Source organism: Stegostoma tigrinum, chromosome 2, assembly GCF_030684315.1.
Source record: "Stegostoma tigrinum isolate sSteTig4 chromosome 2, sSteTig4.hap1, whole genome shotgun sequence".
In the NCBI taxonomy this organism is placed as follows: Eukaryota; Metazoa; Chordata; class Chondrichthyes; order Orectolobiformes; family Stegostomatidae; genus Stegostoma; species Stegostoma tigrinum.
This window is the reverse complement of record NC_081355.1, coordinates 90,251,828-90,319,638: the sequence shown is the minus strand read 5'-3', so window position 1 is coordinate 90,319,638 and position 67,811 is coordinate 90,251,828. Positions and strand designations below refer to the sequence as shown.

Sequence of the window (67,811 nt, the reverse complement as noted above, 5' to 3'; positions counted from 1 at the left end):
GTAAGCATGGATGTGTGTGAATACGAAGAGTTTAGAGGTATATAGACCAAATGCTGGCAATGCGACTAGGTCAGATTGGGATGTCTGGCTGATGGGGCAAGTTGGACAGAAGGGTCTGTTTCTGTGCTGTATGACTCTATTACTCTCAGTATCTGGTATAAGGTGAACATCATTTCCCTGCTCCTGTAGCCTATGACCCTATTTAATAAAGCCAAGAGCCTTGCTTATTTACTGCTGTCTCCACCTGTCTGTCATCTTCAATGATCTGCAGACATATACCCAGCACTCTCTGCTGTTTAGAAATGTACCCTCTTTTACTTCAACTGTCTTTCAATGTTCTTCTGACCAAAGTGCATCACCTCACACCTCAATAAGTGCCATTGAATTTCATCTGCCACCTATCCATCCACCCCACCAACTTCTCAATGTCCTTTTAATTTACAAATTCCAGCTGATAAGTAAATATGTTATCAAGCATGTAAATACTTGTGTTCAAATTCTGAGGTAATAGTGAACATTAATATTTTCTATATTGATTCTGAAATTTATGTCACTAAACATGCTTCTTCAATATCTTTCCTTCTACTGCAATACAGAATGTAAGAACTTTAATTACTTTCCCACTTTAGCTCTGTGGTTTGCCACAGTAGTACTGAGTAACAAAGTCAAAATGTCAAACTTCAGGAGCCTCTTGCAAAATTTATGACTTGATATGAAACTTGTAAGATGGCTTTACAAAACATCAGTACAAAACTTCCTCTGGTAGGGCAATGGGTGGTGCCCGCTGTTGCCTTTGTCTGTTTAATATCAATGATAATCAGTGCCCAAAGTTACTGGATATAGGAGGTAGAAACAGGATGACACCTTCTGGAGTGTCTGAGACCTGAATGAACAGGACATGGCCTGTACTGAGTGGCTCTCTGATGAAGGGTCTAGGCCTGAAACGTCAGCTTTTGTGCTCCTGAGATGCTTCTGGGCCTGCTGTGTTCATCCAGCCTCACATTTTATTATCTTGGATTCTCCAGCATCTGCAGTTCCCATTATCACTGTACTGAGTGGTACTGGGGGGTCGTTTCACAGATGGCAACACAAAAGGGAATGCGAAGGATGGGGCAAATTAGTTCATCACAGATAGAACTTGCAAGTCACCCACACAAACAAAATTGGAGCCTTGGTATGTTGAATCAAAAGTCAACTGTGCAATAACTTCACAAAATGGCTGAACACATGCAGTGTAGGTAGAATAAGTGACGACATTTTCCTCGGGGAAGTAGTAATACTCTTGGAATTGGAAGCCCCGCTGAGGGTAAGTGAAGTAATCAGCCTCCACTGATACAGTAGTGTCACCAATCTGGCTTCAGTTTGCACATCATCTGCAGATTATTCCTTGTCTAAGAATGCATGTTAAAGGTAATCGGCTTTTTGAGAATAACACACTTAAAAGTGGAACCTAAAGTTCCATTTTGCAAACACATTCCATAGCAAGCAAATGGAAGACAACATTTCACAGCTGCTGGGTTTGAAAACTGGCAAAGTAAGTATGCAAGGACATGATCTGTGATGTGGAAAGGAGTCTTTTTGAGGAGGATGCTCCTGTGGAGACTTTCTGGCAAAATTCTGCTCTCAGCGTAGGGATATTACCACTGCTCCACAACGGCCCCATCAGCCTTGTATCACTTTCATTCTCTTCACCTGTCTGAAAGATGAATCAGTTCTTACCCCACGATCACCAAACTGTTTCATCTACTGGAACAGGAATTCCTCTCTGACGGAGTGGGTGGCAATCTCATCTTGGTGGCTCATTATCCTTGTGATTGCATGGTTGATATGATTGAATAACCCAGTTTTAAGGGTCTATTGACATGACCATGGATCACAACTCTGGAAGATCTATGAACATATTCAATTTCCAATTGCAATAAGTGTTTTAATTTTAAAAAGAGGAGGGACAACCGCAAGATGATTGTAGCTGTAAATCAGTGCCTGTCTGGAGAGGAACCTTGGATTGTTATGTCTGAAGATGTTAAGCAAGTTTTAGAGAGAGAAATGCACTGCAATCTCCTGTCCCTGTATCTCAGACTGTGATAGGAGGCGAATCAGGTGTCTGGGCAAGATTCATGTTGATATTTCCTCCTTGCAAGAATCCACAAGGACATGAGATAAAAGCCAGTTTTCAATCCTGGTCTATGCACGAGTGGCCTGAGGTTCCCATGTGCACTAGCCTGGGCTCGAGTGCTAGTAGTACCGTGAACGGCTTATTCATTAGTTACCCCAGCACTGCAGATGAAGGGTTCTATCTCTCCAATGATTTGGGAGGCATTCAGCAAACATGTTCAAAAGGAAACAGGGGAAAAGAATTTTAGCTAACTTGCAAAGCCAAAAATTGAAATTGACTGCTTAAATATCATCAATCCTTCACAGCGACCCAGCGACTGATCTGTATATTTTTTAAATGTTACCTTTTTAGGGGTTACCTTGTTTCTAATCTCTGTTTATGTGTGAGTTATGTTAATAGTCCTTCTCCTGTTTGGTAGATGTAGACTTAGATTTATTTAATATTGTCACTTGTACTTAGGTACAGTGAAAAGCGTATAATGTCACTGTGCCCTGGTGCCATCTGGGTTACAAGATTGGTAACTCATAAACTCACTCTTTCTTTAACTCAACAAAGCCTGATAGAAATTAATTTCTTTTAAAACAAAAATATATTTGGTCTGGGAACAATGTTGCTGCAAGTTTGTGTTCCTTTTAATTTACTTTATTGTGATGAACCAAGGGAGCAGGAGAGGCCATAAGGGGAGTCATCTTATCCCTCCTCACCAAAGAGCTTAACAATTTGGAGCCGTAATAACTTGTGGAAGCCTGTGCAACACAGGAAACAACATATCCTACAGGCCATTAGGCATAAAAACAGCAGTCAACGAGACAGTACAATATCATCACATAGTATTAAAGTTACATAGCTCTTAAGGTATTTGATAGGATATCATTGCCAAATATTGTGTAATGAAGGCCCTTGTTGAACTTCGTTTTGGAGGAATTTCCTTTTGACCTTTCTATCATTGGAACCCTTCAATATTTCAGAGTGTATGTAGACCTGGAAGTTGACCTCAAATGCTTGAGCAACCTGTCAAACAGTTTTCAACCTGAGAGAGGCAGCATGTTGTTCTGCTGAGAAAGCCTGCACACTGTGCTATGAGGCAGAGTGGGCATGTGAATGGCTCATTGTACATCTCACAGGTTGAATGGCTGGGTGTGGCTTTGGAAAGGGCATACATTAAATGAACTTTTCCTTGCTGAGATATACGGAATTATCACTGATTCCATTCTGTCACTCAAAAGGTGGATGTGAGTGTAGAATGGTATGTGCAGGCTAGGCCCTAGCCTAATTGCTGCACTGTGTATTTAGCCCCAGGACTGGTCACATTAAAATGCTACACCATGATTTCTGTCATGTTTCAGGGACCCCTGATGACTGAGCCAAGGAGACACTGGAAATGTTCCACTATGATCAAAGCTAATGGATATGGTATTGTAATTTGTGGCTAGATCATAGGAACAGAACTGAAGGCATATATCACACAGAAACTAGAATATCTGTACAAGCTGGATAGCTCCTGTAGGGAATGAGGGTCATCATTCCACAACAGCTAAGGAAATGTGTGTTAAATCAATTGCACAAAGATCACTGTGGCAATGTCAAAATGCAGGAAATAGCCAGAAGCTAGTTTTGGAGAACAGGGCTCAATTCCAAAATTGGGAATATGTACAGTTCGTGCAGCATTTCACAGCCGAGTTTTATTAGCACCATTAAACCCACAGGTATGGCCAGAAAGGCCATGGCAAAGAATCTAAATTGACTACATTCTGAAGGATGAATGTTACTCATTGTGGTTGACACACATTCTAAATGGCCTGAAGTCATCATCACAATGGCACATCTTCAGAAAAAAAAGCATTGACAGATTGGAGGAGACCTTTGTGAGGTTTGGTTTTCTGGAATAGCTTGTTAGTGATGATGGTCCATAGTTTATATCACAGCAGTGTACGGATAATGTAAAGCAGAACAAAAGACAACAGATCCAAACAGCTCCTTATGACCCAACCCAATATACTGAGCCAGTTTTTGTTCATACACCGGAACACAGCCCAAATCAATGACTCAGACTTCTCCTGCATTGCTTGTGGTACAATGACAGTCAGCGCAGCATTTGATTTGCTGAACCCAGCCATGACAAAAGATATTTGTTGTAAAGTGAAAATGTGGGTAATTGTACACTGACTAATACAGATATGAAAATCAAGGTTCTTTTCCCAATGACAGGCAATTTCAAAACTAAGGGGCATATTTTTAAGGGGAGAGGAGTGAGTTTTAAAAAGGAGGGGCAAATTTTCTTACACAGTGAGAGATAGTAGGAACTGCTGATGCTGGAGTCTGAAGTAACAAGGTGTAAAGCTGGATGATCACAGCAGGCCAGGCAGCACCAAAGGAGCAGGAAAGTTGACGTTTCGGGTCTGGACCCTTCTTCAGAAAAAATATTTATACTGGTGAGAAGTGGATGCTGATTCTGATGACACCGCACCAGCATCAGGGACTTTCCACGTGTAAATAATGGGTAACTCGGTGAGGGGATATCAACCTCTGTAGAATTATTTCAGCTCACGCAGGAATCAATGTCTTCAGGAATGCCTAATTTACCTGCTGTTGTATGTGTTTTGGTAAATATTGTAAATGTTTTAATTGCAGGGCCCTCTGAAGGGGAGGTATCTTGCCTATTTCTGTATGTTTGACTGTCACTTTGAGTCACTGATCACATGACATCACAATGATGTCACTGATCATCTTGGACGGAAACTGCTTAGTCCACCTTGCTGCCTTGTAGAGGGGACAACTCATTTGATAAAAGCTTCTGCTGTTGTTCAAGACTTTAGTTCCAATCTATCTTTGAAACAGCACCCATCTTTGTACGTCTTGGCAAGGCTCCTCTATTACCAAACATATCGACAGGATCTCAGAGTTTAAGCCTGTATTTCTTGTAGCTATTAGGATTTGAACTTTTTTTTCCCTGGAATTTGCTCTTAAATTCATAAATCTCGGTCAAGGTGGATATCTGTGCTTCTGTCTGGTCTCAGCGACAGACGCAGATTGACACATTGACAGCTAGACAGCCCAGTAAGGAAATCCTTCCTGCCTCACTGACAGGTTTCACGCTAAAATGCAACTGAAAGCCCAAGGGTGGCCAAGCCAATACGCCTACCATCAGCATTGCTCAAATCCACTCAAACAGAAGCTTAAAGTGAGCAGTTTAATCACTACACAAGTAAATTACTCGCTGAAAAGTAACTATTGTTTCATGCCGTGGTACCAATAATGTGCCGAGAAACTTACACTAAAAATAATATTAGGTCAGTTAAAGCCGGAACCTTTAGAATTGAAGCTATTGTTTGAAAGCCTGCAGCAAGAAAACAGGTCTCTATAGTTCCCTGGTCATGTGTTTGATAAACCATATAATCATGAGGAAAGCTTCCATTGATTCTGCAGTCAGTTCTACTCAACGCAGTGAAAAGATGAAAGAAGAAAAGCTGTAAAGAGTTCCTCAGGCATCTAGTGCTTGATGACATCTGAAATATTTATTAGTTTTAAACTCCGTACCATTATAAGAGGTTATCTGATGGAATGGATCTGTTAGACATTTATTGGTTTGTGTTCTCAGTAGCCTGTAGGCAAATTCTAGTTAAATGAATTGTTAAATTTTAATTTTTTAATCAATTTTTGGAGGTACCAGTGGGAAGTCTACTGTAAATAAAAGAAAGAATTTAGATCATCTGTATTCCTCACATATTTGTCACTTATAAATCTGTTGTATTTATGGCTCTTAACAGTGCAGCATTATAATTAATCAAGCAATTCTTGTTTCAAAACTCCGAATCCGAGGATGTCTTTAGGGAATGGAACTGTCACGCAGATGGAGCTGTAAATGGATTTAATCACAATGAATATCACAAGATGCAAAGGCATTAACAAACCCATATAAGGAATAAATTGGATTAAAAAGTAGAGATCCAATTCTGGAAAGGAGATTTTGAGAATGTCTAGTGTGTGGTGGATTTTTACCAAGTCTGGAAGAACTGGGCAGGAGTGGAAGAAGTGGAGATAAACACTCTTTGTCCATGCTGAATTTCATGATGGAAAGGAAAGGTTGCTGAATGGTACAGCAAGACATCAGCTTAGCTTATTTACAAGATCATTAATCAAAATTTAAATGTCAATCGAATGTCATTTTATAGGTTGTTTATATTTCACATACAGGACATGGGAAATGCAGGGTTTAGATCCCAGGCTGGTTAAAGGCAGTAACAAGGCAAGGTGTATCACAGACAACATCCCAGAGTCCAGGTTGTGCCAAAGCCAAGTCAGATTTTAATAAAAACACATGAAGGATGCAAAACTGAAATGTAAGCCTTTTTTTTAACCAAGGACATAGAAGAGCCATAGGGAGTATGCATAAAATAAAGTGAATCAATTATTTTTTAAAAAGTCTAATTCGCAGAAGGGCTAAGACTCAAGCTGAACATTAAATCTTAATTGTTATACATTCTGGGCTGAGCCTGATAACATTTTCAAGATGGAATCCTTAATAGTGAAATATAACAGGGGAAGGAAAGAATGTTATCTTACTGCGTGTAATTCAATAGTTGTTAAAAATCTTACAATGTTGTAACTTGAAGTTTGATAGTATAATGGAAATAATCATTACCATGGTAATGTCTTTTTTTCACTTTTAGAAGGAGTTGTGACAAAAGCTGGACTTTACAAGACCGCAGTGGTTTGAAATGTCTTATTTACAGTGAAACTGAATGTTCTGAATGATAGGAGGGGTGATGGTGGTCATAATAAACTCTTATATTGTATGGTCATCCTCCTGAACCATCTGGCATATCTTGGCTAGATTAGTCCTTCCTTTTGGAATTAGTCTAAGCTACTGATCCCATGTGTGGAAGCATGGCCACATGGTCTTCTTCTGAATTTAGGCTTAATTTTGATCAGCATTAAATAAGTTTATTACAAATCACTTCATATGTTAATTGTATCACATCTGAGATACATCATGGTTAACAAAGTGTGGAGCTGGATGAACACAGCAGGCCAAGCAGCATCTTAAGAGTACAAAAGCTGACGTTTCGGGCCTAGATCCTTCGTCACTGTACTCCTAAGATGGTGCTTGGCCTGCTGTGTTCATCCAGCTCCACACTTTGTCATCTCGGATTCTCCAGCATCTGCAGTTCCCATTATCTTTGAGATACATCATGGTGTCCTGCAAGACATCAAGTTCAACTTATAAGTTTTTTTGTTTTCTTACATGGAGTGTTGGAAAAAAAAACATTTGTTGCCCATTCACAAATGCCTCCGAACTAATTGCCGTTACAGAGGGCAGTTAAAAGTAAACTACATTTCTGTGGAACTGGACTTACAAGTGGTGTTCTGCCAGTCTCATGCACTTCTCTGTCAGTTTCATTCTCTTTAACCAAGATCTTGTTTTTGCAGACATTGGAGTAACTTTCACCCCAATGTCAATTTGAAAATTAGTTGTATGACCATTAACCTGTCGGTCACTATTAAACCAGACGAATTGCCTATCACATGAAGAAAGATTGATTCATATTTCCAATCAGCCAGATCTGGAAAAGATGGCAGATTTCCTTACCCAGAAACTAAATGGGCTTTTATTACAATCAGTAATGATTACATGGTTACTATTACGTGAGATATTCTAAATTCCAGATTTTATTGAGTTCAAGTTTCACCACCTGCAAGGTGGAATTCAAATCAATATCTCCAGAGCACCAGGGATCTGGATTACCGGTCTGATGACATTACCACAGTACTTTATTCCTGCACAGCATTGATAACAAACACAGCACCAGAGTTTAGCTCCTCCCTGGGACAGTCCCTTAGATCCTGACAAGTAGATCAGCTGTGATGTCATTTAACCCTTTCAGTAACTAAATGTCTTTTGCAACCTGCTCTCCACAAGCTTTTCCCAGTTGTTAAATTCTTTGTCCAATTGTTTCAAATAAGTATAACAGATTTATCATCACCCTTCCTCCACCAAATCTCTGACATTACGAGTGACAGATGACTTGAGATAATGGGAAATGGTCAGTCCTAAAAGCAAGGGGCTCACCTTTGTCCCCCTCCACCCACACATCAACGAATACCAGTCACGTTTGGACATAGAGCAGTTTTTCCATCGCCCTCGCCTCCACGCTTACTTCTTTAACCAGGAGCCTAACACTCCCTCCACTGACCCCTTCACCCACCTCCAATACAAGCCCTCCTCCTGGACACCACCCCCAGGCCTCCTACCCTCCCTTGACCTCTTCATCTTCAACTGCCGTCGAGACATTAACCGCCTCAACCTCTCACCCATTCGAACCTCTCCCCCGCAGAACAGGCAGCCCTCCGCTCCAACTCCAACCTCATCATCAAACCCGCAGACAAGGGAGGCGCAGTTGTAGTATGGCGCACTGACCTCTACATCGCCAAGGCCAAACGCCAACTCACGGATACCTCCTCCTACCACCCACTTAATCATGACCCCACCCCCGAGCACCAAACCGTCATCTCCAATACCATCCATGAACTCATCACCTCAGGTGACTTCCCACCCACAGCCTCCAACCTTATTGTTCCCCAACCCCCCACGGCCCGTATCTATCTCCTTCCCAAAATCCACAAACCTGCCTGCCCTGGCCAACCTATTGTCTCCGCCTGCTCCTGCCCCACCAAACTCATCTCCACCTATCTGGGCTCCATTTTCTCCCCCTTGGTCCAGGAACTCCCCACCTATGTCTGTGACACCACCCACGCCCTTCACCTCCTCCAGAACTTCCAATTCCACAGCCCCCAACACCTCATTTTCATCATGGACGTCCAGTCCCTATACACTTGCATTCCTCATGCAGATGGCCTTAAGGCCCTCCACTTCTTCCTGTCCTGCAGGCCTAACCAGTCCCCCTCCACCGACACCCTCCTCCACCTATCTGAACTCGTCCTCACCCTCAACAACTTCTCTTTCGATTCCTTCCACTTCCTACAGACAAAGGGGGTGGCCATGGGTACCCCCATGGGCCCAAGCTATGCCTGCCTCTTTGTAGGTTACGTGGAACAGTCCCTCTTCCGCACCTACACTGGCCCCAAACTCCACCTCTTCCTCCATTACATTGATTACTGTATTGGCGCCGCCTCTTGCTCCCGAGAGGAGCTCAAACAGTTCATCCACTTCACCAACACCTTCCATCCCAACCTCAAGTTCACCTGGACCATCTCCAACACATCCCTCACCTTCCTGGACCTCTCAGTCTCCACCTCAGGCAACCAGCTAGAAACTGATGTCCACTTCAAGCCCACCGACTCCCACAGCTACCTAGAATACACATCCTCCCGCCCACCCCCCTGCAAAAACTCCATCCCCTATTCCCAATTCCTTCGCCTCCGCCGCATCTGCTCCCAGGATGAGGCATTCCACTCACGCACATCCCAGATATCCGCGTTCTACAAGGACCGCAACATTCCCCCCGCAGTGGTCGAGAACGCCCTTGACCGTGTCTCCTGCATTTCCCACAACACATCCCTCACACCCTGCCCTCGCAATAACCACCCCAAGAGAATCCCCCTCGTTCTCACATACCACCCCACCAACCTCCGGATACAACGCATCATCCTCCGACACTTCCGCCACCTACAATCCGACCCCACCACCCAAGACATTTTTCCATCCCCACGCTTGTCTGCTTTCCGGAGAGACCACTCTCTCCGTGACTCCCTTGTCCGCTCCACACTCCCCTCCAACCCCACCACACCCAGCACCTTCCCCTGCAACCACAGGAAGTGCTACACTTTCCCCCACACCTCCTCTCTCACCCCCATCCCAGGCCCCAAGATGACTTTCCACATTAAGCAGATGTTCACCTGCACATCTGCCAATGTCGTATACTGTATCCACTGTACCCGTTACAGCTTCATCTACATTGGGGAAACCAAGCGGAGGCTTGGGGACCACTTTGCAGAACACCTCCACTTGGTTCCGAATAAACAACTGCACCTCCCAGTCGCGAACCATTTTAACTCCCCCTCCCATTCCTTAGATGACATCTCCATTCTGGGCCTCCTGCAGTGCCACAATGAGCCACCCGCACGTTGCAGGAACAGCAACTCATATTCCGCTTGGGAACCCTGCAGCCCAATGGTATCAATGTGGACTTCACAAGCTTCAAAATCTCCCCCTCCCCCACTGCATCCCAAAACCAGCCCAGCTCGTCCCCACCTCCCTAACCTGGTCTTCCTTTCACCTATCCCCTCCTCGCACCTCAAGCCGCACCTCCATTTCCCACCTACCAGCCTCATCCCGCCTCCTTGACCTGTCCGACCTCCCCGGGCTGACCTATTCCCTCCCCACCTATACTCTCCTCTCCACCTATCTTCTCCTCTATCCATCTTCGCCTCCCCCTCTCTCCCTATTTATTTCAGAACCCTCTCCCCATCCCCCTCTCTGATGAAGGGTCTAGGCCCAAAACGTCAGCTTTTGTGCTCCTGAAATGCTGCTTGGCCTGCTGTGTTCATCAGCTCCACACTTTGTTATCTATGACAGATGACATGGTTGGCTTGGGTTGAAAGACTGCAACCTGAGGGCAAAATATTTTGGGACAATTCATCGCCACTTGGGAACCCTGGTGGATCTTTGATTTCCCAGATGCTGCTTGCTGAGGATGTCTTCTGGCATTGATGTTGCTGTTGAAGATCTGTATTCATTGTAGAGACTTTAATTTCTGCGAATCACATCCAAAGTAGTTGTGTTTTCGAAAAAATGTAATCTTCTTCTTTTGTTGCAGTAATGATGTATGTTTGTATGTGATCCTTCCATTCTGCGTCACATTCTTTTGGATCACATGAGGTTCAATCATAGACAGAGAGTAAAGTTGTTTTGGCTTCTTCCAATGAATTGGATGCATCAAGAGTCTCCTAGTAACTCCTGGTGGTTTCAGTGTCAAGGTGATCAAATGAACAGATTTTGAAGATTTATCTGTGACTGAAAGACAATTAAACAATTCCTTCAAACTTGAGAACTTAGCAGTATTTTCTGATGACTCAGTTGTCATCACTAACTTGTCACACGCTGACATAATTAATTTGGAGTGATCTATCTTTCCTTGTGTGTTCAATCTAAGGCTGACCGCCTTGCGGGCCTCCCATGAATTTGCTCGATGTACAACAAGATCTGATCAGGATAACCATTATCCTGCAGGATGGCTTTGATGTGCCTTCTTTTAACGTAAGTTTGCAAAGTGAGTGTTTCAGGCTCTGTCTATGATGTTCACGATAAGGCTAATCTTATAGTGCATGGAACTGGAGGAATTTCAATCTGCATACTGACCACCGGTGGTAGCTTTGTATTAGAAAATAGTAGACAACACCATGGCTGTTTCTCAACTAGGGCATCAAAGACAAGTTATGTTATTTTTAATTTCCTGAACAAGGTGTGTCTGCAAGGTTTCAAAAGTGACCTTGAGTAATTAGTAAGTTGACCACACCAGCCAGAATATCAAAGCACTAGGCTCCAGAATGCTCCACAATTTATCCTGTTGCCTTTAAAAATATGTTTTTTTAAAAATTTCTGGATATCAATCCCTGCAGGGAAATCTGTGGAATGTATGTTGAAGATATTTGGAGGGATCAACACTTACTCTAGTATATGACTAACAATGAATGATAACCAATTGTTGCATTTTTATTGAATAAGTTCTGTCTTGAAAATAAGCCAATAATTGCATTTATTAAGAAACTTAGTTGATAGATCTTATAGCATAGAAACTGATATGGGTAATGCATTTAACTGGTCATCTTAGTAACTGAGAAAAGAATTTGTATTGTGTGTTGTGACCTGCGGAGTAGTGAGACAAGTGCAATTTGTATTCCTTCAGTCTCAGAGGTAGGAATATGTGCTGATAATCACACAATGTTTAGAACCATTTGTCACTTATTATACAATGAAGCAGCTTACGTTCATGTGCGGAAAGTCCTGGACATTATCCAGGTTTTGTCTGGTAAATGGCAAGAAATGTCCATACCACAGAAATGCCAGGCAATAACTCTCTTAAACAAGAGAGAATCTAACCATTTCCTCTCGATGATCATTGGCATTCCCATTTTTGAATCTTCTACTATCAACACCCTGGGAATTACCATCGGCTAGAAACTGAACTGGATAGGCAGGCAATATACCGCATTCCACATTCACTCCCTTCACCACTGGCACATAGTAGCATCAGTGTACAGGATGCACAAAAGTCACTTGCACACCTTGCAAACCTTTAATTTTCAGCACCCAGAAGGACAAGGGCAGCAGCTACATGCACACAACTACTTCCAAGTTACCTTCCAAGCCACACATCCTGACTTGGAAATTTATCATCGTTCCTTCACTGCTGCTACATCAAGATCCAGTAATGCCCAAAACTCATGAATGAATTTTATAAAAAGCCCATTTGAATGTCGTCTAGGTCTTCCCGCATTTGAACATGGACTATTTCAGTGTCTGAGGGGTCATGAATGATGCTGAACATTGGGCAATCATTGGCAAAAATCCCCATGTCCACTTCTGTCCATATGAACAGAGGGAAGTTGGTTGAAGCAGCTGAAGGTGCTTGGGCCAAAGACACTACGCTGAGGATCTACTGCAGAGATGTCCTGGAACTGTGATGACTGACCTCTAACATCCATGATCATTTTCCTGTGTACCAGGTATGACACCAACCAGCAGAATGTTTACTCCTGATTCCCATTATCTCCAATTTTTGATAGGGCTCCTCAATGCAGAATCTCCATCAAAAATATTCACTGTTAATTAATGTCATTCCACCATCCATGGAAAAGCCCAGAGGAAGCGAGATTCCTGCATTTTCCACAGGTGAGCCACATGTTTAATAAGGCATCATAATAAGCCATACATTTTAGCCATTTTGAAACACTGTTGCACATAGTCATATCATATTTCATCATGATTTCAGAATTATCCTTGTTTATTTTTCTTTACTGCGTTAGATTTCCAGTACTTTGCAATGCATTTATGATGTCAGAATGGGTTACATCAAATATTGAAAACCTTCCTCAAATGCATTCTTTAAAAATATTGTTCAAGTGTGTATGCATGATGAATTGATTACTTCAAACATTAATTTTCAGACATAAATAGGTTTAAAAGAAGGAGTACAACACAGTTCCAAATCTTCAGACCATTTCTGTCCACATTGCAGCATAGGCTCATGAGATTCTTGGAAAAAAAAGTTACTGTAAATTGATTACAGTAAGATTGCTGTAAATTATATCAATAAATAACACACAACTTCAGAAACGTCTTCACATATATTTCGGTAGGAAGTTTAAAGACAATGTGACTTTATGCATAATGCCTCTGTATTTCTGATTATGCCACGCATATTCATGTTCTCTTTTGTTGAAGGGAATTTGAATTGTATTTGTTTTAGGCTTTCACTGCTATTAAAGTCTGATCCAAATATGTATTTTAGGTTTGATCGAGCAAAACATGATACTGTTTAAGGTATACGATGACTTTAGTTAATTATATTTATTCCACCTCCACACCCACACATCACCAGTCATGGTGCTTTTATTCAATTGCTTTAATTTGTTGCTGCATGTTAGCATTAGAATTTGCAAACATATTAATACTGGCCAAAGTAACCTAATATTTTTTACATTTGATACAGTTGCAATTTGTAAGCAACATGAAAATTCAAGAAGCCATGAAACAACTTACTGGTTACCATTGTTATCCCAATAGGAAGCCATTGTGATGAAATAGGTAGCGTTCCTGTCTCTGAGTTAAAAGCTTCAGGTCCAGGTCTTTCTCCAGGACTTGATGACTATAGAAAGTGCATTCATAATTTGGCCAAGCAGGTTGATTTTTCCCGTAAATCTTTCCAATATGTCTATCGAAGGTAAAAGCAAGAGACTTTCTGCTTGATGTGAAATGATGCTCCTCAAGCTATAGTATCTGATGACAAGATCGCGATGATGTGTAAGACAGCATCACAGGACAACTGTTTGAATAACAACATCTAGAGTGGGACACGAAGGGACAGAACGTACAAACATAGAAACCATAATAAATAGGTTCAAAAGGGGAAAAAATGGGAGAAGACAAAGTTAATGACTCTTTACTTGAATGTACACAGTATTCAGAACAGAGTAGATGAATTAATGGTACAAATACAGGTGAACTGGTATGATCTTATAGACACTATGGAGATATGGTCACAAGGAAATCAAAGCTCCAAACTAAATATTCAGGGGTATGTGACTTTTTGACTGCACAGGCAGGAAGGAAAGGGTGGTGGTGTGGCTTTGTTAGCACAAGATGGATTAAGTACAATAGCAAGAAATGATCTTGAATTGCCATATTGAATAAGATGTAGAAACCATATGTGTGGAGGTAAGAAATGAAAAGGGAGAAAGGGAAGAGAGGAGTAATTTATAGTCTCCCCGAACAGAGCTATATGGTGGGACAGAGAATAAATCAGGAGATAATGAAAGTTTGTAATAATGACAGTACATTAATTATGGGTGACTTTAATCTACATGTAGATTTGCATACTCATATTGGCAGAGGAAGTCATGAGGAAGAATTCATAAAGTGTTTTTGGGGCAGTTTGCCAGAACAATATCTAACAACATCTAACCAGTGATCAGTCTATTTTAGATCTGGTGACGTGTAATGAGGCAGGTTTAATAAATGATCTTAGTGTAAAATATCCCTCAGGAAACAGCGATCATAACATCGTAGAATTTAGCATTCACTTTGAGAGGGAGCAATATGGGTCAGAACCACCTGTTGTAAGCTTAAATAAGGGTAACTACTTAGGACTGAGGGCAAGGCTGACTGAAATGGCCTGGGAAAAGAGGTTAGCAGCAAAGACAGTTGAGGAACATTGACAGACTTTTAAGAAAATAATTCTTGGATCATAGCAAGTTTATAACCCAGTGAGGAAAAGGATTCTAAGAAGAGGATTAGTCAACCATGGATAACCAGGGAAATTAAGCAGACCAACGGATTGAAAGAAAAAAAATACAATGTGACAAAGACTAGTGGTAAGACAGAGGATTGAGAAAATTTTAAAAACCAATAAAATACATCCGAGAAACAAGGGAGAAAATAAACTTTGAGCATAAACTTGCAAATGAGATCAAGACAAACAGCAAAATCTTTAAGTATATTAAACAGAGAAGCCAAAGTGAACATAAACTCATTAAAGTCCACAAGCTGGAGAGATTACAATGAGGATGCAGGAAATATCAGATGAGTTGAATAAGTACTTTGTTTCAGCTTTTACAATAGAAAATACTTACGGCATTCAAAAATTAGTAAATATTCAAGGGGCAGAAGAAGGAGAGGAAATAAATACAATGACTGTACTAGAGAAAAAGTGCTAAGTAAATTAATAGGCCTCAAGACTGATAGGTCACTGGACCATGTGGGGCTTGAGGATATTAAAAGAAGTAACTACAGAGATAATGGATGCACTGGTATTAATCTTCCAGGAATCCTTACAGTCTGGTAACGTCCCGGAGGACTGGAAAACTGCCAATGTAACACTTTTATTTGAAAAGGAAAAAATACAAAAAATAAGTATTTATAGGCTAATTATCTTAATGCCTGTTCTTGGAAAATGTTAGACTTCATTTAAAAAAAATGTAATAGCAGAGCTTTTAGCAACACAACATATGATCAAGTAGAGTCAGCATGCCTGAGAAGTTTAGAGAATTCTTTGAGGAGGTAACAAGCAGGATAGATAAAGTGGAAGCTGTCAATGTAATATGTTTGGATTTTTAGAAATTATTTGATAAGAAACTACACATTAGGCTACTCAACAAGAGAAGAGCCCATGGTGTTGGCATTAGCATTGATTGAGAATTGGCATTTTCAGGATGACAACCTGTAACTAGCGGCATGGGCACAGGGATCACTGCTGGGAGTACAGTCGTTTAAAATATATATTATAACTTGGATGAGGAAATGAATGTCCTGTAGCAAGTTTGAGGAAGACATAAGAAAAGGTGTGGTGGCAAGTGTTGAGGATGAAACAAAGAGTCTGTATTGGAATATAGTCAGGTTAAGTGAGTGGCAAATAGAATATAATGTGGAGACATGCACTTTTGCAGGAAGAATAAAGGAACTGAATAATATTTAAATGGGGAAAAGCTGCAGAAAGCTTAAAAAGGTACAGATACAGGGATTTGCAAGTCCTTGTGCATGTAGCACAAAAAGCTAGAATCCAAGTTCAGTGAGTAATAGGAAATGGAAACGGAATTGGGAATGGAGTATAGATATGGGAAGGCTTTGCAAAAACTGTACAAATTACTAGTCAGACCACAGTTGGAATACCGTGAACGGTTTTGGGGCCCTTGAGGTGAGATTTCTTTTATCATCTGGCTTTGAATCAATATCCAGTCACCACTTCCAAACAGTGCTGAGTTAACTGAAAAGTAAGAACAGGGTTGGACTTGGCTCCGATGCCCCCATATATACAAATAGTCTGTTGAGTAGCTGTTTGTGCCCAACCATAGAAAGTGCCAACAGCGCAAGTTCCAAAAGATATCCAAATATGGATCCCCACACACAGGAAACAAGGAGTGAAAATCAAGTGAATATAGTAGCAGAAATTAGATAGCTGATTTCAGGGATAATTGCTGTGAAGCGCATGAGTGTAGCCACTAATGGTCTTGTGTTGCAGCATAAGAACCTCAGATATGCCCCTGACTTCTAGAAGCAGTGCCTGGCATATTTCACACCTTCACTTCAACTCCATGCCAAAGATTGCTCGAGCTATATTTTGCTACAGGCCAACTTGTGATAAAGGCAGCTGGTGGAGGAATAAAATATCACCACCTTTTTCTAATAATATGTCACCTCAGACAGTCACAAAGATGAGACAACCACAGTCACAACCCAATCACAAGGCAAATGGCTCGAGGGCCATGACCCAGCAGACATCCTCTCGTGCAGCCCCTCCGTATTTAGAATACAAAGACAAAGCCAGCACTCATGTGGCCACGTTTGTGCTGAAAAGGGTCCAAGGTTCGCTGCTGTCCCAGTAAGAAAAGGGACACTGTGAACCTAATTGCTGTGCGCTTTGAGATTGAACTTAGGAAGGAATACCAACAGGAGCTTGTCTGTCAGGGAACATGGGTTGTCCCAGGTAAACTTACAAGTGGAAATTTCTGTGCTTCAAGCAACTGCTAATAATTAAACTAGTATCTACAGTGATAACTGAGCAAATACATTGATATTTTGTATTTTAAGTAAATCAGTCTGGTGTGGACTAAATTTTGATAAAGTTTCATTAGCAAAATCTCAGAATCATAGAATTGTCAAGCACAGGAAGAAATCACTTGGCAAATCATGTCTGTACACGAATAATGCGCCGAATGTATTGTATTCATGTACCTTCGATTCATGGATCAGCATATTCTCCCTTTACAGATAATCATCCAATTCCTTCTTGAAACCTGTGGTTGAACCAACTGCCACTACTCTCTCAGGCAATACATTGTGCATCTCTAGATCTTCACAACTCTACATGAAAATGTTTCTCCTTATGTTTCCAATGTTTGTTTTAACAGTTATAGAGTCATCAGCACAGGAACAGACCCAACAATCCAGCTCATCTGCACCAACCAAACATCCCAATCTGACCTAGTCCCATTTGCCAGCATTTGGCCCATTTCCCTCTAAACCCTTCCTAGTCATACGTCCATCCAGATACCTTTTAAATGTAGACATTGTCATGGTTGGGGAAAAACTGGGAAGGCCTGAACGTGGACTGTAATCCATTGGGGATGATCTGGTTCTGTAGGCAGGTGCTAAGAAAGGTGATGTGGCTGTGGTACCTGGTTTGCTTCAGGACATGGTCGAGCAGTTTCAAGGCCGAAGAGATTACAAGAGAGTTGCAGTGGGAGAGAGATCCACTGAGGTTTTTCCAGAGGGAGGAGGGTAACTTCTTCAGGGTAGGCATCCTTAGAAGAGGCTTCGCAGTTTCAGAGATAGTAGGAATTGCAGATGCTGGAGAATCTGAGATAACAAGGTGTAGAGCTGGATGAACATGGCAGGCCAAGCAGCATCAGAGGAGCAGGAAGGCTGACGTTTCGGACCTAGATACTTCTTCAAGGAGTGAATGGCAGGGCCCAGCACTGATCTTCGTGCATACTGCTGGTCTCTAGTCCTCCAGTCTGAAAATCAATCCTCTACCACCACCCTCTGTTTCCTACCTTTAAACCAATTTTGTATCCAACTGGCTAGCTCCCCCTTGATCCCATGTGATCAAAACTTACTAACCAACAAGTCCATATAGATAACATCTACCAGTCTGCCTTCATCAGTCTCCTTTGTCATCTCTTCAAAAGCTTAATCAAGTTAGTGAGGCATGATTTCCCACACACAAACCCATGTTGACTATCCCTAATCAATCCTTTCCAAATACATCTAAATCCTGTCCCTCAGAATCCCCTCCAATAATGTTCCTACTACTGATGTCAGGCTCACTGGTCTATAGTTCCCTGCCTTTTCCTTACAGCCTTTCTTAAATAGTCACACCACATTAGCCACCTCCCAGTCTTCCAGCACCTCCCCTGTGGCTGTCAATGATGCAAACATCTCAGCAAGAGGGCCTAGCTATTACTTCCCTAGCTACCTTAAATCACTTTTATACCCTTTCATTCTCAATCTTTCCTCAACTGGAAAGTGTCTTCCTATCAGCTTTATCAGACCCCTTGTGATTTTGAGTACTTCCATTAAATATCCCCTCAACCTTCTTTTCTCTAAGGAGACGTCACCTATTCTCCTATCTATCTTCAAAACTGAAATTCCTCAGCCTGGAGCCATTCATGTGAATCTTTTCTGCAATCTCTGTAAGGTCTTTACATAATTCTTAAGGACATAATACTCCAGTTAATGTCAAACTTATGTCTGTGTAATCTTAACATGACATCCTTGCTCTTGTTCTCTAAGCCCCCTGTAATAGAACTTGGTATACTATATATTTTATTAACTGTTTTAATGACCTATACGTGTGTACACAAATACTCTGCCCTGGACTCATGCAGTATCGTAGGCTTTGTCAATAGGGACACAGGGTACAACAGCAAGAAAGTTGTATTGAACTTCAAGAAAACACTGCTTCAGTCTCAGCTGGAGTATTGAATCTAGTTCTGGGCTCCATACATTAGAAAGGACTTGAAGACATTATAGGGAGTTCAGAAAAGATGCACAAAAATGAGTCCACAGATTTTAGTTATGAAGAGAGATTGAAGGAGTTTGGAATTTCTTCCTGACAAAAAAAGAAAGCTGAGAAGAGGGTTGGTAAATGTTTTCAAAATCATGAGAGCTCTGGACAGTGTAGGCAGAGAGCATTTCTTACCATTCATAAAGATTTGAAGTATTTTGGTAAAAGAAGAAAAAAATGACATGAGAAAAATCCTTTTATTTAGCAAGTGGCGAATGTCTAAAATGCTATCTGAGCATGTGGTGGAGACAGATTGAATTGAAACATTCAAAAGGATTCTTAACTGAAAACGAAGAGTGTGCAGGGTGATGGAGACAAGATGATAGAATGGCACTAAATGAATTGCTAATTCAGAGATAACAAAGTGTGAAGCTGGATGAACACAGCAGGCCAAGCAGCATCTCAGGAGCACAAAAGCTGACATTTTGGGCCTAGACCCTACATCAGAGAGGGGGATGGGGAGAGGGTTCTGGAATAAATAGGGAGAGGGGGGAGGCGGACTGAAGATGGAGAGAAAAGAAGATAGGTGGAGAGGAGAGTATAGATGGGGAGGTAGGGAGGGGATAGGTCAGTCCAGGGAAGACGGACAGGTCAAGGAGGTGGGATGAGGTTAGTAGGTAGGAAATGGAGGTGCGGCTTGAGATGGGAGGAAGGGATGGGTGAGAGGAAGAACAGGTTAGGGAGGCAGAGACAGGCTGGGCTGGTTTTGGGATGCAGTGGGGGGAGGGGACAAACTGGACTGGTTGTGGGATGCGGTGGGGGAAGGGGAGATTTTGAAGCTGGTGAAGTCCACATTGATACCGTTGGGCTGCAGGGTTCCCAAGCTTCAAAATCTCCCCTTCCCCCACCGCATCCCAGAACCAGCCCAGTTCGTCTCCTCCCCCCACTGCACCACACAACCAGCCCAACCTGTCTCTGCCTCCCTAACCTGTTCTTCCTCTCACCTATCCCTTCCTCCCATCTCAAGCCACACCTCCATTTCCTACCTACTAACCTCATCCCACCTCCTTGACCTGTCCGTCTTCCCTGGACTGACCTATACCCCTCCCTACCTCCCAACCTATACTCTCCTCTCCACCTATCTTCTTTTCTCTCCATCTTCAGTCCGCCTCCCCCTCTCTCCCTATTTATTCCAGAACCCTCTCCCCATCCCCCTCTCTGATGAAGGGTCTAGGCCCAAAACGTCAGCTTTTGTGCTCCTGAGATGCTGCTTGGCCTGCTGTGTTTATCCAGCTCCACACTTTGTTATCTTGGATTCTCCAGCATCTGCAGTTCCCATTATCGCTAATTCAGAGAGTTGGGCTAGGCTCAATAGGACAATTGGCATCCTTCCTCATGTGTCAACTCTCCTCTGACATATTGACATTTTCTCCTGTGAAGAAAGTGATGCATAATGATCTGCTACCATTAAGGTATTAATTTTGAGGCCAAGTTGACCCCATTTAACAAACACACACTTCTTGCTTTCTGCCTCACCCCAGCCCTCACTCCAATCCTTATTCTTTGCACTTCTGCTTTGAAATATTTAATCAGTGTAGTCTTGTTACAATGGCAGGAAGAGCTAAACCAAACATTTCTTGAAGTGACACTGTCAACTGATCCAACACTTGCAACCAACAGTTTAAAGACTGGCTTTCTGTGTATTTTAGAGATTGATATAAAGTTGGAATCAGATCTAGTGAGTCATTGGGCAAGAGTGGGCTGCAACCATGCCAGGGGCAAAAGATAGTTAGTGTGCCAGCTCACTGGAGGTTGCAGACAGAGATGAATTCTACCGCTTAGGACTTATTAAGACCAGCTGAAGAGGTGTGAATCAATTCCTTTTGTTTTAATCCTCTCTGTTTGCAGGAACAAAGATTGTTTGTTCATTTTAGCATGCAGCTCTATCACACTTCAATTTATATGTCCAAAATTAAGAAGCCAGTTACAAGGAGTGAAAGAAAGATGAATTTTATCACTTATTAACGTCAAGAAAAATAATAAATGTAACATCAAACACGCAAACATAGATATGAAGTATTAAAAAGGGGGATGGTCTAATACAATAAGAAAATAAAGAATATTCATCTTTTTTAAAGGAGCTCTGATTGTCTTTGAATTTTTAATGTTGAACCTGAGACCACCACTGTTTAGTTAATGTATCCTCAAAAGTATCAAAATTCCTGGAATCCTTGAAATCTCAGTAAATGGGTGTTTATCCAATTTGTTTTAACACTAAGTTGCGAAGGAAATAGGAACAGAATCTCTCAGCACTTACTGTTACAAATCCACTTTTTTTCTCTTTCATTGCCACTCTGCTAAGCAGCAACTTAAATATATTCATTTCTGCTTCCCTGAGAACGATTCCATTGTCCTTCCAGCTGGATATTTGGATACAACCTTTCATGTCCAATAGGTACAATTTATCATACATGTATAAATCAAAAAAAAGGAAATGTGACTTTATGGACCCCTGCCTCAGTTGAACGATTTCAATGTCCTTAGCGAAACTGAAATATCAGTTCTGATGATTTTGCTTATTCCACGTCGATTTCCTGAATTTGCCTAAATCGGTGATCAGGTGATCACTGTAGCCATTTTAAGACCGTGCTTCTTTCTTTTTAAAACCTTTTTAGTCAATAAAGGTCTCAGGTATGACGATCAGATGATGGAAGTTGAAAATTGGTAGTTTATGTTTTACCATTGTCATGAGAACATTGATGCGGTGGCTTATAAAAGAACCCAGATGAGTTTGTCCTCAGAGACGCTTGGTGTACTGGCAGGCTTATAGCGGAATGATTTTTCATTGTTTAAGAGTGTGGAGGACTCTTACTCCAAGTTGGCCTAGAGCTCTGAGTGGAGCTTGGAGCCTTTACTATTCAGCATGGAAGTGGTACCGAACCTGACTGAGGTACTGTTCTTCTGATATACTGAGGTATTAGCCACATCTGTCGATATGCGTAGATTGACAGGCAGTTAATGGCTTTGTAGCTGCTCTGATGCAAACTGGATTGCTGACCTTCTTACCATTTCTTACCTAAAATGGCCCTATGAGTCTTGAGTTGGATCTTCAGATGGTGGCTGCACATGAATGTGGAACTAGCTAGAGAACCAGCAATTCACTGCGTCAGCCCACATCGTGTTTCTGCTGCTGGGTCCTGGATTTCTGCCTCTGAACCTTGAAATTGTCAGACCTGTGAGGCTGTGGTGTTGCTTAATTCCTGCATTTGGAAACTAGACAAGAGAACATGTTCTGTAGTAGAGCCCAAGGCCAGTGTCAGTTGGGTAGGGAAAAGAAGGTGTCCAATCCCCATGGTCTTAAATGACAAAATTCAATCTGTGAACCCTCACTCATCTACAGATTTCACTGTAAAATCTCCACATGGCCTTCAGTTAGTCTAGTTTCATGGGTGCACAGAAAGCAGCCATCTTTTAAAATCAAGCTGCATGAGATCCTCAACTCTTGGCTTCTCAATTGAAGGAAAAGACAAGATGGTCCTTCAGACATTAGGGGAATGATTTTCTAAATGATCACACTAGTGAAAAGCATAACTAAATGTACTGTACAACAGAAAGACACAGTCCAATAATATTCACAATATTTCAATGAATGGAGGAGACATTTTGGCAATGATGCCTGAAATTTTCTGACCTGCAGCCTGTGAGTAAAATTTCCGCTACAAGTCTATGTTCAGAAATTTTGGCCAGATCATTCCTGCCTTAACATTGTCTCCAACATCACTTCCCCTATCCCATTGTGACCTATGAGTTATCCCATACGCATTCCCTTATGTTATTAAATAAATCCTAATGGAATTTAAAGTGATTCTTGGAAGGATTCTGGCCAACGTGAAGATCTATGGCAATGATCATGGGTGGCACAATGGCTCTGTGGTTAACGCTGTTGGCTCACACCACTAGAGACGGTTTGTGTAGAGTTTGCATGCTCTCCCTGTGCCTGCATGGTGCTCTGGTTTCCTTCCACAGTCCAAAGATGTGCAAGTTAGGTGAATTGACCTTGCTAAATTGCCTCATAGTGTGCAGGGATGTGCAGGTTATGTGGGTTAGCCATGGGAAAAGAAAAATCCAGAGGGTGGGTTGGGGTGCTCTTAGGAAGGTCAGTGCAGACTTGATGGCCAAATGGCCTTTTTCTGCACTGTGGGGATTCTATGAACCTGGGGAAATTGTGTCTGTCCTCCTCCCATAGTGATGTAAGAGGTAGATGAAGTACATGCTAATAACTGGTTCCATAGTTACCTTTTCTTAATAAGACCATTCAGTTAATTTAATCAAATCTGCCATTCAATGAGAATATTGCTGATATCAATAATCCTCAGCTCCACTTTCTTGCCTTTTCCCTCCAAACCATGATTCCCTATGATTACAAATTTGTCTATCACAGCTTTGAATGGGCTTAATGACCAAACTTTAACAGCCCTGTGTTAAAGCAGACCATAGATTCACTACCATCAGAGAAACAACACATCCTCATCCCCGTCTTATTTACAAACTCTTATTCTGAGATCATGCATAATGGTCCTAGACTGTCTCCCCAGGGGAAATACCCACTCCACATCTACCCTCTCAAGTCCCCTTGTTTAATAAGGTCACCTGTAATGATTCTATATTCAAAACGAATACAGGCCCAACATATTTAACCTCTCCTCATAAAAGAGTCCTTCAATACCTGGTATCAGCCTTTTGAACCTTCTGTGGACTGCCTCCAATGCCAATATATCATTCCTTGGATAATGGGTCCAAAATGGCTCACAGTATTCCAATTGCTGAACTATAAGTACTTGTATAATTTTAGCAAAACTTCCCTACTTTTATACTCCTCTTGAAATAAAAGCCAACATTCCATTTTCCTTCTTTCTTACCCCATGAACTTGGATGCTGGCTTTTTGTGATTTATTCACAAGGATTTTTACGTAGCTTTCTGCAGTCTTCCTCCAGTTAAATAATATCCAACTCCCCTATGTTCCTGCTAAAATGCATACTTCACATTGCCCCACATTACAGTCCACCTCCCTCTGCCTTAACTTATCTTTATCCCTCCACAAACTCTTTATACAATCCACACCATTTGCCTTCCCAACTATTTCTGTGCTGTCTACAAACTTTGCTATACTACATTCACTTTCCTCATCAAAGTCATGAATATATTACAGATAATTCTAGCCCCAGCACTGATCCCTGTGGCACTCCACTAGATACAGGTCACCATCTGACAAAGGCTTCCTCTAATCCCAATACCCTGTCTTTTATCAGTTAGCCAATCCTCTATCTGTGCTAATGTACTGACAATGGAGTAGTACCCCTGCATTTGGCTTGGCCACTCCTATCTGCTTTCCTTTGTTTCATTTCCATTTTACTTTTGGTCCTCTTTCCATTTTCTTTTCTTCAAAACCTTTTGGGGCAGCATCAGCGGCAAGTAGTGAGAGTGGGCCATTCGCAGAATGGGCAGCAAACTCCCAAGGGTCAAAGCAGTGGCAGTGGCAGCAGCAGCACGTTCACAACTTCTCACTGTGATAGGGGATAGCAGCAGCGGCAAATCCCCTCGCTGTGATCGGGGCAGCAGCAAAGCCCCTCGCTGTGATCAGGGCAGCGACAGCAGCAAAAGATTCCAAGCCATGGCTAGGGCTGGGTGCCTGCATTGGAGGCTGAGCATTCCATACACCTTCATTGAGATGGGACTTTAAGATCTGGACATTTTCCTTTTGACTCTTTCTTTTGTTTATGCTGTTGTTTTATTTTCAATTCTGGTTATTGTAACCAAGATGGCACCCGAAAATTGCAACTTTGTACACTTTTCTCTGTACTCCTGTCTTTCTGTAATTGAGTATGTGTGACAATAAAATCTAATTCTAATACCATGGGCCGTTATCTGCATTAAATAGCCTAATGTGTAGTACATTATCAAACACCTTCTGAAAATCCAAACATATCACATCCACTGTTGGGAATCCTGGGAAGCACTGAGGACTAGCGGCACCATGGCATGCCTGTCCATGGGTCACTTAAAGACAGGTGATAATGTGGGTATGCTTGCCTTTACCAGCCAAAGCATAGAGTTTAAGAGCAGGAAGGTGATGCTGGAACTGTATGAAAAGTTGGTTAGGTCACAGCTCAATCATTGTGTGCAGTCCTGGAATCCGCATTATAAGAGGTATGTGATTATGCTGGAGAGGGTGCAGAGGAGATTTCCCAGGATGTTGCCTGGGCTGGAGAGTTTTAGTTATGAAGGTGGATTGGACAGATTGGGGTTGTTTTCCTTAAAGCAGAGGAGACTGAAGGAGGATGTGATTGAGATGTATAAAATCATGAGGTGCATAAATAAGATAGGCAGGAAGATACATTTCCCCTTGGTGGAGGGATCAATGACAGGGGGGCATAGATTTAAAGTGGAGGGCAGGAGGTTTAATGGAATGTGAAGAAACATTTTTTCACCCAGCTGATAGTGGGAATCAGGAAATCACTGCTGATTAGGGTGGTATAGGCAGACACCGTCATAACATTTAAGAAGTATTTAGATTTCACTTGCAATGCCATGCAACACAATAAACCAAGTGCTGGAAAGTGGGATTGGAGCAGTTAGGTGGTTGTTATTGATCGGTTCAGTCTCAATGAGCCAAAGACCCTTTTCCTGAGCAATAGACCTCGATGACTGTATGATTCCAAAATCATTTTATGAAGGAGGGTCCTCATAGACCATGGTGTAACAGAACTTGCAGCCGGCGGCAGTGAGGGAGTATTGCCGGAGCAGGCGAATGGGTCCTCTCCAAAAAAAAGATGTTGTTGAGGGAAGGAAGCCTGATGAGAATAAGAAGCAGACAGACAAATGATTCCTCCACAAAATTTAAACTGAAGTGATTGTAATGAGGTCAGCCAGCTAGAGCTCATAGAATATGAGTTCCCTGATTGGGGCTGTTCATCTGGTCCAATTGGGGAGTCCCGGCTGACAGATAAAATGAGGAGTGTCAGAGATTCTGACACTCTGGGTGCAGGCTCAGACAAGGCTCTGCCAGAGTCAAGGACTTTCCATGTGTAATAAACAGTGATGGGATACTGGCCTCTATGCAATTATTTCATAAACAGCAAGTTTTTTCCATATAACTATTTCTTGGATTAACCTTCATTTCAATTCATTATGTAATGACAATGGAATAAAGTATCTCTGCTTCATGATCTTTGGAACTTCCATGTATTCAAATCTCATGTTATGGTAGCCATATTCCTCGTGGTGACCTCATCCTGGAAATGCACTAACAAGTGCAGTAAATGTATTATCCAAGACATAAGAGCATTTCTCATGATCAGTCGCATGTAGCACACATTTATCAGGGCCCTTCATTTATAGTTTTTATTGCACAATGTTTTCAATTTTGAATGGCTTACTGCATCGATATAAGAGCACTGGTACAATAAGAAAGGAAAGAATGAATTAATGTCATTGTGAGGTTAAGTTTTGGTTCCCAGGAGGAACCTGCCTGGAAGTGGGAGAAAAAAGAGCAATCCCAGGTTTTGTGTGATTTCTGATGTTCAATGTGGATGCAAGGAGACAGCACATTCACACTTCTCAAATGCATGAGCTGCCTCTGAAGGGAAGTTGTTGAGATATGTTCTCAATACAGTAACAAGCGTTCTGTACCTTTTGGCAGAAACACTGTATAGCTGCTCCCCAAATAGCACAGAGTCTCTACTCTGAGATGACTGAGAGTACAGGGTGGAAAGAGAGGAGGCCCTGGCCATTTTAACTCCTGGCTTTGATTTAACTAACTGTACAGTTTCTTCCTTGTGCTTGTAACTACAGTGAGTATGAATGACCGTGAGTGTAAACATCACCTAAAACGCTCATTGGTTCCCATAAATCTCAGACTTTTGCTACCATAGAAATTACATGAATATCACTAAAGACACACATCAATTTTCATTAATTATGTAAAATGTACAATAGTTGCCAATCATCTCACTCCAAAACCATTCATTTTAAGGCAAGTACTTTGAGAATATTTCTGAGAACTATGATGCAGCATTATATAACTGCAGCCCCTTATTTCTTTAAACATCAGAAGTAAAAATGTTTTATTTACTCTGAGTAAAATCCAGAGAATTTTTCAGCTCAGATCTCATCGGAGGAATCCTGCTTTTTGGACGGGACACAATATGTTCAGAAAAGACTTTGATTATAATTGCCTTTGGCTACTTGACCGCTTCCTGTCTCTGATTGACCAGCTAGCACTGCAAACAATTTCTGTCAAAATGACAGCAGCTCCAAGCAATGTTATTTTCCTCTCAGTTCCTTTCACCAAATGTATATGTAGATGTGCTGACAAGCATAATATCATTCTATTTTCACTGGAAACACGCTTTGTCAGAAAATCCAAAGCGGTTTGATGATGATTAGGACTAATTCAGCAATCTGGTTTTCAGACAATGTGTGAAGATGCAGAAATCATAATGATACAGTCGAGTACTCATCTCTGGGTGTTGCAGATTGAGGTGTGATATGGCAATAGTGACAGTAAGGGAAGACCAAATGTGATTCAAACCATTCCCAGAAGCTCTTTTAAAACAATCAATTTCATCTGATGGAAAAATAAGACTCTTTCCCCTTTAAAATACTTTATCTTCCCAACTCTTTCCTTTTTTAGTGACTGGTGAGACTGATAAATGTTCAAGTCCTCTGAGCATGGATGCACGGACAAATAACACATACACTGGCACATCTCAGCCTTATTCAGGGGCTTCTCTTCTGCAGTGGGAGAGCTATTTTGTGTCTGTAGACAGAGTGACTGAATCTCCTCTTTTATATACACACAAAAATTAAAACTGATGTTACAAAGTGACAGGTGATTTTCTACATTTGTACATGCTCTATCAATTCTCTTGACCACTAGTTGTCTGTAGGTTGCCTGAATGCTTGCCTTATATACTGTACTGAATGAGCAGAAATTTCCTCCAAATAAGTGCTGGAAAGTACAAAGATTAATCCCGAGTCAACAATTCCACCTCTCTCCCAGGTGACACTATATCACAGTGTTTACAGGCTTAGTGGTGTATGTGACCCTGAGATCTTCCAATCACGTTACTGCAACATTTCAAAAATGCCTATTTCCTCCTCCATCATGATGCCTGACTTTATCTCTGCCTCAGTTCATCAACTACTGAAACCCTCATCCATGCCTTTGCTACCTGCAAATTTGACTACTTCCATGCACTTCTGGCCGGTCTTTCATTTCCCACCCTCTGTAAACATGAGGTAGTCCAAAACTCTGATGCCTATGTCCTAAAGTTCTTCAAAAACCATTCACACACCGCTAACCTCCACAGGTTCCAGGTAAAACCATAGCTTGGTTTCGAAATCAATTCATGGCCACACTCCTCCTCACCCCGCCTCCAGCATGCCCAATTCCAATTGTTCCAGCTTGGGTGGCCAGGCTTTCAGATGTTGTGGGTTCTAAGTTTCTGGAATTCCCTCTTTAAATCTCTCCACCGACCCACAGGAATGCGGTTGACTCTTAAGTGCCCTCTGGTCAATTAGGGACGGGCAATAAAAGCTGCCTGATCGGCAACGGCCTCATCCTGTGAATGAATAAAAAAAACTTATTTTCCTCCTTTGAGATGTTCCTTAACAAATTCTGCATCTTCGATCAAGCTTCTGATCCTCTTAACTAATATACCGTTACGTACGTTTAAAAAAAAGTTTGCTAATACTCATGAAAAGCACTTTGGAACGGTTTAACTGCAGGCGCTATATCAGTGCAAGTAGTTGTTGTAGTGATGATGCGCGCTGTGTCTCGAAACGCAACAACTCCTCCGGTGCTTCCAGTGACGTCACAAACACGAGCCCCAAGCTCGGTTTAAAGGACTTTCAGCTTCTAAGATTGATTTAGCTCAGTATCAGGCGAAACTACCTGCAATACATGGAATTGAAACCATCTGGTAATACAAGCTGTTTCTTTTCTCACTCATGTGCTAACATTTGCTATTCAGGTCATATTCTTCACATTTGGGGTCTTCCCTGTATCATGCCCTGGGAAAAGCCACAAAATGCAAACACGGATTCAGCTATTAACTCTGCAGCTAATAGATTTTTAAAGGTGTTTTCTAATCAACCTGTTTGGAGATGTTATTAATCTTAAATTTATTGCAGGATATTAAAAATACCCCTTTGACACTTCTCATCTGCCTCTCAACTTTAACGCCAAGAACTCCAAACAATAATACTCTGAAAGAAAAATGAACTGACCAGAGATCTGTGATGAAAACATTTGATTGTGTGTTCTCATTTCTCTATGCTTCACATGATTTTGTCACAAAAGCTGATCTGGATTGGCTCTTGTAAATGTTTTACAATGTTATTTATAAAAACTGCTTATTATTGGTTCCCCTACCTTTCTCTTCTCTGGTATATTCCCATCCAAATAGAAAGCATTTGACAGCAAACAGCAAATATATAGGTCATTTCAATGACACTGCAGTGGGTCAATACAGAAAGAGATATTAACGTGGGAACTTTGGCAAGTGCAACAAGAAGGGCGAACAGAACACGAAAGGAGATTGTAGCCAATTCAATGGATGCAGTAGAAAGGTGTATGCAGTAACTGTCCCATTTGATCAATCTGACAGGTCATCAGAACAAATATAACAGGGAGGCTGCAGCTTATCAACACCAAGTATTTCATCTATTATAATTTTACAGCACACCCAAAATGAATACCAATATATTTTGCACTTGCATATATTTTTAATTATATATGAAAATGATGAGCAGCATTTCCTGAGGAGTGGCAGTCTCACACAAGGTTGCCTTGCCTCCCCTTCTGCTTCACAAAAAGGAGAGAGCTCCACATTTCTGAGAGACGATTCGATTCAGGGCTCCCTCAGAAATCCGGAGCTGTACTTCCATTCTCATAGTCCCCTCTACAGCACAGAATGGTCAGGGAGACGGTAAACCATGGCCCCTTCTCCCAGCAATCACGTACCTTATGCCGAATCACAAAACACTTTGACAGGCACTGGCAAACGGTGAGTGCACTCAGTTAAGGTGCTTTAGGGTGTTGGAATAGTGGGGAGTCAGACATGGGTAAGCAGCTAGATAGTGTGCGAGGATACCAGGCAAGTAGGATGCTAGCTGGGAAGGGTAACCAGTGGGTAGGATGCTGGGATGAAATGTGGAAAAAGGGCAAGGTAAGGGATGCAGTGTTTAGGATGGGTTAGGGTGGGTGGGAGAAATTGGATTCTGTAGGAGAGGTTGGGTTGGATTCGGTGGAGGGGGAATAGGCCTACATGGTTGTTGTGAGGGTGTTGGTAGGTGCAGGTCAGATCCAGAGTTGGCAAGGAGGGAGTGCATCTGGAGCAGGGTAAGCGGGTTTTGGACAAGGTGGCCAATGGGTTCAGAGCAAATGAAGGCATCTTGGTTCCTGGGAATGAAAGGAGGGCAGGTTGGGAGGGGGAGATGGGAGGTCACTGCATGAATATGAAAGGGGAATCAGGAGTTGGGTGTGAAGGGGACGGGAGGAGGGGTTTGGTGCTGAGGGTGTGAGGTGGTGCTCAGGTGTGGAATAGCACAAGTGGAATTAGGTCCTGGAGTGCGAAAAGCAAATGGGGTCCAGTGCAGGTGACAAGGGATCAGGTCCTGCAGCAGTGGTGAGGGGGTGAGTGCTGGGTAAAGAGGATGGGGTCAAGTCCAAAGCAGAGTAAGGTGAGTTGGAACCTGAGTGAGTCTTGAGTGTGGAGCTGGGAACAGGGCTGCCAGGTCAGCGAAAGGTGAAGGGGGAGTGGGCCAGACCAGGGTTGGTGTGTCAGGCTCTCTAGGGATGGTGGGGCAGGGGGTGTAAGTAGCCTGGAGTGGTATTGAGGCTCGGTGAGATACATGTGAGGTCTGTTGAATGTTTACTCAAAAGTTAAGCTATGTCTTTAATGGTCTCACTTTTCCCGAGTAACTATTGACTTAACTATTTTGTTGCAACTCTCCAACTTCTCCCATTTCGTTGGGGCATTTTGAAGGGCTCCAGGCGAAAGGAAATTGCCAAGTGGAAAGTTCAGTTTCCCTGGCAATTCCCTTGGATGCTATGGTGAGGATTCCATAGAGAGTCCATGTGCAACAACTGGCTGGCCATTGGAAAATCCGGGCCAATATTTCAAAATCTGCCGTTGCCATGAAACTTGGAAGTATTGAAAATTCTAAAGAGGACAGTGTGGAATTTCCAAAGGACAAAGACAGGTTGTTGTAAAAGGTGAACAACTGACAGTTTAACACTGAGAAGTGTGATATGATTCATTTTGATAGGATAAACATAGGGAAACATTATAGAGGTGACAGTCACAAAAAGAGTGAGGGAACAGAAAGATCAGGGTTTATATGTGCAGAGGTAATTGACAGTGGTAGGCTTTGGGAATGTGCTTAATAAAGTTTCCAGGAACCTGGAATTTTTATTAAAAGGGCGAGGGGTACCAAACTAACTTATCGTTAAACTTGTATTAAAATGCCTTCGGCTTAAACTGAAGGGTTGTGCGCAGTTTTGGACACAACACTTTAAGATGAATTTGAAGATATTATAGAGAATGCATAAAATATCGGCAGAATGGTTCCATAGATAAGGAAAATTGGGATTGTTTACCCTGGAGAAAATAAAGTTGAGAGAAGATTCATTGTAGAAATGAGAGATCATGAGGGATCTGGGCAGATCAGACAGGGAGACAGTATTTCCACTGGTGGACATACCAGAAACCAGAGCACACCAATTTAAGCTGATTGCAAAAAATAGCAATGACAACACTAGGAAACATCTTTTAGATGCAGCGAGTGATTAGGATCTAAAATGCAATACCTGAGACTGTTGTGGAGGCACATCTGTTTCAGACATTCTGAAAGATATTGGATCATTATCCAAAAAGTAAATGATTGTAGTGCTGCAGGAAGAGCTGGGAAATTGTGCAAAGTGGATTTCTCCCTCAAAGAGGCAACATTGACACAATGGGTTGAATGGATTCTTTCTGCCCTTTAACCATTCTATGAGTCCTAAAATGGTTTGGAAACATGCGTTTCTTTGGTGGTCAGTTTCTGAGAGAATGCAGAACCTGTTGATGGGATATGGGAGATTCTTAGCCAGGTCATATTCATCATCCATCCTTAAGAAGGTGACAATGGGATTTTTCCCCATGCTGTCACACACCTGGTGATGATGATGTGCCCATGATATCAGTTCAGGAATACTGGGATAGTGACCTGCAATTTGTGCTATTTATTTTGTTCCATGTGACCCATATAAATTTCCTAAAGTTGTTAATTCTTAGAGCTATCCTCTGTGAAGTTTCTTTTTTTTGAAAATATCTTGGGATTCATTACAGTTGATCAGATAATAACTTCCCAAGATGTGATAAAATAGAAATGGCAGCATCTAATTTGTAAATAATAATAATGTGGTTTAATGTTCGTTCAGCTATCTGACTTATAATTAATGCTTCAGTACATGGTATTTCAAATGTGTTTAACGTTTTAATAGATTATACCTTTTAAAGCCAAAACAATGATGCATTCTGCAGCAATGCTACTTTTCATTTCGAGTCTTCCTCTCAATGTTCCCTGTAATTTAATTCTACTGAAGATGGCAACTCATTTGAGAAGCAATCTATGAATTTTCCTTATTTGACTTTGCAGTCACTATTTATTTAATTTTATGATACTGTACTGAAAGACTCAAGATACATTATGCAACAATAAAACGGGATACCGTATGGCTACTGATGCTGAGTTATGCATTTGCAAATATTTATATGAATCCCAATGACATTATTAGCTTCTGCTATTGCTGAGCTCCAGAGAGTAGCCTGAGGTGCCACTAATCCAAAGCAACATACAGACAACACTTCACACCAAATTAAAGCCATTGTGAAGAAGCATAGTAACTGAACCATTGCTTGTTCAAAGAATAAAATTAGTGATCCATTTACAATCTCTGATGGGATGCATGCTACTTCCTAATTTATATGAATATATTCACTCCTGTACTGCGAAATATGGATAGAAGTACTAAAGAGTAACTTCCAATTTTGATGTGAGAGTAAAATAGCCTATGTTGGTTTGGTCACAGTTATCCAGCTTGTACAATTTTCCTTTGAGCAAAGTATTTATAATAGACAAGGTGAATAATACACTGCATGTATAACATACAGAAAGGGTGTAGAATAGACTCATGTATAATGAGCAACGACAGACAAGGTGTATAAAAGAAAGGGTATTTAGTGTGTTGTATTTGCTGCCATCCATATCTTCTTAGTATGTGGGTTCTAAAGATACCTATTGAGCCAGTGTGTGAGAGGGTGGCCATCTTCGGTTGTAATTAGAAAAATCTTGTGGGTCAAACAGGATATAGTTAATAGTTTCTCTATAGCTATTTACAAAGTATTTGAATAGACTGCACATTGCTACAAGACTGCTGAGAGGACCTAGTTTTGTGCCTGTCTCTCAAAACCCCACCAATTCCTTATTAATCCTTTCAGATCCTTATATACCATCACCCTTCAAATTTTTTTGCTGATACTTATTATTGTTATACCTTTGTTCGTATAATTACATTTGCCATTACCCCATCCCTCTCAGAGTCTTTCCAAATTCGTATGAGCTAGAGGCTTCATTCCCCTTCTTAAATGTGTTTTCTTTAAACTTGAAGAATGGTAGTGTGTTGGTGTTACGACAACACTCCAGTGTCCCAAAATATTTATGGACATTTTTTACTTGTAATTCTACAATGTGTTTTTCTTTCAAAAAGAAAGAGACCTGCAATGAAAGAAAACAGAACTGCCGACGTAATTCAGTAACTGTCTGATAAAGTTCTATGAAGCCCATGAGTGTCATATCTGTAAAGTGTCTACCCTATCTGCACCACTCATAATTTTATATGTTACTCCCTCAGTCTCCTCCACTCCAAACGAAAAAGACCAAGTCTAACTAAAACCCTCCAGTCCAAGCAACATCTTGGTAAATCTCTGCTGCACCTTCTCCAGTGCAAACACATCCTTCCTATAATGTGGATTCTAGAACTGCACACAATACTCTACCTGTAGCCTAATCAGTGTTTTATACTGTTCCAGCATCATCTCATTTCTCTTAAACTCTGTGCCGTGAGTAATAAAGGCAAGTATCCCCTATGCCTTCTTAATGATTTATCTATCTACCCAATAACCTCAAAGGACCAGTGGCCATGCACACCACCGACGTTCCTCTCATCCTCAGTGCCTCCCAGCATCTTACTGTTCATCCTATATTCCCTTCCCTTGTTTGGCCTGCTCAAGTGCATCACCTCACCCTTATCCAGATTGAATTCACCTTGCTACTGATCAGCCCACTTGACCAGGCCATCTATATTCACCTATAGTCTAAAGTGATCCTACTCACTGTTTACCACTTCACCATTTTTTGTATCACTTTTTTCCATTAGCATATATAGATGAGATTGCAGTCAGTTTTTAACGTTTTTATATATGTTCCTAGAAAAAAATGACAAGACAGGATGCTTTCTGCGGAAAGGTGGAAGATAGTCAGCTCCCTCAATATCTTTTCCTGTTACATCTCTCTCTCTAACATGTCCCTGACACTCTACAGTGCGAAATTCCATGGATCCCGCATAGGACTTTATCAGATAGCACTGAATTTATATCTGCAGTCTTTTTATTTCTGACTGTGAACAATCCTCTTCTCAAAAACATGTTTGAGGAAAGAAGTTGTGAAAATGTCCATAGTACTTTGGGGTAATAAGGTGTAGAGCTGGATGAACACAGCAGTCCAAGCAGCATCAGAGGAGCAGGAAAGCTGATGTTTCATTTCAGTTCTGATTCAACATCATTTGGAATCTAGACTCTGCGGTTTTGCAAGCAGAGGAGAGCATTTCTGCGTTTCACAACTTTCCATCTCATTGATGGTCTGAAACAAATTTGTTATTTTAATGCAGTTAATTTCAAGGTATTCTGCTTTTGGCTTAGAGTTCAATGTAAGAGGCCTGTAAAATAGTTTACCATCTGGTTCTTGACCAGCTTTGGCTTGACCCTTTGATGTATAACCCCTTCCAGTTTTAGAATGACACTGAATGTCATTGAATACCTTCTGCTCATATGTGGTGATTCTTGGTTGTAAATTATACATATGATATCTTCCTTTCATTGATATAATGCCTTTAGCATTAAGTGTAGTGCCCCTGAACTATGAGTGATCCATTTAATCCTGCTCTAATTTCTGTCTATTAATCAATTTCCAATCATTTCCAAAGAATTCCTGTCAGTACCAAGCACTCTAATTTTATTTACTGACCTCTTGTGTGGCACCTCATCAAAAACCTTCAAAACATCAAAATACACCACACCCATTGTTTCCATTTGGTTTATCCTACAAGTACCATCCTTTAAAAAATCGCCAAACTTGTCAAACATGATTTCCCTTTCATAAATCCATGTAGACTCTGTCTAATTATGCCATTCTTTTCAAAATGTTCCATTATCATTTCCTTCAGAATAGATTCTAACATTTTCCTTTGTCAAGCTTATTGGTCTATAGCTCTCTATTCTCCCTCAGCATCCTTCTTAAGTGGTGGAGTTACACTTGCTAAAAACTGAAAGAACTGTGGATGCTGTAAACCAGGAACTAAAACAGAAGTTGCTGGAAAAGTTCAGCAGGTCTGGCAGCATCTGTGTAGAATGTACAGAGTTAACGTTTTGGGTCCGGTGACCCTTCCACAGAACTGATGCTAGCTGGGTAAACAACAGCTTATATGCAGAAAATAGGAAGGGGATTGGGGTAAGGAGTAAACGATAGGATAAAGGATAGAGCCTGAAGAGAAAGAAGAGCAGTTGGATAGACAAAGGAGTTGATACCGACTCATTTTCGAGTTTAATCATTTTAGGGTCTCAACTGTCCCTGTCCTAGGCCCCTATTCCACACTCTAGGCCTTGTTACCATATACACACATACACACATCACATATCCTGCCATTACACAGTACCTATTGTTAGTCACTAACAGTCCTTATTAACAGTTATTCACCCTCCTTGCCAGATTGTTATCAATTCCTTTGTGTATCCAACTGCCTTTCTCTCTGTTCGGGCTCTATCCCATCGCTTACTCCCTACTCCATCTCCCTCCCTATTTTCTGCGCGTAACCTGACATTTTCCCACCGACCATCAGTTCTGAGATAGGGTCACTGAACTTGAAACATTAACGCTGATTTTTTTTCACAGATGCTGCCAGGCCTGCTGAGCTTTTCCAGCAACTTCTGTTTTTATTCATGATTTGCACTTGCTACCTACTAGTTAGCAGGAACTTTTGCAGAATTTACGGAATTGTGAAAGATATCCCTGTTGCATCCACTATCTGAAATGCTGTTTCCTTCAATTCTCTGGGATGAAGCTCACCTGGTCCAGAATATTGATCAACACTCAATGCAGTGAATTTCTCGGGTAGTACCTCTGTAATAATACTATATTTTTCAGCTCTTCGATTACATAAGTCCATTGGTCACCTAGTACTTATGGGAAATTTTTGTCTGTTCTTTCCAGAAGGCAGTCGTAAAGTCACTGTTTCGTTCTCACCCCTGTTCCCCGCTGTTAATTCCTTTGTCCCCACCTGGAATGGATAGACATTTATCCTCACTAACACCTCTCCTTTCACAGTCTGCCTTAATGATTTTGCTAGCTTGCATTAATAGTCACCTTTCCAATTTGTCATCAGAATCTTGACCCTCCTTCTTATAATGACAAGATATGTATGAGCAGGGTAGTTAGTGGACAGGTGTATAATTAACAGAGGTTCCATTGGACAAGGTACACAATATAGATGGTGCAAAGCAGACAGAGTGTGCCACCAACAGTGTGTGCTGTGGACAGGGTGTATAACCAGTGAGGTGTATAACAGACTGGGTGTTTAAGGGACAGGGGCATAAAGGCCATGGTGTATAATGAACAGGGTGCATCAATGAAATTGTGTATAACACACAGGGTATTTCATCTACAGGGTGCACAATGGTCAGATCTTATAACAGTCAGGGTCTATGAGGAACAGTGTGTATAGTAGAGTAGTGTGTCTGATAGTGAAGGTGTAGCATGAACAGAGTGTATAATGCAGAGGGTGTATAACGCAAAGGTGTATAACAGATAGGATACATAATGACAGTGTATAACAGAAATGATGAATAATGGAGAGGGCTTAAAGTGGACAGGGAATATAATAGACAAGGGCTAGGACAAAGAGAGTAGATAATGAATAGGCAATAAAGGATATAACAGTCAGAGTGCATAAAGGACAGCCTGTACAATATACAGGGTTTTTAATGGACAAGGTGCATTACGGACAGTGGCGTGAAATGAACAGGGTGTATAATGGACAGCTGTATAGCAGACTGACTGTATAGTGTGTAATGTGTACAATGGACTTGTGTATAACGGACAGTGTGTAAAATGGGCACGGTGTGTAATTGACAGGGTGTGTTACAGACATCGTGTATAAGGGACATGGTGTATAATGGACAGAGAGTATAATGGACAGGGTGTAGAGTGAACAGGGGTGCACAGTGGACAGGTATTATAAGAGGTGGCTCAGTGGTGAGCACTGAAGCCTCACAGCACCAGGGACCCAGGTTTGATTCGAGCCTTTGCTGAATGTCTGTGTGGAGTTTGCACATTCCTCCGGGTGCCCTGGTTTTCTCTCTCCGTCACAAAGGTGTGCAGGTGAGGTGGAATGGCCAGGTTAAATTTCTGCATTGTGTTCCAGGAGTATGCAGGCTAGATAGGTTAGCAGGATTATGGGAATAGGGTGAAGGGCTGGGTCTGGTTGGAATGGCCTCTTTCCACATTGTATGGGTTCTATATTGGGCAGGGAGTATAGTGAACAGGGTGTATAGCAGACAGGGGGTATAGTGTACAAGAGGGAAGGATGTATAATGGAGGGTGCATATAATGGGCAGGATGTGTATAATGGGCAGGATGTGTAATGGACAGGGTTTGTGTAGTGGGCAGGGTGTATAATGAAGGATGTATATAATGGAGGGTGTGCATAATGGGTAGGGTGTATATTGGGAAATTGGATAGGACATATGGTGAGCGGCATGTATAATTGAGAGGCACTTAATGGATAGAGTGTATAAATGTGAACAATATATAGCATATATTAGGCTCAATGTGTATAATGTGCAGAGTTTAATATGGACAGATAAAAATGAACAAGGTTAGGCCAGTGTAAGATACATACACCGTTAAAATGGAAAACTTGTTTCATGCACAGGGTGTGAAAAGTGACAGGGTTGAAAATGCACAGGTTGTGGCGTGCAGTGGGTATAAAGTATGATGTGTGTATTGTATAGGTTATATTAATGGAAACTGGGTATAATAGACAGTGTGAGTAAAGGATAAGGTGGTTAACTGAAAGGGGCTATAATAGACTGAGTCCATAACTGAGAGGATAGTTTACGGGATAGTGTATATAACTCACAAGTTATATAATAGACAGGGTTATACAATGGACAATGGTTTAAGAGACAAGGACTCATATTGCACAGAGTATAAAGGCCATGGTTTGAAATGGATAGGGTCTATAATCAACAGGGTGTATTGGGGTAGGGTATATTATGGACTGTGTTAGATAACAGACAGTGTAAAATGGACAGGCTGTATTAAGGGTGAATTAAGACAGGTACTATAAATGGATTGGATCTACAATGTGCAGTGATGTCACCATAGCCCCAGAGGACCACAGGGCTGCTCTCTCATTAGACAGAGATAGACTGGTGGTGAATTTAACCTGAGAGTCACTATATCTCAGGTGAACACTGAGGTTCAGAAGGCATTGTAACTTCAGTCAGTGCTGGTATTGAGCTCACGCTGTTAGTGTCACATGTAACAGAGTATATAATGAACAAGGTGTAGGAAGGAAAGTGTGTGCCATGGATAGTGAACAGGGTATCCAACAGACAAGATCTATGCTAGGCAAAATGATAATGAGCAATATTTCACACAGACAGGTGAAAATTAGAATGGCATTGTACACAATGGGCTGACTCTATCCAAAGATACATCAGGGAGAGTTCCAAGATGTAATTGTATGCATCACATGCAATATTTATGAGAATAACATTCATCTTAGGCAGGGTGTAAAACATACATCAGATCAGCTCCTCAACATATTCTGAGGAAGGGCCACCAGACCCGAAACGTTAACTCTGTTTTCTCCTCCACAGATGCTGCCAGGCCTGCAGTGCTTTTCCAGCAACTTTGTGTACAATGGCAGTAGAGGAGAGGTATTAGTTTGTCCATTTATATCATTGAAGGACCCACCTGGCCCGTACAAATAGCGACTGTCGGCATTGTCCGACTGTGGAGATTTAATCTAATTTGCACAGTGCTGCTTGAAGGAATTTTTATTTTCTCCAAGGAACATGTTGAGTACAAAAACAAAGTTGCTGGAAAAGCACAGCAGGCCTGGCAGCATCTGTGGAGGAGAAAACACAGTTAACGTTTCGGGTCCGGTGGCCCTTCCTCAGAATATGTTGAATAGCTGATCTGATGTATGTTTTACACCCTGCCTAAGATAGATGTTATTCTCATAAATATTGCACGTGATGCACACAGTTACATCTTGGAGCTCTCCCTGATGTATCTTTGGATAGAGTCAGCCCATTGTGTACAATGCCATTCTAATTTCCAGAAAGCACAGGTGTGTGCTGGGGTTGACACCAGAAGCACAAAGTTGGAAACTGACCCCACTACATCCTAATGAACAACGCATGTAGATTTGTTTGTCTTTTCATGTCATAGTTTCCTAAGCATGTTGTACCAGTGCTGAATGTACAGTTAAATCAGGTTTCATTTTGATGTAAGAAATAATGGGAACTGCAGATGCTGGGGAATCCAAGATGGCAAAGTGTGAAGCTGGATGAACACAGCAGGCCACGCAGCATCTCAGGAGCACAAAAGCTGACATTTCAGGCTTAGACCCTGATGAATAACTACAAGAATGAAGTGCAATGTGGCCAAGGTTCCCTGAATTTACTCTGGATGTCGTTTGAGCTGGACAACTTTGTGTGCAGTTTTACAGCCATGTGGATGAGGAGAAAGCAGCTGCAGCTGTTGGTGCTGGTCCTGCTGCATATGGTGCTTTTTGTGTAGCTGGTGCTGCACCACTCATTCCTCAACAGAGCTCCTAATAAATCTCCATAAGCTGCTCCCATGCTGTAGTGAAGGCTGACAGTAGGAAGGCGAAGGTGTATAAATCCCAAGATAACAAATGACATCCGAAATGTATGTGATCACCTGAAAAGCAGAGAAAGCATGTTCTCAGGACAATTACAAAGGCCTTTCACCTTAGCAAGGATGCACATGTGCAGTTTCAGTCTGTAATACATTTAAGCCTGTCAATTTTACACAGCCTTCAGCCTCCACTTGTTGACACTGGTGACTTTCACCAAAAAAGGGAAAGCCATGCCCTGGTTCCTAAAGTCAGAATGCTTGGTTAAACTCTGAGTTCATGGCCTTTTTCTACTCTTAACTGACAGACCCCCATGACTGAATCTGAAGATACTTTGGCTAAGTGTCATTTTTGTCAAATTGCATGGAGTGTTTCTCTCTGTGAGGCCTAGTGAGTTTTCTCATATAATCGTTCCAAAGTCTTCCCATCAACTGCCCACCATGCTCCCGTGGCACCCCTCTTGTTCAATGCTGTTCACTGTTACTGGGAGGACCCACCACCTCTGAGAATTTCCCAGGTTGGACTGACATCCTTGCCGTGGCACCATCTTGGAATCATGAACCGAGTCCAGCAAGAGAAAGGAGTCCGAAGACACCCTGCACTGTCAGTATAGTGGTGCAGCAGCCACTAACCAGTACTGCCCACAGCACAGAGCTGGCTCACTGACATTTGTTTACACAATGCCAACACATCCCAACCTCAGTCACTGTTTAAGTGGCAGGACACATGCCTCACCAGTCTGGCAGCATACAACCCTCTGTAAGTCAGTGTACACTATCCACACTGTAGCCCAGCATCTCATCATTGCCTACTGTGGGGCCATCACTTATAGGGCCCTGGCACATGCTGTGGGTGTAGCGTTTATAAAGCACTGTGCTATCCAACAACATATCCACAGTTTTGACTGATGACAGTTGACAAGCTGCCTGACTTTGCCAGTGCTTGTGGCCATGGGGTGTGAGTAGAAGCTGTCTGTGGATTGTGCCCTGCAATATTGGGTGCCATGATTGAGGCCTGGAGGTGCAAGTGGCAAGACAGGTACTTGCTCTGACTTTCATATCAGTAATTCTCAATGTCTAGTTTCTAACTGGTACATGGTAAAGTAGGATGCTCATAGAGTCATACAGCACAGAAACAGACCCTTTGGTCCAACTCGCCTACGTTGACCAGACATCCCAATCTGACCTAGTCTCGTTTGCCAGCATTTGGCGCATAACCCTCTAAACGCTTCTTATTCATATACCCTTCCAGATGCCTTTTAAATGTTGTACCCACCCCCACCACTCCACCAGCCATTCCATGCATGCACCACCTTTTGTGAGAAAAAGGTACCCCTCAGGTCCTTCGAAATATTTCCCCTCGCTTTAAACTGGTGGAATAGCACTGGTGACAGGCCTGCAGCCTTAATGTCTACAATTCTGTTGGAAAATGTGATTGCTTGCTGCTGATGTTGAGAAAGGCCTCATTAGACCTCACTCGATTGTCCCAGATTACTGGCCATGGTCCACGGTTGTTTAGGTTCTTATACATAGAACGTAGAACATTACAGCGCAGTACAGGCCCTTCGGCCCTCGATGTTGCACTGACCTGTGAAACCAATTTGAAGCCCATCTAACCTGCAGTATTCCATTAGCATCCATATGTTTATCCAATGACCATTTAAATGTCTTTAAAGTTGGCGAGTCTACTACTGTTGCAGGCAGGGCATTCCACACCCTTACTACACTCTGAGTAAAGAACCTACCTCTGACATCTGTCCTATATCTATCATCCCTCACTTTAAAGCTATGTCTCCTCATGCTAGCCATCACCATCCGAGGAAAAAGGCTCTCACTGTCCACCCTATCTAATCCTCTGATCATCTTGTATGTCTCAACAGAGTCAGCCCATGTCTCCATAGGGATTGCCCACATCCCTCTGTATGCACATATCAGAAATGGACGTGAACAAGACCGTGGCAGCTTCCCAGCATATGGCAGAAGAAAATAATTCCTTCCACTGAAAGCGCATTCACATACAGCCTTGTATCTAAACGGGGATATAACCAACATTCCTCCACTGGATGTCTAGAAAGCCTGATGTGGAAGACGGAGTTTCATTATCTTGAAACTGAAACAGAGAGCTCTCGAAAATGTAAATCACAGAGGGAGGCCATTCAGATAGCTATTGTTCATGGAATGCAAAACGTTATAATTTTATTAAAGGTTTTTAAAAACAAAATGATCCAGTGGATGTGGAGTCAATGGCTAAGTCGACGTTTACTGCCCAAGCTGAATTGCCATGGGGAAGGTCGTGGGCAGCTGCCCTTTTTGACCTGCCGCAGTCCTTAGGGTTTAGACACCTCCACAGTGCTGTTCAAAATTGTAGATGGTACAGGCTGCTGCCTGTTTATGTCCATGGTGGAGGGAGTGATTGTTGAAGGTGGTGGATGTGGTGCAAATCAAGCAGGCTGCTTTGTCCTGGACAGCGTCGAGCTGCTTGAGTGTTGTTGGAACTGCACTTATCCAGGCAAGTGGGTAGTATTCCATCACACCCCTGACTTCTGCCTTGTAGGTGGTTGACAGGTTTTACAAAGTCAGGAGGTGAGTTACTCACTGCAGAGTTCCCAGCATCTGACATGCTCTTGTTGCCACTGCGTTTTTATAGCTGACCCAGTTCAGTTTCTGGTCACTGGTGACCCTTGATGATGTTATGATGTGGGGAATTCATTGATGATAAAACTGTTAAACATCAAAGGGGTAATGATTAGATTCTCTCCTGTAGGAGATGACTGTTGCATGGCACTGGTGTGGCGTAGATGTGATTATGCACTATAACAGCCCAAGCCTAAATGCTGTACAGGTTATATTGCATGTGGGCAAAAGCTGCTTCTGTCAAGATACCTGGAAGATGCCAGACCCAATCCTGAGCTGAATCTGCTTTCAGCCATCTGAAGCAGTCCTCGAAAAAACAGCATTATATAACTTCCCTGGAGTGTGAACATGCAATATGTATCAGTTCTTCAGTAGGGGAGAACCTGAAGATTGTGTTGCAATTGCAGTATGTGAGATAACAAAAGAACTTCACAAAGTGACTGCATACCACCTACAAGGCACAAGTCAGGAGTGTGATGGAATACTACCCACTTGCCTGGATAAGTGCAGTTCCAACAACACTCAAGCAGCTCGACGCTGTCCAGGACAAAGCAGCCCGTTGATTTGCACCACATCCACCATCTTCAATATTCACTCCCTCCACCATGGATATAAACAGGCAGCAGCCTGTACCATCTACATGGACACCACTTTGTGCATTCCATTATATTATTGCTCTGTCATGATTCACTTCTCGGAGATAGCAAGAACTGCAGATGCTGGAGTCAGAGTTGATACACTGTGGAGCAGGGGATTTACGGAGAGCGGGGTCAGGCTGCATCAGAGGAGCAGGAAAGTCGATGTTTCAGGCCTAAACCTGAATCACTGTATCATCACAAATAAACACTGATCCCTGTAGCTTGCGTAGTCAACACAACCGCAGATTACGTACTGCACAATAACTGGGTACCAATCAGAAATCTGCTGCAGTTAATTTGCGTATGCTAATGAGGGACATAACACTGCTTTCAGGACCCCTTTGGGAAATGGGGCTATTGGAGTGGAACAAAGCCAGGCTAGCTCTTCATACTTTTGTTTGGTATGGGCATTTCCTTAGATAGAGCTCAATGCTGAAAAAGTGAGTTCAAAGAAACCCTTATTCCCAGAATTGGTATGAGATTAGTGAAGCATACCCATTGGTCACTGATGTTTGTGACCACTGCCAGCCCCAACCCCCTCTACTGACCTCCCTTCCCTTTCCAGCACATAACTGAGGTCACTTGAAACACATAGCACAGTGGTTAGCTCTGCTGCCTCACAGTGTCTCAGATCTGGGTTCAATTCCATCCTTGAGTGATTGTCTGTGTGGAGTTTGCACATTCTCCCTTTGTCTGCGTGGGTTTCTGAGTGTTCTGGTTTCCTCCCTAGCCATGGGAAATGCAGGATTACAGGGATAGCTGTGGACTCAATGGGCCAAATGGCCTGCCTGCACACTGAAGAGATTCAATGAAATAAGGTAGGAGCCCGAAATTCACTTCTGTGGAAAGACAAGATCTCTCTGGGAGTCTGATAGGCATCAGCAGCTTGTTCAGATCAAATAAAAGCAAAAAACTGTGGATGATGGAAATCTAAGATCAAACCAGAAAGGGCTGAAGAAACTCAGCAGGTCTAGCAGCATCCGTGGACACAAATAACAAAGTTAACTTTTTGAATCCAGCATAACTGTTCTTCAGAAATAGTTTTCAGCTTGTTCAGATCATTTAGCTGTGAGCTAAATTTTGGAGCAGCCTCGGGTTTCCTAATGCAGGGCCCAGTGTGGGTGTTAGGTACTTTAGAACCTGCAGTTTTTTGCATCAAAACAATTTTCTTTACATCTTGAAACTACTTTCTCCCCGTAGCAGAAGAGAATCTATTGCAACATGAGAAAATTATTTTCTTTTGAATAAAGCCTTGCCTGTCAACAAGCGGGTGAGTCAATGCTTTTAGATTTATGGGGCCACTGAAGGTGCCTGCAAAACAACTGGATAGATCTGGAGGGCAGCTTGCTGATGGGAAGCTGTTTTTGCTTTAGCTTTAGCACTGGTTCTTAATTTACCAGTACATCATAGATTACATTTCACGAATGGGCCCACTGGACCATTTCTGTTTTATTTCTGCCATGCTTTCATTTTGTTATTTCTCTGCCTTGATTCCCAAAGTCCAATATCTTTGTTGTACACATGCAATATACATGGAGTACTCTTATCTTTGCAGTTCAATCATTTTACCCTCATTTGCAAATTACATTTTTATATGCCTCTCAAAGATTTGTGGCCCTGGGATGGCCCTCCCCTTGATGGTGTGGTGTGGTCTGAGAGTAAAAGTCTTGACTGAATCTTATGTTAATTTGGTGAAGTGTCAGTTTTGTTGAGTTTAACAGGGGTGAGGGGGATTTCTATGAGGCCCAGTGAGATATCTCGCCATATTGTATCAAAACTCCCTCATTTCTTTCCCTACCACACCCCTGCAGTACCCCACTCCTGGTTAAAGTCATATGTTACTACCTGCTTTTCCTGGAAGAACTTGCCACTCACTCGATATTGCCAAAAGACCAGCATCACTCAGGACCATGCCATCTTTCAAAGATGGCTGTGCATCCAGACAAATTGTGGCATTCCGAAGCTGCCCATTTAAGCTAAAGACAGTCTGTCGAAACAAATCAGAAAAGGGGAAATGAGGAGGCCACTATACAGACCCTGGCAGCCTGGCCCAAGCTGGGTCAGTACGATCTCCATGGACTGGAAGAACAGCCAGCAATGCTGTGTGAAGATCAATGCCCTCCTCTTCTCTGCCATGGTAAGTGCCATGCTTTTCTCTCTGAAATCTCACACCATCACTATCTCGGCTATTGTACCCACCTCCTACCAAGGCACATTGCCACTCTCACTATTACCTTCATCCTCACCCGCTCGCTCTCATTCCCCACCCCTAGCTTCCCACATCACTAACTCTGCATGCCCTCTGCACTGCCTGCCCACTCAGAACACGTCACCAACTTTCCAGCACCTGCACCAGCACTAACAGCTGTGCCACCCACTTCCATCTCTCTTTCCATCAATCCAGGAGTAGGCAGCCATCAGAGGGTAAAGCAAGCACATGCTAGCGGAAATATGCCTGACACTAGGCTCCTCGCACCCTTCTTGAAGGAGAAGTCTGAGCCCACTGCTGTGGGGATGCTGAAACATCCATGCCCCACCAACTGAGTGACTACCACTCTACATTGCACTGCAACTCTCACAGGATTCCTGCTTCAGTGTTGAGCAGTGTTTTCCAGCCTCTCCCTGTCAGTGAGGTGCTGAAAACCCAGCTCCCCTTCCTGACTGCCCTTCCCATCAACCATGTAACCATCTTTGCAGATACCCAACCCAACCTGCCTATCTGAGCCCACACGTACCTACCTCTCCCTGCCAGCTCCTGGTGTATGTGGCAACAGTGTTAGGTGTCACAACACTCCTGACCTTGATGCTAAGGTGCTCCTGATTGTGAACCACCCCACTGAGTCACTGTGTATATTTAAGACAGAAAATGATAGGTTCTTGATTTCAGTTTCATCAATGTCATCTCCACATTTAACGTTTTGAAAGTTCTTCTACTTGACTTGCCATCCTTCACCATTTATAGACCTTTGCTCATTCAAAACTCTGTTGCATATATCCTCACTCACGCACTCCCACAGTCTTATTTCTTCTTGTCCCATACCTCATTAATTTACAATTGGCTCCAGTCCCTCCAATGCAAAATCCATTTGCATGCACTGAACTCCTTCCATTGCTTCACTGCTCCGTATCACTGTTGTACAACGAAGCCATTGCCACAGAAAAGTCTAAGTAGCTCAATAAGAGAGTCTGGCACATTTCAATTAGCGTCAGCAGCCCCTTGCTACAACTTTCCCGTCCCTATTTGCCATCCAAAAAACCCCAAGAACACCCATGGGTATGGCCCAACTGTCAGGCAAGAGGAGGATCAGGATCAGTCTGGACTCAATATCTCGGAATGTTTTGCATAAACTAGAAATTGTCAATCCCACAGTGGAACTGCTTTGATTCTTCCGAAAGCTTATGACAAGTTCCCCCGTTCACTGATGGAGTAAAACCACTCGATTGCCATGATATTGATCGCATACGTGACTGTTGCAGAATTCCTGGGCTCAGGTCATTTAAATAAAGGATTCCACCCAGCAACGTCTACAACTACAGCACCAGAGTAGCTAAAGGAACCAGATGCTGCAGCAGTGATCAGCTTCTGAGTCACGCAATGACAAGTAAGTAAAGTTTGGCGTTTATGTTGCTATTGATGCGACCCACCTGAGATGGAATGTGTAGAAAAGATAAAAGGAGGGAAAACAAAAACCCACTGACTTGTCGATGCAGGACAGTGTCTGAGTCAAGAATGAATGACCTTGGTGCAGAATATTGCATGAAATGTTGTACTAGAGCATGATGCAAAGTACATTTGGGACCAATTAACTTGTGTATATCAATGTGGTACTCCTTCTGACAGACACATTCTTCATATGATAACAGAAAACCTGTAGATTTGTATTATTAGTTGGAAATTACATGATTAAAGTTAACTTGTATAATCCCTAATAAGTGACTGAAATAATATTTATGTCTGACATTATAAATAGCTTATTACTCTGTTAAACAATGGTAAAATGTGCCTTAATCTTAGGTGGTCGTTATCTACTGGGTTGAAGTTGGTATTGAAACCACTCACTGAGAAAAAAATCACACAAAATGATGGCCACATGAAGATTGTCCATTTTACTCTGAAAATTATTTGCAAAAGGCAAAAAAAAGCTTCAGCAATCACTGGTTTTTAAACTCTCTCTGGCTAGAAATTCCTATCTATATTTGCAATGTTTTCTACATTCTCTTCAGTGCATAACTAGCTTACACATTTGTGGCATGTTGCAATCACCATGACAACATGGCCAGTAGCTGGGTAACATCAGAGAAGAACCAGCGAACATCAGTGAAGTGTCAACAGCCCAGACACAGGACACAACACCTCGATTCCAGAAGGATAGCAGAACTGACACAGAATACACAGCCAATTAGCTTAAAACCACTGTTAACATCCTATATCTGTGCATAGAATAATTTAATAAAAAACAGCTATTAAGGGTCCACAAGAAGAAAACTGTTTTACTTCATATCTCAGCATGCTTCAGGTAAACTAGATAGTGGCAATCCCAAAGTAGAAGGTGCTTTGATTTTCAGAAAGCTTATGAAAGAAAGAAAATCCCCTATGAAACAATCCTGTTGGGATTGAACGTGAAAATGATGTTTAAAAAAAAAGTCAGAGAAAGAATTTTATGCTTCAGTGTCAGATTAAGGAAAGGTGTACAAGATTTGTACAAGATTTAGAATTTGTACAAGAATAGCGAGGAGAGCTGAATAGAAAATTTCTGAAATAATGCAACCTGTGTAGATAGAAGAGTGTCTGATTGATCAGGTACCATGAGGAGACTGCCCTGAAGAAGGAACCAACCTGAATCAGTAACTGTTTCAGAGGTTTTAGCCCCTTCCTCACCAAACTATCAGAAAGCTGCTCAGAGGGGTTTAACACATTCGGAGATTGGAACCGATGGTCTGAATTTTCCATGCTTTGAGTCCAGGCTTATCACCTTTTCTCTCTTTCTGTCTTTAACTGAATATCTTATCTGCGCTGCTAATCTTTTGTCTTGTCTGTCAGGTTTAACTGTCGGCTTTGGCGGTGGCGGGGTGGGGGGTGCGGTGGGGGCGGTGTTGGTGGAGTAGTGGGAATTTGGGATGATACACCAGGCCATTAGTTAATGGTATTAAGAGTTTGTATAATTGCCGTTCCTAGGATTCTGTAAAGTACTTTTCATGAGTAGTAAATAGTTATTCCCGTTTTACATAAAACAAACAGTGTTCTTCGTAATAAGTGCAGCTCAGGGAGAATAAATTGAGGTACAGGTCAATTAGCAGGAGTTATAGTGATAATTTCACAAAATTTTCATCACCTGACATATCATTCTCCATTTAGTATTTATCCATGTGGTTAATTCGGTTTCTGTGACTGGTAGTCACAGCAAGGTTAGTTGAAAGGATCTTTGTCCCAATGATTACCTTTCTCCTACACCAAATGAATTTTTTTTAAAAGAACCCAATTGCTTACATTTTCTACAGTTAAGGAAAGAGTGAATTTATGAGGTAATATATACAAAAAGAAGAGACTATGTAAGACACATAGACACGGATTAGACGTGACAAGTCAATCTGGACAAGATAAAGGTAAAAAGATATTTAGGTCTGTCTCCAGGTTTTTCATGAAGAGTAACTAGAACATAGAACATACAGCGATACAGCGCAGAACAGGCCCTTCGGCCCTTGATGTTGCGCCGACCTGTGAACTAATCTAAGCCCCTCCCCCTACACTATCCCATCATTATCCATGTGCTTATCCAAGGACTGTTTAAATGCCCCTAATGTGGCTGAATTAACTACATTGGCAGGCAGGGCGTTCCACACCCTTACCACTCTCTGAGTAAAGAACCTGCCTCTGACATCTGTCTTAAATCTAGCACCCCTCAATTTGTAGCTATGCCCCCTTGTACAAGCTGAAGTCATCATGCTTGGGAAAAGACTCTCACTGTCCACCCTATCTAACCCTCTGATCATCTTGTATGACTTTATTAAATCCCCTCTTAGCCTCCTTCTCTCCAATGAGAACAGACCCAAGTCCCTCAGCCTTTCTTCATAGGGCCTGTGCTCCAGACCAGGCAACATCCTGCTAAATCTCCTCTGCACCTTTTCCAATGCTTCCACATCCCTCCTGTAATGGGGTGACCAGAACTGCACGCAATACTCCAAGTGAGGCCGCACTAGTATAATGTTATAGCCATTATGTTGGGTATTGCTGCAAATTGATGTTGAAAGTTGAGCGGAACCTTTCAAGATTCTTGGCTTTGCGGGTTAGCTGGAATTATTTTGTCCTAATTGCTTCCCTAGCAGACCGGCATCTGGCACTGAGACTGGCTCGGTGTCTTTTGTTTTTACCTGCAGCACAGGGATCTGTACTGGCTGTCTTCAAGCTGTAACCTCCACGGTATATTCATCCACAGCAGCCCATTAGCACACACACAGCAAGCATTGCTGCTGCTTTCATATGTATTTCTAGAAGGGTGGAATGCAAACACATCTTTCAGCTCATGTCCCGAGTCTGGAATTTAAAGCACAGATGATGTTTTCCTCCTAAGAACAGGTATTTAGATTGCCTTGCCCCTGTGCTGTTTGAAGTCTCTCCTTTTGAATTTTCGGTGACGCTCTGTAAGATGTGACATTCCAGAAGGTCACACAGGGAAGCTTTTCTCCCAGAGATGGTTCAGAATCCAGATATAATCGCAGTTCACGTTTCCTGCTTACTAGTGAAAATCCAGCTCGATGGGATGGTGACAAATCAGCCCCTGAACTGAGCCTATTTTGCTGGGTAAGAAATAGGTGCACAAAATCTTTAGTCTTCATAGTCAACCCTAGCACTGGAAACATCAGCAGCAAACTCAGCTCTGTCAACCCTTGAAACTCCTCCTCCCTGACATCAGGGCCTATGCTGAAATAGAGATAGAAGAAGAACCCCTACAGTGCAGAAACAGGTGCTTCGGCCGAACAAGTCCACACCGACCCTCAGAGCATCCCACCCAGACCCATCCCCCTCAAACTCACCTAATGCACACATCCCTGAACACTATGGGCAATTTAACATGGCCAATCCACCTAGCCTGCACATCTTTGGACTGTGGGAGAAAACCCATGCAGACACGGGGAGAATGTGCAAACTGTACACAGACAGATGCCTGATGGTGGAATCAAGCCCAGGACCCTAGTGCTGTGAGGCAGCAGTGCTAACCACTGAGCCATATCTCACAAACTAGTCAAGCAATGTTCTGACACAGTCATACTCACAGAATTGTACATTACAGACCGCCATCTTCATCCTCACCCCTGAGTATACCCTGTCCAGTTGGCATGACAGACCCATCAGAGGTGGCAACACAGTGGAATAAAGTGGGAAGGGAGTCATCCTCGGAGCCCTCAACATTGACGTCGAATGTCACAACATTTTATGACATCAAATCAAACATGGGCAAGGAAACTCCCTCCTGATTATCACCTAGCACATCCCAAAACCCAGCCCCTTGGCTAATCAATCAATCTAACACCGTCCTAACCACTCCACGTTGAACACTACTTGGAGGATTCATTGATGGTGGCAGGGCACATAATGCACTCAGAGTGGGTGGCTTTAATTTCCACCACCAAGAGTGACCTAGCAGCTCCATACCAGATCAAATTGCTTGAGTCCTAAAGGACAAGACTGCTAGATTGGGTCTTCAGCAGGTGGTGAGGACAAATCACTGAAATGGCTGGAAAATTGTTTATACGGAGGCAACAGAAAGTAGGAATAATGAGTAGGGACTCAAATTGGCAGAATGTGACTGGTGGTGTATCACACGGATCTATGTTAGGGCCTCAATCAATCATATTATTTATTACTAACCTGGATAATGGCATAGAAAGTTATACATTCAAATTTGTTACTGACACACAGGTGGCATTACAGTGTCAGTGATAGCATAAAATTATAAAGGGATATTGATAGACTAAGTGAAAGTGCAAAATAATGCTAAATGGAGTTCAAAGTAGGCAATTGTGAGGTTATCCAATTTGGACTGAAAAAGGATAAATTAGGAGCACTTTCTAGATGTTATAAAGTTAAATATGGGGGGAAGTCCAGAAAGACTTGGGGGAGGGTGGTAGTGGGGATTCATGGGTACAGGTCTTTAAATTATAAAAGAACAGAAACAGAAAATAATCACACAGGTTAATGGAATGCTTGTCTTTATATCTAAAGGACTGGAGTATAAGGAAATAGAAGTTATGCCTCAGCTATACAAAACTATGATTAGACCCCATCTGGAGTACTGTGAGCAAACCTGGGCACCACAACTCAGGAAGGATAGAGTACAATGTAGGTTTATAAAGATGATACATGGAGTTCAGGAGTTAAGTTATGAGGAGAGATTGTACAAATTGGGCATGTTTTCTCTACAATTTGGAAAGTTAAGAGATGATCGGAATAAAGTCTTCAAGATATTTACAGAAAAGGACAGGCTAGATAGTTAAAGATAAGAGTTAGGGGACATAGCCTAAAAATTAGGGCCAGACCATTCAGGAGAGATGTTAGGCCACACTTCTACACACAAGAATAGTAGATTTTTGAAACTCTTTTCCACAAATGGTAATTGATACTAGATCAGTTTTCAGTTTTAAGTCTAAGATAGATCATTTTTGTTAACCAAATGAATTGAGGAATTTGGGCCAGAGGCAGGAATTTGGAATTAGGACTCAGATCAGTGATGATCTCATTGAATTGTAGAATAGGCTGGAAGGGCCGCATGGCCCACTGATGTTCCTAAATTCTTATGAGGGAACCACAAAGACAAAAAATCTTACTTGATCCTAACTCTCAACAAATTGCCTGTTGCAGATATTTCTGTCTGTAACAGTATCGGTAAGAGTGACCACTTCCCAGTCCTTGTGGAGACCAAGTCTTGTCTTCACACTGAGGATACCCTTTATCGTGTTGTGATGCATTACCATTGTGCTGAATGGGACAGATTTTGAAAAGATCTAGCAACTCAAAACTGGGCATCAATGAGGCAATGTGGGTACCAACAGCAGCAGTTAACCATAATCTGTAACCCTACGGCCTGGTGTAACCCCTACTCTACCATTACCATTAAGCCATGGGTTTAACACTAAGTGCAGGAGGCCAATGCCACAAGCAGCACTGTTGTTATGACAAGGGCCCAGGCAAGGTTTCCCAATTTGTTACAGGGTTTCACGTGGACTTCCCAAATGGTTAAGTTCCTGGTTGAGGAGTGAAAAGCTGACTCCTCTTCTTTGTTCATGCACCATCTCAGCTGGTCACTTTTAAAAGCACCACATCCCTTGTAGATGCATTCCTCCAAGACTAAATGAATTTATGTTATAAAAGGAGCCAGATAACAAAAGAGTGAGCTTATCATAAAAAAAGTCATAATGTAGCACACTTTCACACAGATTAGGAATAGGAAGTGAGTCCAAAAAAGATGAAAGATAAAAAAGTGCAGAGCAGTCTCTGAGTCATTTGTAAAGAACAGATAATAGAACATTGCAGTCGTTGTATTGGTTTGAACAAGTGGCGTTAACATTGAATGCTGAATAGCTGGTTTTGAGAATTTTGACTTTGCAAGTTCATTGAATTTTTTTTTGACATGATTCATTTCACTGGTGACTGGTTCAGGGTGAGAGAGAATCTTCTCCTCTTTAACCTGCAGGGCTGAGAGCTGTTTAATAGTTGTATTGAAGCTGTGGCCTTCACACCCATAGGCTAAGGGTTTCAGTTGGTTTTTATCCCCTTTTTTCAGAACATGTCTGGAAACATACCCATAAGAGATTGCTTCCTGCAAAGAGGGTTTGATGAATAATCACCTTCTCATTATCTCTTTGGTTTTAGCCTTTCTGTTCAACTTTTTCCTGGCTTTGTACAGATGTGACATTTGTAATAATATTCATCCTAAAGTGTCAAACGCATGATCCTACTTAGTCAGGCCCTGACATCCCTACTTCCCAGATAAAAATCTTCAACTAATTTGACTCATTCCATGTAACAGCAAAAGGGAGCTGATGGCAGTGGATACTGCAAAGACAACATTCCCACAATTCCGCTAGAGCCAAGTTGTTCCAGAACTTGTCATGCCCCTAGCCAGGTTATTCCATACCACTATACTACAGCGATATCTACCCAACAATGTCCCATCCACAAAAACACATGACAAATGCAACCCACTTAATTACCACCCTCTCAGTCTCCTCTCGATCATCAGCAGAATTGTGTTTTAATTCGCATGTGGGACTGGGGACGTGGGACATGGGATGTGGGCATCACTCACTGGTCATCATTTATTACCCATCCCTAGTTGCCTTTGAGAAGGTGATAATGAGCTGCCTTCTTGAATTGCTGAAGTCCATGTGCTATAAACGGACCCACAACTCCTGTAGAGATGGCATTCCAGGATTTTGACCCAGCAATAGTGGAGGAACAGCAATATATTTCCAAGTCTGGATGGTGAATGGCTTGGAGGGAAATTTGCAGGTGGTGGTGCTCTCATGTATCTGCTGTCATTGACCTTCTGGATGGATGTGGCCTTGGGTTTGGAAGGTGTTGTGTTAGGATACTCGTTGAGTTTATTTTGGTGAATGAAAAAAAGAGTTGTTGACATCATATTTAAGCAGCACTTACTCAGGAATAATTGGCTCACTGACACTCAGTTTAGGAACACCATCACCTGCAAGATCCTTTCCACATCACACACCACCCTGAGTTGGAACTGTATGGCAGTCGCTTCACCCTCACTGGGACAATAATAGAAGGCTTTTTCTTATAACACTTACAAGACAAGGATTTTAGTGGTTCAAGAAGGCAACCTACCACCAACCTTTGACAGGGGAGTTAAGGATGGGCCAACCATTGATGACCAGGTCCTGTGAACAAATAAAGCAAAATCTAAAAATAGGGTTTTTAAGGGACGACTTTAATGAATGATGCAAGATATTAGACAATGCTACTAAGACAAGTGAATCATATTACCTTACAGCTTCAAGAAATCAGGGTCAGAGGTCACAAATGAAAAATAGCCTATGAACAAAAGAAATGATGTCACCCAAACAATGCAATGGAAATAAAAGCAAAAGGCTGTTTGCAATGCAATTAGCTGTGATGATAGAGAAATGAATCTATTAGAGATTACAATTTGATGAGTCAAATAGTGCTTTCTCATCCACAACTTTCCTTGTGTTTCCATCATATTTACATTACACGTACCTCAGAAAATGTTAATTAACACTCACTTTCCTATTCTGATGTGGAGCTTGCAAGAATTTCTGAGAAATTCTGTTTCATTTTAATTATGGGCACAATGACAAAACTTAACCACCTCTGTAAATATGGTTGATGATCGTCAAATGGGAATGTTTCCATTTCCTGCTCTGAGCTGATGTCTAAAGCAGCTCAAACAGTGGGTGGCGCAGTGGCACAGGGCATTGTTGTACCAAGCTGTGAACCAGGGAGAACTAGAGGGTCCAGGTATTATCTGTGCCATGTACCTCTTATCTAGAACAAAGGTGAGGGGAGGATCCTGACAGGGACAAGGTCATTTCCAACAGGGATTGAAAGAGGCAAAAGTTAGGGAATCACCACCCTGCCTTTCTATCAGTAGCCTGCCAGGTAGACTTGGCAGCAGATGACTTATACTTCCTCCTAAGTGTTGTGTTGCAGTGAAACATTTAAAAAATTTAAAAATGCAAAGAATAAAATTCAAGCAGAAATAGGAAAGAAAGGCTGACCTGAACTGGAAAGAGTTACAACATTAAGACTGAAATGGACAATCAGATATGTGCCACTGGAAGGAGTGATGAAAGAGGAACTGGTGCATCGACAGTGATTGGGTTGTGAGTAATGTTTGATGAGATGGGGTTGATTTTCCTGGGCTTGCAGTCATGGTGCTGGTGAGGTGGCAGTGCTTCAGCTCATCGCACAGAGGCTGAAGAATTTATGCAGATTACACAGAGTCAGCCTTTTCAGGAAACAGCTTCACACCACAGAAAATGGAATCAACGACAATCAGTCCTCCAGAGCTATGGCACACACTATCAGCCATGGCAGAGAACTGCATACGTTGGGCAGTTTAAAATAAAACTGAAAAGCGTTGTTTGCTGATGGCTGTGGGCTGCTGAGTTTTCAAAGCTCAGTGTTTCAATAGTTCATGCACACTAAAGCAGGTCCTCCTCTTGGCTGAGGAGCATAGTACATCAAAATAGCCTGTTTATAAAGTATGAAATGCACATGGACTCTGAGTGACGTAGACAGCTCCTGCAAATAGAAATCAATTAAAAATAGCCCTTGTCTAAACGTGGAAAGGATGTAAATATAATCGTAGTATCACTTTACCATGAGAGTACTTGCATGAGACAAACAGGAGCTTTTTAAAGAACACTGGAAAAGAAACCAGCACTTAAATTAGAATTAGCATCTACAGGGAAAGTAAATGAAATCGGACTCTGTTTTCCAGAAGTTAGTGGCCTGATTTTGAATTGCTTGTGATTATGTAAGGATACTTGAGAACTGGAACCTGCTTTTTGTGGGAGACGGCAGAAGCTGGACAGCACCTGACATGTGACATGTGTCACTGAGGAGCCAGCTGGGAAGGAAAGAACTGGAGTGATAGACAGGGTCAAGGAGGTCAAATGACTGCACACGCCTGACCAGTTGTTCTCTGATGCTGCCACACATGACTCTTCTTTGTGAAGTGATATTTTCAGATTTGGCAAAGTGCCTAAGCTGAACTTTCTGTGCTTGTATTCAGGCCAATTTTGCTGAAGTGCTTTGTGATCAAAAAGATTTAAAACTGGGAAGTGGATCTGTGATGGAAAATTAGCCATGATCTGTTTGAATGGCAAAGTAGGTTTGAGAAGGCACATGGATGAATCCTGTTCTTGCTGCTTATTTTCTTACTTAGTCTGTCATCTTGATAAACATTAAATGGCCACTTCGTTCATAGATTAGATTGTTTTGCAAACTATCTGTTTAGATTCAGTAAGTTTGCTGATGGATTGGCATGGCTTTGATTGAGGAATATTTACTGCAAATTGTCACTGGCTTCCTTGGCAACAAATTACAGATTGGCCAGGGTGAATTAGGACGACAATGCATATCTTTCAGTAAGGAAGGTGACAGAATTGAAAAGGATAATTGGGAGGCCAGGAATAGCTGCCACAGGCTGGCTGGCATTCTTTCAGTTTTACACCATTCAATGCAAGTGTTCAGAATTATCCCTGTTTTGTTCCTGTATCTTTGAGTTTTGGCTAAGAACAGCCAGGCCTAATTGAACATAGTGCCATGAGACAGCCTAATATGTAGCCAGGCAGTAATCCATCACACCCCCTCAATGTGGCAGCATAATGTGAGAATTCTTTCATCTCATTTCCCATCAGACATTGTTGAAAACTAGGGATACTAAAGAGACAAAGCCAAACCAAGGATGTATCTGTAATATTGGAAGCACAGGTCTTTTCTACCAGATGTCAATTGAATATCTATAAATTGAAGATTTTGTGTTCTTTTTTAGTGTGGCCAGACTGTCACAGTCTGTAATAATGGAATCATGGGAAAAGATGCTGCTGAATTCATGAAAACTTCAGAAAATATTCTGTGTCCTTGAAACATTCAAGCTCTTCATTTGGTAATCAGTCCTCTGATGTGTCTTGGGCACAGTGTAATTAATGTTGGGTGTTAGCTATCTCAGAGGTTCAGGTTTCAATTCTGTCACACTGCTAACTGAAAGATATTTGCTCATTTAGAGAGGAAAGTCTGATGATGATATGTATTGACATCTGAATTCACTTTGGTTACCCATGTATTTCAATGCCACTACCACTTTAGCGCTTTGAAGGTGCTATCTAAAAGTAAGTTGTTGTTGCTGTTTGGTGATGTCAAACCCATTTGTATTGTGTAAGGTGTGTCAGTTGGTCAGATTTCCATTCGAGGGGAAATGAGCGATACTGAAGTGCTAACTATAGAGTGCTTTTGATTTTAAGCAGGTTTTCTGTACTTAGGAAAACCCCCTACACAACAACAGCCCTCCCCCACTTTCCCTTCAGTCTGTTGCCAACATTCTTTCAGTTACTCTCAAGCTGAGCACAGTCAGCCTCTTTACAAACAGCTTCAGAACAGGTAAGAAATATAAAACCGTTAAGACCCATTTACAAAAAGGAACTGTGTGGGTTAGACAGAAAGCAGTGCATTCAGAGTATTGATCTATATATAGAATGTAATGTACATAATGTGATCTACTCTAGTATTAAAAGTCCTTTCAGGAGATAATATCTCTTTTGTCGTCCTGCACTGACATTTTTATAAACAGCATTCACAATCAAAAGTAATCATTTCCACTAAATGTGTTTTTGATGGCGTTAGCATCTTTCCAAAAGTCCCCAGCAAATTCTAGCAGAGTATACTGAAGAAGAGATTTACAGTATAGTTGAATCACTCCATTTTGAACTCCCCACATGGTGCAACGAGTAAATGGAGCAGCTAGAAATGAAACTGAACTGTACAGATCAGATTCCAGCCTAAGTCAGCACTAATTTTAGCTGGACACATTAACCTTGCATCAATGCCTCCTAGCTCGTGAAGTGGAAAGAGCAGTAAAAGTTGCTCACTATCCCCTGATTCAGACTGGAAGTTGTGTGTGCACATCGGATTATGTTCAACTGTGAAGTCAGTGTGGTTGACTAGCCTCCCTAGGACTCTGCCTTGACCACTTGGTCAATGTTTTAGAGGATTGTTGCTGCCCATGGAGCCATACTCCATCAAAAGGTGCAAACTGGAGAAAATAAACAACAAAAGTCACTACATTTACCATGGGGCAAAAATATACAATCAAAATGGAATCTGTTGAGATAGAAGCTTCTATGAAAGTACCCATTTCTACATTCTTCCTTTAGAAACAAATGAAGACTTAAAATGGATCTTGGAAAAAACATGTCTTTATAAAGAGACACAATCAGCAACAGAAGGGTGCAAAACTACTGGGAAACCATGAGATTATAGAAAATTGTCATCTGACTGACATTAGCTGTCACCAAGAAAAAGCCATGAAGTGGGTTTAATAAAGAACTGAGGAAGGGAGTTACATAACTGCTCCTGAAGATGGCCCAGGGCACAGTACAGGCTTCTCCGGGCAATGTCACTCGCACCACACTGAGGTATTAATTACAGAGGCCAACAACTTCAGTTTCTACATCCAGGATACTAGCCAGTCGAAGCCATCACTTCAAATAAACACCAATCTTATATCTAAGAGCACACATTATGTAGCCATTTCTCGAAATTGCTTCAGCGTTCTAGAAAATCTGCAGTTGCAAACCATATTAGCTGTTGGAGGAATTAATAAGATATGTCATTATAGTCAGAAGTTTTCAGTAACATCAAAAACTGTATGGCCTAATCACTTGCCTGAAAAGTGTCTGAACTTCAAGATCAAACCTTTTACCCATGACCTCATACCTATTATACAAGAAAGTACACAACGGTTTCAATCGAATGAAAACTACGTAGTTAAAATTGGAGCTGAAGTAGCATTGATTGATAACTGGGAACTATTGTGAGTTTATCACATTGAGAATGCTGCCACATGGCTCACAGCAGGTTACAATACAGAGAATAACACATACAGAGGGTGTTAGAAGCCAGAGGGGTTCAGATGACATCACAAAACATGAGAGCAAAGCTCAGGCAATGTGTCAATTTCATCTGAACCCCAATGTGTTACCCACCCTTCAATCATTGCTAACCATTTTTAGTGAATATTTTGTCTTATTTTATATGAGCTGCCTTGTTTCGGGTTCATTGTTGCTGAAATTTGCAGCACACCCTGTGTACATTATACAGGGAATAACAGATGGCTATGTGTTGTTCCAAGAGGAAAATAATCTTGATGGATTTGCATAACATCAGAGACCATAGTCAAGGGAGTTGTGAAAGTCTTCCACACCCAAAGAATGATTTTAGACCCACAAATGTATTTCTAATTCTTTATAATATCTACAGCTCTTCCTTTTCCTTTCCAGTAGTGAGTTTCACCATGTAAGGCGTCATTTCCATCACTGCTGTTAAATCTCCCCTTCCTGTCACAAGTTGCCACCATTACACAGCAGTGTTGTGTCGTGTTGCTTCAGTTAGGGTCACATTTGTAAGGTTCTGATGCAAGTCCATATTTGTAATAGCAGGAATTGAGAGGAAAGATAAACATAGATTTTACATTGATTTATAAGAACTGATTATATAACATGGGGTTTCTTTTAATTTATGATAACTCATATGAATATTAATATTGAAATAATAAAAAATTAAATGTATCGCAGCGCAGATTCATGATATCTGCTAAAATTACTTTTCTTCCAGTTCTTTTAATTAAAATGAGATAATACCATTCGACTTTGTCAATCACTGACACCTAAAAGAGGACTTGGTTTTACCAGGGATAATCTTCAATGTCTGTATTTTTTTTGTCCTGTCCTTGTTTCCAAGTGTTAAGTCATGTCTTCTATTGGATTGGTCCACATTCATGGATAGTATGCTGCAGTGTTTAGCCCTTGTCTTCTGCAAGGTAGCTCACCAGGAGGTCCTCCTATTCTTGCTGCCCACCATCAGGCCTTCAATTTACTGGCTGATATTGACTTGCGTGGCCATGTTACAAAGCACCCTCTATGCTCAACAAATCCTGTGGCTTGAACACAGAGCTCCTGCCACCATTGTGCCTCTAACCTTGAAATTAGAAAGGTATTAACTCGTCTGGAGAATCCATGATAGGACAGATCGCATATGGCCTAAAGCAGACCCTTAACAACCTTTGCTTTATCAAGCATTCATCTGTTTTTCTGTGTCCAACAATATGGTTGAAATTCTCCACAAACTGGCTAAGATTAACTTCTAGATCAATGTTTAAGAATGTGTGCTAACCATAAAGCCCAGACAGCAAAAAAAGAGAAAGATATTAATTTTTTTTTAAGTTATAGGCTGAATCTTACTTCTTTTTGGCCAAGTGCAAATTGAGTTGAGTGTTTTGGAGGGATTCTGGCCATGAGGCCCATCAGATTTCTCACTGTACCTTATCAAACTCAACTCATTGATTACCTACCATGCTACTATGTTGCCCCTCATGTCCAATTCTACCACCATCTTGTCAATCATGCCTAGAATTCTCAGCACTCAGTGGATATCCGCTGAAGGACCACATTCTTGTATGTGCGCCATGTTTGAATAGTCTCTGTTCATTGAGACAAGCATTCACAACCCAAATGCCACAAAGCCATGCTGTCCACACCACATAGCTGGCATGGCTAACACTCCTTCACACGTACAGCACCCGTTCTCTCACCCTCCTCGCTGTATTACCAATGAACACACACATTGCCTGTCTTTAGCTACATTCTATCTCAACACTCTCTAGGTCACTGTTACTGTGCCCCCAATACCCACCGGACACCCACAACTTGCCATTGTCCAGTTGGGGAATATCACACACAGGAAAGCAATTGGACACATCCAAACATGAGCTTTTATTGTCAGATACCAAAAAGTAACACAAAGGAAACAAATCCAGAATTCGGGAAGAGGGACTGCAAAGTTCTTGAGCAGTTTGACGAAGGGACTGAAGAGATATTAGGGGTTTTAGCTAACTTGAAAGTGGATAAATCCTCAGGTCCAGATGAGTTATATCCCAGGCTATTGTGGGAGATGGCATAGGAAATTTGAAAGGCTTTGTCCCAAATTTCCAATTCGCCTCTGACCACAGGGGACATGCCAGAGGACTGGATGGATGACAGCAAATGTAGTTTCACTGTTCAAAAAGGGTGATAGAGATAAAAGAAGGAATTACAGACCAGTTGGTCTCACATCACTGATAGGGAAACTATTTAAGAGAATGAATTTCCAATTGAAGAAGCAAGGTTTGATCAGGGATAGTCAACATGGCTTTGTCAGTGGATGGCTGAGCAGAACAGAATTGTTGGATTTTTTCAAGGAGGTGAACAGGTGTATAGATGAGGGTAGTGCCGTTGATGTAGTTTATGTAAATTTCAGCAAAGCCTTTGGCAAAATCCCACACAGGGGACTGATAAAGAAGATAAAAATACATAGGGTCTAGGGTGGCCTGGCAAGATGGTCGTGAAATCAGTTCAGTGTCAGAAGGCAGTGGGTGGTGGTAAAAGCTGTCAGGGTACAGCAAGGTAAAAGGGGAAAAGAGGCTATGAGCAATGTGGGGCCCAGTGCTGCGAGAGTCCACAGTGAGCAAAATTCCCTCCCATCACTTGCTATTCCTTGAAATACAACTGGAAAGTGGCTGGGAGAACAGTGGTGGCAGAATAACGGTGACCTAGAGATGTTTAGATGAAGTGTAGCTCAGGACAAGCAAAGTGTGTAATTTGGTGATTACACAGTGAAAAAGGTGAGAGAATTGGTGTTGTATATGTGAGGGAGCATCAGCCATGCCAGTTATGTACTGAGGACAGCATGGCTTTGTGGTGTCTGGGCCATTTCACTCCTGGTGAGTGGAAACTCTTGATTTTGAATGCTTGTTTGGGCCTGTGAGAATGAAGATAGGCACTAAGTGAGCAAGAGCTAATACAAGTGAGTCTTCCTGAGATACAGTCTGCTCAATTCTATGAGCTGGGTGCCTGTTCCTGTGCACAAAGTGTCTCTATTGTGACCTTTCAATGCTATTTACTGTTGCACTCTGCAGTGCAACTCTGTCATTCCTGAGTGGTCTATAAGGGAATGGGAGAGGTGCCATGATAGTCATGAGGGGTTTGTACTTGCCAAATGCCAAGGGGTGAATGCTGCTGCTGCCCAAGCTGTGTGCCCTGAGATGTTGATTGGTGCTGAGAAACATAGGGGCTGGTGAGCTGAAATCACCAGGTACCCGCTTTGATCTCCATGTTGAAAATTCCCAATGTCCAGCTTGTTTGGCACATTTGATAAGATAGGAAGCTGAATAGTACGAAGTGAGTTACGACATCATCAAGGCATTTACCAAGCTATAATTCCCTCTTAAATGGTAATGCGTTACTGCCGAGTGAGCAAATCACCTCGCTGCTCAGAAATGGCATTGAAAATGGAGTGATATGCTCCTGAAGTTGGGATAGACTTCACTGGACTTTTGGTCTGCTTCAGCCATAAATCTCTCCATAGCCAATTCGATAAGATTCTAGCCAATATTATTTGTTTGCATATTTTTTAATGGACTCTTTTTGGAATTTTATAATAGTCGGTATCAAACCCAAAATTTGCAAGTTGACTACTTCCAGAAGTGCCCAGCAATTGCCAGGACAAAAGTCAACCTCCTGGAATGTGACATTCCTTGCATTGCAAGAGCATCCAAGAAAACCTAACACAAAGCACTAGGAGATAAGGTATCTATATCAGCCAGTTCTGAACAAGGGAGACCATTAATACCAGTTGTTGCTCAGCTTAGTGCAAATGGCTGCACAATTATCTACAATAAAACTGAGCAGTTTCTGACACTTGTACATCAACTCCACATCATTAGCTGAATATCTCCACTCAAAGCCTGTCAAATCCTGAAACCACTGTAATGTTTGAATCCCATTTAATTATATATATCTGGCTTTTATTTATTAGTCTTCATCTAACACCAGAAGAGCAAGCAGCTCCAAGTTTACCTAAACATCTGTCTCTGACCTTACTATCCCTCAAAAATCTTATTTTTGGAAAGAAACCTGTGTTTTGCCTGCAAAGAGATTTAATTCATGGTTCACATAAGTTTCCCTTAACCTAGCATTAGAAGGATCTAGGCCCGAAACATCAGCTTTTGTGCTCCTAAGATACTGCTTGGCCTGCTGTGTTCATCCAGCCCCACACTTTGTTATACTAGAAGAGGTGCATTCTGATACAAAGATGTTCCAGGAACACAATAATTTAACCATTGTAATGTTCCATACCGTCAGTGCAGTCTAATTAATGGCTGTAGCTGGGGAATTCTATGTGAAACTGGGGGTACAAGTGAGGGTGTGCAAAATTAACCTCAAGCCTGATAGGACAATGCCCAGAGAGACTGGTATGTTTCAATACAACAAAATAGACTACAAAAAATAGATACCTCCAAACCTGAACGTTGGAAGTGAAGAGGGAAGTCAGTAGGAGGAGCACACTCAATGAGTCAGTCCTGAGTACATACCTTACCAATGACAAACCAGAACCCACAAGAACCTTGCTGCAGAATCAATCCAGTTGGGTGGGTTTGGCATCTATGTATCCACCCAATACAGACTGGCCAAGAAAAATAATAAAACTGAGGATTGGGAGCAGTTTTAGAAGTCAGTGAAGAAGGACCAAGGGATTGATTAGTAAGGGGAAAATAGAGTACAAAAATAAGTTTGCAGGGAACATCAAGACTGACACTAAGAGTTTCAATAGGTGCCAGAAGAGAAGGAGGTTGGTGAAAATAAATGTGGCTCCCCAACATACAGAAACAGAAGAATATGTAATAGGAAACAAAGAAATGGCTGAGGAACCGAATACATAGAGATGGAGGGATTATGGACATCAGTTACAAGCTGGTTGCCTGAGATGGAGACTGAGAGGTCCAGGAAGGTGAGGGATGTGCTGGAGATGGCCCAGGTGAACTGAAGGTTGGGGTGGAAGGTGTTGGTGAAGTGGATGAACTGTTCGAGCTCCTCTGGGGAGCAAGAGGCGGCGCCGATACAGTCATCAATGTACCGGAGGAAGAGGTGGGGTTTGGGGCCTGTGTAGGTGCGGAAGAGGGATCTATCTTCACAAAAGAGGGCACAATCAGAAAGCAGAAATGTTGGACCATGCAATGTTTAGTGAGAGGGAGGAGCCGAGGGAGATCAATATTAGTAGAGAAATGGTGCTGGGAAGATTGTTGGGATTGAAGGCCAATAAATCCAGTGTACTTAAAGAAGTATCTCTACAAATAGTTGGATGTATTGCTGGTCATTTTCCAGGATTCTATAGACTCTGGAACAGTTCTTGCAGATTGGAGGGTGGCTAATGTTACTCCAATATTCAAAAAGGGAAGTAGGGAGAAGACAGGGAATCATAGACCACTGAGCCTAACATCGGTAGGAGAGAAATTTCTCAAATCCATTGCCAAGGTTTTATAACAGACCGTTTAGAAAGCAGTGGCAGGATTTGACAGAATCAGCATCGATTTAAGAAGGGGAAATCATGCTTGACAAATCTGTTGAAATTCTACAAAGATGCAACTAGTAGAGTTAACAAGGAGCCAGTCCATGTATTCTATTTGGACTTTCAGAAAGTATTTGACAAAATCCCACATAAGAGATTAATGCGCAAGATTAAAGAGCATGGGATTGGAGGAAGTGTGTTGAGATGGATAGGAAGCTGGGAGAGTGGAAACAAAGAGTAGGAATTAATGGGTCCTTTTCAAATTGACAGGCAGTAACTAGTGAGGTACCACAGGGGTCGGTGCTGGGACCCCAGCTATTCACAACATATATTAATGATTTGGATGAGGGAACAATAGGTAACATCTCCAAGTTTTCAGATGACACCAAGTTGGGTGGGAGGGTGAACTGTGACGAGGATGCTGAGATCCATCAGCATGATCTCGACAGGTTGGGTGACTGGGCAAATCAGTGGCAGGTGCAGTATAATTTGGATAAAATTGAGGTTATTCACTTTGGAAACAAAAACAAGAAGGCAGATGACTACCCGAATGGCTGTAAAATGGGAGAGGGGAGTGTGCAGTGGGACCTGGGTGTCCTGGTGCACTAGCCGCTGAAGGTAAGCATGCAGGTGCAGCAGGTGGTAAAGAAGGCAAATGGTATGTTGGCCTTCATTGCAAGAAGCTTTGAGTACACGAGCAGCGATGTGTTGCTGCAGTTATACAGGGCCTTGGTGAGACCACACCTAGAATATCATGTGCAGTTTCGGTCCCCTTTTCCATGTAACAATGCTGTTGCGCTCGAAGGAGTGCAGCGAAGGTTTACCAGGCTGATTCCAGGGATGGCGGGACTGACGTATGAGGAGAAATTGACTAGGTTGGGATTGTTTTCGCTGGAGTTCCGATGAATAAGGGGGGGCATCTTAATGATACTTATAAAATTCTAACAGCATGGGACAGGATAGATGCAGGGAGGATATGTCCAGAACCAGGGGTCACACTGTGAGGATTCGGCATAGATGGTTTAGGATGGAGATGAGGAGGCATTTCTTCACCCAAAGAGCGGTGACCCTGTGGAATTCATCACCACAGGAAGTAGTCAATGCCAAAACATTGAATGTATTCAAGAGACGACTAGATATAGTACTTGGGGCGAATGGGATCAAAGGTTATGGGGAGAAAGCATGATTAGGTTGGACGATCGGCCACGATCGTGAGGAATGGCAGAGCAGGCTCGAAGATGCTGAATGGGCTCCTCCTGCTCCTATCTTCTATGTTTCTATGTTTCAGAGTAACTCACTGAAAGTTGCAAGAGGATTATTCTTGGGCACAGTGTCCTTGTACCCATCTCTGAAAAATGAACATGTCTGTCACTTCATTAGGGATTTACAATCCCTCATGTCAATGAAAGTTTTAAACCTTCCTCCCAATTCTATTCCAGAGTTCCCAGTAGCAGGAACAAATTTCCTATTTGTGAATAAGGCAGTTGGAAATCCAAGACTCAGTCACCCCAAAAAGCCCAGGCCGGTAAGATACTATGCAGGAGACCAAGCAGCCAGAGAAATGAAAGCAGACATCTAGTGCCTGCCAAAATAATCGGGGTTAAGAGAGCCCTGACAAAATAAAGAGGGCAAAAAGGGACCAATCACGCAAAAGGCATTTGTCCTGGCTGCTAGGGAATTGAGAGGGTCAGCCCAGAATGAACCGCTTCAGTAAATTCGGCAATGGTTCAGTATCCCTGCAGGGGACAGTAGGATCCAAAAGAGTTGAGATAACCGTTGTTAAACCCTCAGAAGTTCAAAAGGCTGAATCAAACTAAGAAAGTAAAGGAGCCAAAAAGCAGCCAGTGTACTGAGGCAGAAGTAACAGAGATTGTGGGAGAGGCAGCCAAAAAGGTAGCCAATAGAGCTGTTCGTTCTGCAATTAACTGTTTCCAAACCAGGTAGATGTACATGAATGAGAAAAAGCACATATCCTCAATGACAAAGTGAGAAATCGGGTTAATTAAAACCTTCTCACACATAGACAAGTCAATAGTGAGGGAGACGCTACACTTGGTTGAAAAGTCACAGTGCAGTACCGCCACCTGAGGGCAGCAGTGTTCCAACAGGTATGGGGACAGGTCTGAACCACTCTATCCCCAAAACCAAAGGAGGAGCAAAGTTAGCTATCCTGTGCACTAGTAACTTCCACTGGTGTATTTAAAGTGTAACTATCTCTCAATTAAAACTCTCAAACCTCAGTTTCTCAGGAGACAGAATGGACCTCCAGATCTCCACAAAGTCCTGAAAGACCCTCAAACCCTACCATCCACCTCATCAGGTAACCTGGCATTAGATTGCCTCAAATGACCATATATGTGTATAAGCCCTGAATACAAATGAGTGGATGAATTATTACCTTTTCACTTTTTATTGGAAGGCATGACTAAAAAAAAAATTATTTTTCTGTATGATGGTCAGAGGCATGTAATACCTAGAGGACAGGAAGAGAGAGACCCTTTTCTTAACCTAAAAATCTGTATTATCTTGTTTAACTTATTAAAAATGAACTATTGCTGGTTTTTGAAATGTCGGCTATCGAGTGCAGAATGAGCAAATTCACTGCTTCCAGAAATGCCCAGAAGAGGAGAACAGGAAGAATAATTCAATTCACTTGTCTGTGAATATCTTGGACAATATTTTGAGATCCTGTATAATGGAATAACATCTCTTTGCCATGGTGTCTAACAATATCACTTTAATTGCAAAATCACTGAGAAGAATGCCTCAGCCAGTCAAAATAGGCTCATTGATTGGTTTTCACGAAAGTCAGGCTCTCATGCTGTTT

General features: G+C 42.0%; 1 long non-coding RNA gene across 1 annotated transcript; it reads left to right on the top strand.

The window, feature by feature from the left end:
- Nucleotides 1-12,687: 12,687 nt before the first annotated feature.
- LOC125460447 (uncharacterized) lies at nt 12,688-42,791 on the top strand. The gene is made up of 2 exons (XR_007249260.1): nt 12,688-12,802; nt 42,451-42,791. It is a non-coding gene; the product is annotated as an uncharacterized LOC125460447 (long non-coding RNA).
- The last annotated feature ends 25,020 nt before the right edge of the window (nt 42,792-67,811 follow it).